Source organism: Apium graveolens, chromosome 2 (assembly GCF_009905375.1).
Source record: "Apium graveolens cultivar Ventura chromosome 2, ASM990537v1, whole genome shotgun sequence".
Lineage (NCBI taxonomy): Eukaryota > Viridiplantae > Streptophyta > Magnoliopsida > Apiales > Apiaceae > Apium > Apium graveolens.
In genome coordinates, this window is record NC_133648.1 from 8,005,930 (window position 1) to 8,071,668 (window position 65,739).

The 65,739-nt window shown below is 36.4% G+C and overlaps 4 protein-coding genes across 9 annotated transcripts; 2 read left to right on the forward strand and 2 right to left on the reverse strand.

The window, feature by feature from the left end:
* Positions 1-10,201: 10,201 nt before the first annotated feature.
* LOC141685076 (uncharacterized) lies at positions 10,202-22,109 on the reverse strand. The gene is made up of 6 exons (XM_074490199.1): positions 19,459-22,109; positions 15,268-15,402; positions 14,691-15,104; positions 14,229-14,559; positions 13,962-14,154; positions 10,202-12,562 (listed from the first exon to the last, which is right to left on the reverse strand). Exons 1-6 carry the CDS (start codon positions 21,725-21,727, stop codon positions 10,277-10,279), a joined length of 5,628 nt encoding a protein of 1,875 aa, XP_074346300.1. The 5' UTR covers positions 21,728-22,109; the 3' UTR covers positions 10,202-10,276.
* A 1,540-nt stretch (positions 22,110-23,649) lies between these two features.
* LOC141706849 (iron-sulfur protein required for NADH dehydrogenase, mitochondrial) lies at positions 23,650-28,159 on the reverse strand. Of its 2 annotated transcripts, XM_074509713.1 has the most exons (8): positions 28,003-28,159; positions 27,795-27,921; positions 27,007-27,129; positions 26,493-26,590; positions 26,169-26,295; positions 25,350-25,435; positions 24,465-24,590; positions 23,654-24,031 (listed from the first exon to the last, which is right to left on the reverse strand). In XM_074509713.1, exons 1-8 carry the CDS (start codon positions 28,069-28,071, stop codon positions 23,861-23,863), a joined length of 927 nt encoding a protein of 308 aa, XP_074365814.1. In that variant the 5' UTR covers positions 28,072-28,159; the 3' UTR covers positions 23,654-23,860. The 2 variants fall into 2 exon arrangements, with proteins under 2 accessions (XP_074365815.1, XP_074365814.1); XM_074509714.1 differs by lacking the exon at positions 26,493-26,590 and having other exon boundaries at positions 23,650-24,031; positions 27,017-27,129.
* Positions 28,160-29,073: 914 nt separating this feature from the next.
* LOC141706850 (uncharacterized) lies at positions 29,074-43,428 on the forward strand. 3 transcript variants are annotated; one of them, XM_074509716.1, is made up of 8 exons: positions 29,074-29,393; positions 29,546-29,652; positions 38,368-38,479; positions 39,836-39,984; positions 40,243-40,350; positions 40,434-40,553; positions 41,802-41,975; positions 42,243-43,428. In XM_074509716.1, exons 4-8 carry the CDS (start codon positions 39,895-39,897, stop codon positions 42,342-42,344), a joined length of 594 nt encoding a protein of 197 aa, XP_074365817.1. In that variant the 5' UTR covers positions 29,074-29,393; positions 29,546-29,652; positions 38,368-38,479; positions 39,836-39,894; the 3' UTR covers positions 42,345-43,428. The 3 variants fall into 3 exon arrangements, with proteins under 3 accessions (XP_074365817.1, XP_074365816.1, XP_074365818.1); XM_074509717.1 differs by lacking the exons at positions 29,074-29,393; positions 29,546-29,652 and adding an exon at positions 36,020-37,916; XM_074509715.1 differs by lacking the exons at positions 29,074-29,393; positions 29,546-29,652 and having other exon boundaries at positions 36,012-38,479.
* Positions 43,429-49,986: 6,558 nt separating this feature from the next.
* On the forward strand, positions 49,987-55,613 carry LOC141706851 (putative E3 ubiquitin-protein ligase RHG1A). Of its 3 annotated transcripts, XM_074509719.1 has the most exons (7): positions 49,987-50,231; positions 50,278-50,535; positions 51,490-53,118; positions 54,459-54,512; positions 54,706-54,801; positions 54,897-55,037; positions 55,135-55,613. In XM_074509719.1, the coding sequence occupies exons 3-7, from the start codon at positions 51,502-51,504 to the stop codon at positions 55,273-55,275; spliced, it is 2,049 nt and encodes a 682-aa protein (XP_074365820.1). In that variant the 5' UTR covers positions 49,987-50,231; positions 50,278-50,535; positions 51,490-51,501; the 3' UTR covers positions 55,276-55,613. The 3 variants fall into 3 exon arrangements, with proteins under 3 accessions (XP_074365820.1, XP_074365819.1, XP_074365821.1); XM_074509718.1 differs by having other exon boundaries at positions 49,987-50,535; XM_074509720.1 differs by having other exon boundaries at positions 49,989-50,535; positions 54,462-54,512.
* Positions 55,614-65,739: the final 10,126 nt, after the last annotated feature.

Sequence of the window (65,739 nt, forward strand, 5' to 3'; positions counted from 1 at the left end):
AAGTTAAATAAAACTTTTATTAAACTTGAAAGGTGTTACAACTACGGTATCGGTTACAAGGGATTAATCTCAAATCAATTATTACAAATCTAGAATAAATTCGACATGAACTTTTTCTATTTTTGTAATTAAAAGATCAAATGCTAAATGCGATTTGAGATTAAGTTCTAGGGATTTTGATCCGCTAGATTGTTACACAAGAACAAGAGAGTGATTTCTAGTTGATTGGATTTAACTTTACAAGCTAGAAATTGTGATCTTGAATTAGCAGATAAGATGAAATATTTGGCTGCTTTTTCTCTGTTTGTTCTTGGCTTCTGTTTGATTGCTTAGTTTTGAAAGAATTGGTCTTCTGCTTCTTTTAATCAACACAGCCGAGATTAATGAACTGGTGTGACAATCCTTTGTCCAATAAGACTTTCGGTGTGACAATCTTTTAGAGCTAGCAAGACAATTAAAATGAACTAGCAAGACTTTCGGTATGACTATTGATTGTCATACCGATTGTCATATTAGTTCAAATGAAATTGTTTTACTGAATTAATAAGTGATTTTAATCTAAATAATAATTCTATCAAGACAATCAACTGAATTAGCATGACATTCGGTATGACTATCAATTGTCATACCGATTGTCATACTAGTACAATCAGTTGTCTTTTTAGAATTAAAACAGATTTTAACCAATTAAAATTCTGAAAAACCTTAATATTAATTCAGAATTAATTAATCAATTAATTTAATTAATCAAATAAATTAATCTTTGCAGATATAATTTATTTTCATAATTAAATTATATGACTTAATTAATTAATAGAGAATTAATACTAACCCTGAGCAGCATCCATTCTTCTGACAATCTTCTGAAAGTCACTGAGACTTATGAATCAATTCCGCCACTTCAATGCTGACACTCGATGTACTGTCTGGTTCATGAGTGACTAACTTTCGTGACGTTTCTTCATGTCTTGACTTTGTTGTTCTGATTGAATCCTTGTAATAAATGATACCCTGACGAGATCTCTGTCACTTGATTAAATCCACGATCTTGATTTATATCACTGAGGCATGATCAAATTCTTGAACTTCTTCCAGTGAATCTTCAAGTCTGCAGATGAACAATGTTTCTTTATTCTTTGACAGATGTTACTTTGTGAGATCTCTCTGATGATAGATCCACTATTTACTTATTATATTCTTATTTGAGTTGAGTTAAATACTCGAATAAACGAGTAGGCTATGACATATGCCTTTCAATGATAAACCGCTGCAAACTCCTTCTTGATTTTCAATTCCTCACATAATTGTCGCAACTCCTTGCTATCAAACTGCTTTCCATTGTCGGAAACAAGCTTGTAAGGGATTCCAAACCTGCATACAATTGAGTTGAAAACGAAATCCCTGATTTTCTTCGCGGTGATAGTAGCCAGTGGCATAGCTTCCGCCCATTTAGTAAAGTAATCGATCGCAACCACTGCATACTTGACGTCTCCTTTAGCTTTTGGCAATTCTCCGATAAGATCAATTCCCCACATGGCGAACGGCCATGGGCTTGCCATAGGCGTCGGGAGTGTAGCCGGCATAGACGAGTAGTTTGCAAAGCGCTGGCAGCGATCACATGCCTTGACGAAATTTGTAGCATCTTCTCTCATTGTGGGCCAATAATACCCTTGTCGCAACACTTTCATTGCCAACGAGTTACCCCCCGAGTGATTGCCACAGATTCCTTCATGCACCTCTCTTAGGATGTAATTTCCTTCTTCTTCTTCAACACACCTGAGCAGAGGTTGGTTGAACCCTCTCTTGTATAGGACTTCATCGTATATCACATATCTTGCGGCTTGATAACGGAGTCGACGAGCCATAAACTTATCTTCGGGGAGTGTTCTCTTGCGAATGTAAGTTAGAATGGGCTTCATCCATGTTTCCTTGGGAGCCTCATCCACTTGCATAGTTTCTATTTCTGGGATACTAGGAACCTCCTAGATTTCAAGAGGGATGGATCCTAACAATACAGCCTCTTGTTGCGACCCCATTTTTGCCAGAGCATCCGCATTATTGTTTTTCTCCCGCGTAACGCATTCCAATCTAACTTCTTTGAACATTCCAATCAGGCGCTGTGTACATCTCAAGTATAATTCTGTTCGCGGGCCTCTCGCTTGAAATCCCCCATTCACCTGATTCACTACCAACTCTGAGTCACTTCTTGCAATTAAGTTTCGCACCCCCATTTCGAAAGCAATTTTCAGGCCATTAATCAGCGCCTCGTACTCCGCATCATTATTAGTTGCATAAAACTTGAAATGAATTGCGCTCATCAGGTGGTGACCTTCCGGAGACACAAGTACTATACCCGCACCTGCTCCTCCATTATTAACCGCCCCATCCACATGCAAGATCCACCAAGGATGCGGAAACTCTTCCAAAGACTCCTCAGCATGAGGTGGATGTAGCATTACCAAAGCTTTATCATCAATTTCAGAATTAAATTCCAACAAGAAATCGGCTAAGGCTTGCCCTTTTATCGCTGTTCGAGGCACATATTCCAAATCAAACTGTCCCAACTCCACAGCCCATTTCAGCATTCTGCCTGATGACTCTGGTTTGTGCAGGACCTGTCGCAGCGGGTACGCTGTACGAACTTCAACTCTATGGGCTTGAAAATACGGCCGCAATTTTCTTGACGCAAGAATTAGGGCGTAAACCAGTTTCTCCATATTTGTGTAGCGAGTTTCAGCGTCGTGTAACCGCTTGCTCACGTAGTACACTGGTGATTGCTGCCCATCTTCCTCTCTTACCAGAACTGCACTGATCGAATATTCGGACACTGCGAGGTACAGTATTAGATTTTCCCCATCCAACGGCTTTGACAACATGGGAGGATGTCCCAGTTGCTCCTTGATTCTTTTGAAAGCCTCTTCACATTCTGACGTCCATACAAAGTCTTTCCCAACTAATTTAATCACCTTGAAAAACTCCTTGCATCTACTAGACGACTTGGAAACAAATCGATTTAACGCGGCAATTCTCCCAGTCAAACTCTGCACCTGTTTCACATTGGTGGGCGACTTCATATCTAATAGTGCCTTGATCTTTGCGGGGTTGGCCTCAATTCCCCTGTGGTTGACAATGAACCCGAGAAACTTGCCCGACTCCACGCCGAACACACATTTTTGCGGATTTAATTTCATACGAAACCTCCTCAGAATATTAAACATCTCCATCAGGTGCTTGATGTGGTCACTCGTCACCTCAGATTTCACCAGCATATCATCCACATATACTTCCATAGTTCTCCCGATTTGATCTTTGAACATCATGTTTACCAACCGCTGGTAGGTTGCGCCAGCATTAATCAAACCAAACGGCATTCCTATGTAACAGTATAACCCCCTGTCCGTAATAAAGGATGTATGTTCTTGATCGGGGCCATACATCGGAATTTGATTGTAACCGGAGTATGCATCCATAAAACTCAACAACGCATGCCCCGCCGTTGCGTCAACCAACTGATCGATTCTTGGCAGCGGGAAGCTATCCTTTGGACAGGCCTTATTGAGATCCGTGAAATCCACACATGTCCTCCACTTCCCATTCGGTTTCTTCACCAGTACCGGATTTGCAAGCCATTCGGGGTAGAAGGATTCTTTGATTAGCCCCACCTCCAACAACCGGTCCACTTCTTCTTTTAATGCTATTGCCCTTTCTCCACTTACCGGGCGACATTTCTGACGCATGCCCTTACAATTCGGAAGGATATTCAAACGGTGACACATTACTTCTGGGTCGATTCCTATCATATCTGAATGACTCCATGCAAAAACATCAAGATTTGCAATTAGGAAGCGGGCAAGACTTCTTCTCATTTCATCAGCTAACTGGGACCCCACTTTCAAAACCTTGCTTGGGTCACTTCTATCAACCGGTATGGATATTGTGTCTTCGGCTGGTCCCATTTTTTCGGCGGGCATAGGGATCCTGGGATCCAAATCGAAATTAAAGTCTCGGGGGTCTTCAACTTCCATTTTTGTATCTGAGAGCGCGTCCTCTTGAGTGGGAGCATCCACCTCCAGACGGGACGTATCTTTGTGCAACGCAGCTGAAGAGGGCGCGTCCTCGTTTGGAGGAGCATCAACCTCAACTTCATTCAAGGGCGCATCCTTCTTTTGAGGAGCATCAACCTTGAAATTATTGCCGAGACCTTGCAAAATCTTACTTCTTCCTTCCAACTTTTCCCCGTTAACCTCTTTCTGTATGATTTTCTCTGTATGACTCACCACCACTTCTTCTACGCTACGGATTTCCGAAACACGTCCCTGCGTCAAAAAAGAGTTTCCAGAGGTATTGGTTTCTTCCTTTCCGGGGCTTTCAACAAAATAGTGGGCATGGACCTCTCCATTTGGTTTTGTATGAATATCTTCTATATCTTCAAATGGGAGACCTTTCCCTTCATACCTTCTTCTGCGAAATTCCTTGACAGCCTTGTGATAGCAGTCGCGTGACTCATACTGTGACCCTCTCAGACTGCCAACTCCGTTTGGCGTTGGGAATTTTATCATCAAGTGGTGTATCGATGTTATCACCCTGAACGCTCGCAACCAAGGTCTGCCGACCAGCACATTGTGCGCGGAATCCTGATCTAGCACCTTGAAATCTATCATTTGAGTAACCGACAAAGCTCCTTCCCCGAGCGTGACGGGAAGCCTGACCGAACCCATAACTCTCACAGCTTCCCCAGTAAAGCCATAGACGTGTGCATCTTTGAAATACATGTCGCTATCTGGGAAACCCAGCTTTTTGTAGGTGTTGTAGTACAAGATGTTTGTAGAACTCCCATTATCCAAGAAGACTCGATGTACGTTCATTGCCCCCAATAAGCATGGTAATCACCAGCGCATCGTTGTGAGGATGATGCACCCACCTAGATTCTTTTTCCTTGAACGTAATATCAGCGGACTCCCCCTTAAAGACCTTCGGGGGTCTGTCTTCCAAGTTGTGGATGTTGGTGAGCGGTGGATGTCTCGCTTCTCTCGCGTTTCTTTCCAGTGCTCGATTACTATCACCAACGAAAGGGTGTCCTCCAAAAATTGCCCTAATACTGCCGGCCCTCTGAAACTTGACCTCTGCTATTTTCTCAACATCCTCCGCCCGCGGGGGCTGTCTTTCATCTTTACCCTTGTCATCAAGCCCCCTACGTCGCTTCACCTTGTCAATCCATTCTCCCAGGTGTCCAGCCTTGATCAATTCCTCAATCTCATCCCGCAGGTGACGACACTCGTGGGTGTCATGGCCAGTAGACTCATGGTAGTCACAATACTTCTTTTTATCTCTGCTTTACCATGATGTTAGACGGTCGGGCTTCTTGAAGATTCCCCTATCCTTATTTACCTCGAAGATATGATCAATGGACGCTGCCAGCGGTGTATAATTGCTGACTCTTCTCTCGTAGTTCGATGGTGGGCTCCATTCTCTTCGCGAGCTCACAGCATTTACCCTGTTAGGGCTTCTGGCGTTTCGCCGATAATCCGGGCTCACGGATCTGTCCCTTCTCTTGGATCGCCCCTTGGAGTTATAGGTATTGTCATTCTTTTTTGTTTCTGCAAGCGACTGCTCGATTGCTTTGAACGACTCCGCCTGCGCAAGCACATCATCCAACGATACCGGGTCCTTCCCTTGTAGGTGCTTCCAGAAATCCGTCCCCACACGCAACCCAGCTATAAGCAATATTTTCAACGTTTCATCAGTTGCACCCCTCACCAAAGTAGATTCTGCGTTAAACCTCTTGAAATACGAAGTCAAACTCTCTCCTTCCTTTTGTTTCACATTAGCCAGCGTGGTAACAGGTGGTGTGTACTTCACCGCGGCTTGGAATTGTGTCAAAAACAAAGTTTTCATCTGTTCCCAGGATGTAATTACACCTGGACCAAGTTTTTGGAACCACTGCTGAGCGCCTTCTCTGAAAGTGGCTGCCAAGAGACGGCATCGAGCCAAATCAGGTACTTGATATACATCCATTTCAATGTTAAAACACCCCAAGAATTCCACAGGATCAGAGTTCCCGTGGAAACGCAAGTCATTGGTTGTGTTCCGGTATCCCGCGGGCAATTGCGCCTCCCTCACAACAGCAGCAAAAGGAGAAGGAGCTTGCGCAGTCGCCGTCACTCTTCCTACCTCAAGATGGTTGAGCAACCTCTTAAGGTCGTTCACATTAAACGTCCCTACCCCGGGAATGGTTTGAACATTAGGCTGCTGGGGTTGTTCTGCGACTTGCTGAAATTCCCCTTGATTACCCCCCGGGTGTGGCGGAGGATCTCGCCGCCCTTCGCCTTGAGGCTGCGGCGGTGGCGCGTTACCATTTTTGTCCTGGATATTTTCCCGTGCGCGAGGTTCATCTTGACCGCGTCTCGGAGTTTCATCATTGTTCTGCATTCTTATTTGAATTCGCCCGTCGTCATGGTCATGAGGACGCGCCCCAGACCCATTACCAGTAACGCTGTGGGAAGCTACGGGAATAACGGCGGGGGCTTCTCCAGCGGAGTGCGCTCCACCTCTCCTACCATTGTAAGGGGCTCTTCCGTATTGATATCCCATTCTTCCTCGTCCATTCCTCTGATATCCCCGGTAGAAATTCGCGGGCCTTCCTCGCGGAGGGGCACGCTCGTGCTCGCGGTGCCGCATCCCATCATCCCTTTGGAATTCGGGGGGCACACGCGTCGTATCACGGGGCCTCGCTTCTCCGGTGTTTCCTTCCTTTTGCCATTCTACCAGCAACATCCTCAAATCGTCATCCTCCAACCTTATGCCAAGCCTCCTTTTCAAGGCTGAAAGATCCATTCCTCCCTCGTCTTGGTTTTGAGTGTCCTCCGCACGACAACGCTCGTCCATCGTACGCCCGGACCTATGCGGGTGTGGTACTACCTGGTTGCCTAGGCGTGGCCTTTCTCTGCCTTCAGTGTCCTCATCTGCAAGCTCCACAATAGGTTCTACATCATCCGAATACTCCAAACGTCGTGGAGTGATTCGCGGGTTTTCCCGGCTCCCTTGGGTATCTCCTTCAACTACAGGGGCTTTCCCCAAGGCATGACCATGACGGGGGAAACGACGACCTCTCCTCGTCTTTCGACGCTCCACCGTGTTTAGTCTTGAGTTAAAGCTGTTAAGAGTATCCCCCATGCGATATAATTGCTCCAATATATCAGCGTTGCTAATGAGAACTGGAGGTGTCCCCCCTACATCCGGAGCCCTTGGTGGATCCGCCATGTTTCTGGGAACGTAAGGTTCATGGCGAGTATAATGCCCCCCGCCTTCTCCTTCAGACCTGCTGTCACTTCCATCATAAGAACTTCCATCACGATTGTAAGACATCTTTTCCTCCTAAGATTGTGACCTTAGTTAGCAGCCCCTCCTTCTAGCGCCAATTTGTTGACAGAGGAATCTGGTAACAACAAAGATTGAGGTTTCTCGCCGGAACTAAGATCTGTGACGATGGTTCTTTGCCGGAAACTTAAGCGGTGTGTAATTGATTGTGGTTGTTTTAGGCTGAGATTGATCAGAGTAAGTGGTGGCTCTCTTATCAGCTCTCAGCTTCTTACCCTCTCAATGTGCCTACGTACCCTTTATATAGGGATCAAGCCTGACGTAGTTCTCGTAGAACAGGAAGTCTAATGAATTTAGACTTCTTACTCCTAAGCCCAGTAGAAGCCCATCCGATATCCATCTTCCGCTAGCTTTAGGAATGTCCAACTATGAGGCCCAACCGCGAAGGCCCAAGGCTCGTCCGTAATCGCAGGACTTCACGGGTAGTGCATCTCCCTGCGCAAGGATAACACTCCGCTACAGCTATCTCCCTTGATTTACGAACGCAGGTATAGCCACGGTTCACCCCAAGTGTCAGACGCGTCCCTGTCCCCCGAATGAGGATAACCCACCAGATAACAGGACAGGTGATCCCAAGCTCTTGGGTGCAAAGTGCAGGATGACTCCAAAGTTCTCCAACGAGGACACCCGTTGAATACAAGAACAGAGCTCCCAAAACACACACCAAAGTAAACCCCACATCCCCAACGAGGACACCCGTTGAATACAGGAGGAGGCCTTCAATCATCAGGCATACCCCTGGAGGCCTTCAAGCTTTTCACGGACATCCCCCTCCTTGACCGTCTCAAGGAGGGGATTCTTCAAAGAGTACCTGCAACAAATACATTAGTAAAAATAACCTCCATTGCTCCTCTCCATACAAGCTTTGCCCTGAATTCAACATCAAAAGTATATAGATCAAACACAGGACGCGTCCTAACCAAGTGGGCGCGTCCTCACCTCCATAAATCCAACTCTGCTTTAATCGTTTCTTATAACATGTAAAGTCACAGGACACGTCCTAGAACTTAAGGCGCGTCCAAGAGCGTCCATCACCATAGATTTCATCTGCCAAGCACTTTCATAAACGTTGACGCGTCCATAACGCCTGGACGCGTCCTTGCTTGACTATGCACTCTCCCCACCTCGTAACATATCCCTTCTCAAGTAGGCGCGTCCTGTAGGCTTGGACGCGTTCTAACTCCCACAACGCAATGCCGAGTGTGACTGTAACTAGCCCGTGTTTGACCCTAGTCAATTTAATGCCAAATTTTGGATATAACACTAGCTGATCCTGAGAAGATATAGGAAAGTTCAGAATATTCATAAACCTCAAATTCCGACTTTTGGGATGTTAAGCACAAGGCATTCGATACCCTGTAATTCAAGCAGCTGCAGCTGTAATTAAGCGAACGTTGATTTATGTATAGCTTCTACTAGATATTATCAATCTGAACTCTCACTACTTCTCAAGTATTCTGATTTCTGAATAGCCACCTTGCTTTTTGTGAATTTTATAATTACTTAAAAGGGAGATGATCACCGGCAACCGATTGTCAGCATCATACTGTACCGCAGAAACTTTCCGCGTTAAGTATAAAGATGGGGTGTACGGTATGCTGCAACAAGCGTTTGTCCAGTTGTCCATGACCAGCTCCCTTACTTTAAGAGTCACAATTTAGGATTTTGGGTTGGTGACTTAATTAGCATAGTTCATAGGAGGCGACTTCAACCAAATTAATATGTAATCATCAGAAGTGACATAAAGAGTCAATTATAATGTTCTACATCTTCGACAATCCTGCATGATTCTAGGACAGATATTCACAACTCATATGCCCCATAGACATGGAGTATCTTTTTTTAAAGTTTATGAAATGTATTTCAGTGCGATATAACAAACTCAAATGAATCAGCACAAAGAAATGTTTCTTAATATCAATTGCATAAACAATTGCCTGTATTCTTCAGAAAACATCAGCATTTGACAGTTTGAATCTCATGGAATCAAATTTCAAATTCTTCTGCTGAATATATATAATTAATCAAAATGAGGCAGTTAAGATATGCAAGAAGACTGCACGTCTCAAATTCATCCCCATGTCCTAGAAATTCAACTCTTGAATAATGCCAAGGCATTGCGATATGAATCAAGTAATATATAAAGGGTACGGTCATCCCTTGCAGATGATTGTTTCAGCATACCTTACCGGTTATGTAGTAAGATGCTGCAACAATCATGAGCCCGTGTATAAAATTCTAACAATTGCATGACCAGAAGATAAATAAGAAAAAACCTATCCAGTTTAAAGTTATCTTCAATCAACAAGATCCCATGGTTAAAAGTTATGCAGGATAATTTCCCTTCAATCATGTAGAAACAAGTCATATACACAGATAAGATTATACTGTGACTTCTGCAAGATTGGCAACATCTTCTGGGACAAGCTGTACCTGCATGTCCTACAAAGTTTGTCTTTCTGATGATGCCATAATCAATGTATATAATAATATGATTGTACATCATCTTCATATAGATAATGTAATTTTTACTGTCAAGACACTTTAGCTCAAGATAACATGAATAAGATTCTCTGAATGATTGAGTTTAGAAAAGTTTGTTATTGCACAGTTTCTTGACTCGACAGTTAGAACCCCTTAAATAATATTACCATAAGAGTGAATTTGAAAACACTCTCATGACTCATCCTAGTATGTTTTGTGCTATTAGTAACATTTATAAAAGCAAACTCATCTCAGAGAACATCGGAAATGTGTCGTTACACTATATGCTCTATGAAAATTCTGAAAAATAACTGAAAAAGTTAGGTTCTCGAAATGGGAATCATTGTATAATGTTTATTGATGTCATTAGTAACTGGTGGCTGTTACATGATAAAAAATAAGTACAAAAGACAGGTTAGTTATCCCCTGGTAATATAGCGGAGCTGAGATTTGTAACCAATATAGGACTCCTGACAACATGTTTACCTCCAAGTTGAATCCAACTGATAGAACCGTGAATGATTTTGCTTTTCAGCGTTGGTGGAGCTTGTATACTCAACTTATAGCTTTGCTTCTCGTATTTTTCTTTAAAAATCAGCTTATCAGGGACAGCACTGACTTCCAAGCCATCCATGGGTGTTATTTTCGCTTCATAGACTGATGTTTCATCTCCAACATTAGTCACAGTCCTTTGAAATTCTTGCACCGCGTCACTTTTATCAAAGAATGCAATGAAAGAAGGGTAATTGAGGTCAAGTGAAGGATGGGAACAGTTATATGAACCTGACCTGGTAACAGTTTGTATCTGTTTGCTGTTATAATTCAGTGCACAAAGAAGATTAATGTAATCTACTGCTTTTACATCATAAATGAGCCCCGGATCCAAGGCCTTGTTAGGATTGACATGGCCAGCTCCAATGGCAAGAGGAGTGGCTGGTTTGTTTGATCCAATATCTTGGATTGGGTTGTTCGTATTGTCCAAAAAGTCAGCTGTTGTCATCATTGCAGACCGGATTGCTGCAGGGCTCCAATCGCGGTGAACTCCTCTGAGCAGTGCCCCAAGCCCTGCCACATGTGGACATGACATAGATGTACCAGATAAGAGATTGAAGTCACTGAAATAATCAGCTGAACCAATTTGAGTGGCTGCTACATTTTTAGGCCATGAAGCCAAGACAATGTCACCAGGTCCCATTATGTCAGGTTTTAATACAAATGGACAACTAGGCGATGGTCCTCTTGAGCTATAGGCAGCTACTTTAGGTGCTACTTTTTTACCAAGACTTGTTTTTTGAAATTCAAAGCTTGCTTTTGCCTTCTCATTTGAGTTGATGTAATTCAAAATTATTACACCATCTTCGGGAATCAAAAAGAGAGCTGGAAAAGAGCTCTGAAGAAAGAACCCCAAATATGAACTATTTGTTATGAAAATACCAGCAGAAACATTTGCATTAAGACAATTATAAACTTGGTCACTGAGTGTATCATTCTTGTCTTGACACACTACAATTTTTTGCCCAACGTTCTCAAGCTCGGTCTTGTTATCACATGCACCCATGAAAACAAGGTTAAATTCTTGGCTGGATGTTGAATTCCCTGGGTAGAGTGTTTGGCCCGTAACTACAACTCCATTTCCAAGATTTATATTTGCAAAGAATTCACGGTCAATTGTACCAGCTGCAACTGTTAGAACCCAGGGTGTGCCGTTATGTAGTGTCTCAATAAAAGGCCCTTCATTGCCTGCTGATGTTGAAACAAATATGCCCTTCTCAAGGGCTGCAAATGTCGCTATGGCTATTGGATCTTCAAAGAACGGCACACCATCTAATCCCAAAGACATTGATAAGACATCCACACCATCTTCCATTGCCTGATCTATTGCAGCCAAAATGTCTGAAGTGACAGAGCCTTCTTCAAATAAGGCCTTGTACATGGCAACTCGAGCATTCGGGGCCATGCCTCTAGCAGTTCCGAAGGCATATCCGAAAAATGATGCATCGTCTACATAGTTTCCAGCAGCTGTGGAGGAGGTGTGAGTGCCATGTCCATCAGTGTCACGAGCAGAATTCATTGATATGGTGGTATTAGGAAACTTAGCTAGTAAGCCTTTATTGAAGTAACGAGCTCCAATAAGCTTCTTGTTACACAAAGAGGAATTAAACTGTGTACCAATTTCACACGTCCCCTTCCATTTGGATGGAATAGGTGACATTCCATAATCATCATAGCTCTTACTCTCTGGCCAAACCCCGGTGTCAACTACGCCTATAATGACATCTTTTCCGTACTCTGATTCTGGCCATGCACCATAATTGGAGTTGAGGCCAAGGAACTTGAAGGAATGAGTTGTGTCAAGTTTCACAGAAACATCTCTAAATGAAGAAACATAGCCTGGTGAACTTTTGATAGATTCAAGCTCGGAATCAGAAAGAATTGCACTAAAACCATGCATGGCATTAGTGTAGGTATAGATAATTTTTGAGGATGAGGGGATTGTGGTTGTGGTAATTTTCGAGTTGTCGGCTTTGGAGGCAAGGGTGGCCAAGTACCAGCTGTGGTGGTTAGAATAGGCTTTTGGCATGGCTGATAAGTCCATATGAACAATGTAAGAATCTGTTCCATGAGCTATTGAAACAAATAAGAATTGTGAAACTGCAATCAAGAGAAAGAATACATTGAAATGAAATTGTGCAGCCATGGTTCAATTTGAGTGTTTAATAAGTGAAGTAGGATACTGTCTAAACTTGAGTTGATAGATTCTTATATAATGGAGTGGAAGCATGGAAATGCAATATTAATAAGTAATCTTTTACTTCCATATTCCAACTTGTTTTTGTGCATGATGTATTCTTCAAAGAATTTTGTAAAGACTTGGGGACCCTTCTTTGTGATAAGGGCTACAAGGAAGATTTTTGTGATCAACTATTGTCAGAGCCAAAGAAATAATGGAGGGTTTGTGCACTCTAAAATGATAGTATGGGTGTATAGAAATTACTTAAAAAACAACATGCATTTATGCCAATATTTTTCTTTTCTATATCAATAATACCAACAAATTTGAAAGAAAGCTTTATGTATATTCTAACCTCTGAGCACTGGTACTACCAGCATTAATAGAAGAACTATGTAGGAAATTTCGGAACTTTTAAGTATCAACAAAATGACAGCAGAATTCTTACAGTTACTGATATAACATTCTAAACTTTTTGGTTGTCGATCAAGATATAAGGCTATCAAAGTAGAGTAATTTGGTCCATGCATCGTGGAGCAAGATGGCAGTATGATCAAAAGGCAAAATCACTTCTTATCCTAGTATTTCAGAAACACCATAAGATATAAAGTGCTTTATTTTTTTCAATTTTCACATACACCATGAGATATATTTTATAAAATTTTAATGTATAAAACATGTGCAAACATTTTGATGGTACCACGCGTTACAATAATTCAGAAACCACGGCACAAGTGGCAGTCATTTCGATTGCAGTCATTAGCATGCACCAGAGTGATTGGAAATTCTAAATGTTGCACTTATAAGTTATAGTGACATTGTGTTCAGAGAAACCTTGTTCAAGAATAAACAAATAAAGCTTGTTTGGTTTTTAGAACGCGTAACTTGTAAGGGTGTTTATTAGATTCTTTTTATTCTGGCCGGTCACAAATCATCCTCAGTTCTATCCATAAAATGTAAGAATGCAGAAGCTAACAAGATATAATTAATCATTCTCTTTTATTTTAGTAGTGGTAGGTTGGATTTTAGTGATTATATAACTTCTTTCGTTAAATTATGAGATCAGTCTAGTCTGTGTATGATTATTATCTGAGTGTATATGATTAAATGTGACTAACGAATAATGCATTACCTGCACACCACAGAGGGAAGATTTGCATATTTCTAGTTTGCATTATAGGGGATGATACACAGGCAAGCAACAGTCACTGTAGAAAAATAAATTTGCATATAAGTTTTAAGTTTTAAGCATTGTTCCAGTTTTTATTTTAATATGTACCTTTCAAATATTGTAGTCACATAAAATTCAAGTTTCAGCAGTGGATTACCACATATCTACTGCAGGAGATATAACAATAGGACTCCTAACCGTATTGTAAGAATTTTTCTCAATCCAAACAAATGAACCAGATGTAACAGTAGGACTCGCAGCTTTGAAACTTATAGTCATGGTGCAGCTCTTCTTCTCGTGCTTCTTCTCAAAAACAAATGTATCTGGTAAAACCGTAACAACTGAACCCTTGAACCCTCTGCTGCCGTCACCTTGACGTTGTATATAGCTGCTGCATCTCCAACATTGGTGACGGTCCTGTAAAATTTCTGATATGACGTTCAATCACTAGTCTGATTAGTGTACAAGGTAATAAATGATGGGTAATTTAAATCAGAAGACTTGTTCATGCATCTGTAGCTGGCTCTTGTGATTGTATTAATTTGATTTAGTGTGAAGTTCATGGAGCAGAGAAGATTAGCATAGTCTTGTGATGTAGCATCGTATAGAAGGCCTGGATTAAGTGCACGATTAGGGTCTATGTGGCCTGCTCCCATGGCTAGTGGAGTAGCAAATTTAAAACCTGTACCAATGTCTCGGATACTGCTATTTGTGTTGTCTAAGGGGTTGGCAGTAGTAATCATTGCAGACCGAATAGCAGCAGGGCTCCAGTCGGGATGTGCACCTTTTAGGAGAACTGCGAGACCAGAAGCATGAGGACAAGACATGGATGTCCTTGAAATGAGAATAAAGTCGCAAGATAACACAATGTTGTTACCTATGTAGGCTACACCACCATCTGGGATCCAGGAAGCCAAGACTATGTACCTGGCGCCTTTATATCTGGTTTTAAGATTCCTGGATAACTTGGCGAGGGGCCTCTTGAACTGTATTCAGCAACAGCAGGTGCTGGTTGTGTGCCCACATATGTTTGTTGAAACTTGATGCTAGCCAGTGGTTCAGAAGCACTTGTTGCGTATCTAATAACAGCAGCTCCATCTTTGCGATTAACTACAACTCCAGGGTAAGGAAACAGTCGAGACCCATATATCCGAGGATCATCAGAGATAAAGATAGCGGCAGCAAAGTTTGATCTGGCAATGTAGTATAACTGTGTACTAAATGAGACTATGTTGCTGCATACAATGACATAAGGGGGAGCTCCAAATAACAACTCAACGGGATCACAAGACATGGCTTTGTTATTTCCGCCAGCAGTTGACGACGTATGTGTACCATGACCTATAGTGTCACGGGCAGAGTTCATTCTAATAGTAATACCAGGATTATTATCCCATCATCCTTCACTTTCAGGCCAGACTCCGGTATCGATGACACCAATGATGACATGTGTCAGGGTTGAGCGAGAGGAATTCAAAAGTGTGTGTGGTGTCAAGTGTGACACCCCTGTCACGATAAGCAGAGACGAATCCTGACAACTTTTTAAGAGTTTCAAGTTCATTCTTAGACAACAATGTGCTGAAACCAGGGAATTCACTGTCATAAGTGTACATGAGGGCAGGAGTATTTTTAATACAATCTGTGATTAATACATGAAATTAAAATAGTCTGTGCGAATAACAGTGCGCGAGTATAACTGTGAAAAATGCACCTTCGGCGAGCTAGAACAGAGCGAATAACAGTGCGTGAGTATAATTGTGAAAAACGCACCTTCGACGAACTAGAAGGGAGCAAGAAACTATCACCGAGTAGAGAGAGAAGAATAGGGTTTGTGTTTAGAGACGGCTGTGTGTGGTATCGTATGAGATCGATGACTTGTGCGCTACTCTTTACAATTAATTAAACGTGTTAATTAATTGTCGATTAATAAAATCAAATAGTTCGTGATTATGGTCCATTTTCTATTACATTCGTGTCAGCACGTCGCACGCGCGGGCAAGCCCGAAAGTTTCGCAAGCCCGAAGGCTTCGCAAGCCCGAAGGCTTCGCAAGCCCGAAGGCTTCACGTGAGTATTTTTAATACAATCTGTGATTAATACATGCAATTAAAATAGTGTGTGTGAATAACAGTGCGCGAGTATAATAACAGTGTGCGAGTATAACTGTGAAAAATGCACCTTCGGCGAGTTAGAACAGAGCGAATAACAGTGCGTGAGTATAACTGTGAAAAATGCACCTTCAGCGAGCTAGAACAGAACAAGAAACTATCACCGAGCAGAGAGAGAATGATAGGGTTTGTGTTTAGAGACGGCTGTGTGTGGTATCGTATGAGATGGATGACTTGTGCGCTACTCTTTACAGTTAATTAAACGTGTTAATTAATTGTCGATTAATAAAATCAAATAGTCCGTCAGTATGGCCAATTTTTTGTTACATTCGTGTAACCCACAATTTGCACCCCCTACGCACACGTAGGAGGTGGAGCAATACCTTAGTAACACTTTTAGACACTACTAAAGTGTTATGCTATATAAAGCAATGGAAACCAGTGCGTGAGTATAACTGTGAAAAACACACCTTCGGCGAGCTAGAACAGAGCAAGAAATTATCACCGAGCAGAGAGAGAAGGATAGGGTTTGTGTTTAGAGACGGCTATGTGTGGCATCGTATGAGATGGATAACTTGTGCGCTACTCTTTATAATTAATTAAACGTGTTAATTAATTGTCGATTAATAAAATCAAATAGTCAGTGATTGTGGCCCATTTTCTGTTATATTTGTGTCAGCACGTCGCACGCGCAGGCAAACCCGAAGGCTTCACGTGAGTATTTTTAATACAATCTGCGATTAATACATGCAATTAAAACAGTGTGTGCGAATAACAGTGCGCGCGTATAACTGTGAAAAATGCACCTTCGGCGAGCTAGAACAGAGCGAATAACAGTGCGTGAGTATAACTGTGAAAAAGACGGCTGTGTGTGGTATCGTATGAGATGGATGACTTGTGTGCTACTCTTTACAATTAATTAAACGTGTTAATTAATTGTCGATTAATAAAATCAAATAGTCCATGATTATGGCCAATTTTCTGTTACATTCATGTAATTAAACGTGTTAATTAATTATCGATTAATAAAATCAAATAGTCCATGATTATGGCCAATTTTCTGTTACATTCATGTAACCCATAATTTGCACCCCTTATACGCGCACATAGGAGGTGGAGTAATACCTTAGTAACACTTTTATACACTACTAAAGTGTTATGCTATATAAAACAATGGAAACCCCTTTTCCATTTCAATGTAGGATACAAGTTTATTTACAACATTTCCACCTTCAAGGGACCAACTTTAGATTATCACATCTCATTCATCACTTGAGCATTTTGAGTGTTTCAAAGTGCCTCGGAAAGCTCTCACGGAGGAGAACATACTCCAAGCGTCACCCACTCAAGAACGGCTCAAAATGACTTGACAATGTGGGGCTCAATACCCACATTTTCCAACAAGTATATGCATGGCTTGTAGACTTGACAGAATCAATGGTAGATTTGTACCAATGCTGATGGGTAGCAAAAGCCTTTGGCATGAGCGCTTTGTCCATATGAACAATATAAGTGAATCTTTGATCATCGTCTAGAGTTTACCACAAAAGCCAACTGTGCCAATGTGTCATGTGTTAGTAGGGTAATTTTCCCTGAAAGTCTTGTTACAATACATTTAAATGACATTTTACTCTAAACGTTAGAAATGTTAGAAGTAGAAGTGCATAACATCAGATGATCAGCCTGATCAAATGCGGAAAAGAGATAATAAATATACAATGTAGAATGTTATCATGGTTTTACCTTGTGCTGACGGATGAACTTGTTATGGTATCACAGGCCTTGACAGTGAGAGAATTTCCAGGGTACTCTTTCTAGACTTGTGTATGGTCTCCCAAAATTATTCCTGAATTACACATCACGTGTTTAATTGGTGGAGCTCATATTAATACACGTAAAATCCAATTTCTTTAGAAAGGAATGACCAATAGCTAGCTGATACATCATCATTTGGGAAACGGTTGGGGAACGGATTTGAAAGCTCTAGCATTACTCCTATGTCAAAAATTAAGGATAGTAACATACAATATCAGAATGCATATCTAATGGCGGTTAAGTCCGGAATTGAAGTCATAAACTTGAAGTAATTCACATCATGACAGGTGATACAAACACCGGGGGTGTCATATGAGTGTTGCGATGGACCAGAGCCACTGGCGCTAACATATCAACCATGAATTTATAATGGACCAGCGCCACTAGATTAACGCCTTAACAACCTCAAATGTTATGTTAAAACTTCTTGCCTTTCACTTCGTTCAGGCTAATGTTTCACCACGACAATTGTATGGCTACATTTTGTGGTAAAGGTATCCAACACCTCAGATATGAAACCAATGACTTCGACAGAGAGTGCATAGTTAAACACTACTCTTATATCACATTTTGACATAACTTAATATCTCCAAATTTCTAATATTTAATAATTATTAATTCTAATTAATAATTAATTACTTATTGTCCAAGTTATATACTATGTCTGAAACGAGGAAGAATCAATCATACGGAACTTATCTATGAAGTCTCTGACCCAAATTTCACATAACTTTGGCAAAAAGGATCCGATATCCCAGACAAATCGAGACACCTTCCCTATTTTTCATAAACCAGCTACCCTTGATTACATGTTTTTACGAAATTTCTCCAACAACTACAAAACATGAAAAATCTGCTTTGTTCCCGAGTTCTACCCGTTAATCCCTTTGCAAGTTCACTGAAGGTTGAAATTATAAAGAATTTTGTTGCCATGATTGTTCATCAGTTAGGTGTTTCTGATTTCATTATCTTTTTTATGTTGCTGGTGAGTTTGTCTGATTGGATTATAGAACACTTCTTGGTACCTCTCAGACACCAACTCTGTTCTTTTTTATTTTTATACCAACAAACAGGTAACGATTTTAGAACGTAAACAAATAAAATTGTTTGGTTTTTAGAACGTGTAACTTTTCTTATTAGATTTTTTTTTTCTGTTTGGTCACAAATCATCTTCAGTCCTATCCATACGAATATAGATGCAGAAGCTAATATGATACTTGACTTCTTCTTCAACCATTTTAATCATTCTCTTTTAGTTTATTAATGGTAGGTTGGAGGTTTTTTATAATACAGATTCCCTTGCAGAATTAGGAGCTGATCAATAAAAGTATGATTAACATCTGAGTATATATGTGATTACTATTCGCATATCGAATGTTTGCATTACAGAGGATACACCGTGTGATTACTATTGGCATATCAAATATTTGCATTACAGAGGATATTACTATTCGCATATCGAATGTTTGCATTAGAGAGGATACACTATGTGATTATTATTCGCATATCGAACGTTTACATTACAGAGGATACACATTTGACTATTCGAATACCAGCAATTGCAGAAAAGAAAAATTGGTTCAACCCCTTCTCCAGATTATAGTTTTTAGTCTGTATTTCTCAATTTCATCGTTTTTAGGCAATATTACAGCATTATGTTCCTTATTACACGATACTCCATCTGTAAAATCAAAGTAATGATATAGTGACAGAGAAGAAGAAAATGTACCTTTCAAATATTATTCAAATAAAATTTAAGTTTCAGCTGTTGATTACCACATATCTACTGCAGGTGATATAACAATAGGACTCCTAACCGTGTTCTTAGAATTCTTGTCAATCCAAACAAGTGAACCAAATGAAACAGTAGGAGCCACAGCTTTGAAATTTATAGTCATGGTGTAGCTCTTCTTCTCGTGCTTCTTCTGAAACGCCAATGTATCCGGTGAAACCGTAATAACTGAACCCTTTGGTGCCATCACCTTGACCTTGTAAATAGCTGCTGCATCTCCAACATTGGTGACTGTTCTGTAAAATGTCTGATGCAACGTTCGACCACTAGTCTGATTCGTGTACAAGGTAATAAACGATGGATAATTTAAGTCAGAAGACTTTTTTATGCAGCTGTAGCTGGCCCTTGTGATTGTCCTGATTTGATTCTGAGTGAAATTCATGGAGCAGAGAAGATTAACGTAGTCTTGTGCAGTGGCATCATATATAAGGCCTGGATTAAGGGCACGATTAGGGTCTACATGGCCTGCTCCCATGGCTAATGGAGTAGCAACTTTAAAACTTGTACCAATGTCTCGGATACTGCTATGTGTATTGTCCAAGGGGTTGGCTGTGGTAACCATTGCAGACCGAATAGCAGCAGGGCTCCAATCGGGATGTGCACCTTTTAGGAGAGCCGCGAGACCAGAAGCATGAGGACAAGACATGGATGTCCCTGAAATTGGATTAAAGTCACTAGACAACTCAATGTTGTTACCTATGTTGGCTACCCCATCATATGGGATCCAAGAAGCCAAGACTAATGTCCCTGGTGCCATTATATCTGGCTTTAAGATCCCCGGATAACTTGGCGAAGGGCCTCTTGAACTGTAGTCCGCAACTGCAGGTGCTGGTTTTGTGCCTACTAATGTTTCTTGAAACTTGATGCTAGCCAGTGGTTCCGAAGTACTTTTCGCATATCTGATTACGGTAGCTCCATCCTTGGGACTAACCACGACTCCAGGGTATGAAAAAAATTGAGACATAAATATATGAGGATCGTCTGCGATAAAGATAGCAGCAGCAACGTTTGATCTGGAAATATAGTCCAACTGTGAACTAAAGGAGCCTGTGTTTTTGCATACAATGACGGCAGAAGAAGCTCCAGATAACAACTCATCAGAATCGCAAGCAGACATGGTTTTGTTATATAGTAACGGCAAGTTTCGGATCTTAGCTTTTGCAGGAAACACAGTCCATCCGGTGATGACCAACCCATTGCCCAGACTCAAGCTCCCAGCAAACGATCGGTCTATTGAACCCGCTGCAACAGTCAAGACCCATGGGATGCCATTGTGCAATGTTCCGGAGTGTGGTCCTTCATTCCCAGCAGACGAAGAAACAAACACCCCTTTTTCCATTGCACCAAAAGAAGCAATGGCAATAGGATCCTCATGTAGAGGCACATCATTAAAGCCCATAGATATCGATATCACATCAACTCCGTCAGCTACCGCCTGATCCATCCCAGCAAGAACATCAGACGCATAACGTCCTTCATCCCAAAGGACCTTATACATTGCCACCCTAGCACGTGGAGCCATCCCTCTTGCAGTTCCCAAGGCATAGCCAAAAAAGGAAGCCTCTTCAACGTAATTTCCACCAGCAGTCGACGACGTGTGTGTACCATGACCCATAGTGTCACGGGCAGAGTTCATACTTATAGTGATATTAGGATTATTAGCTCTAACACCCTTGTTAAAGTATCTAGCTCCAATGAGCTTCAAGTTACAAAGTGAAGCATTAAATTCTTGACCCTCCTCGCAAGTCCCCTTCCACCTTGAAGGAATCGCGGTCATCCCATCATCCTTATAGCTTGCGCTCTCAGGCCAGACTCCGGTGTCAATGACACCAATAATGACATCTTTGCCATAATTGGAAGCAGGCCACAGCCCAGTGTCAGGATTGAGCGAGAGGAATTCAAAAGTATGTGTGGTGTCAAGTGTGACAGTCCTGTCACTATAAGCAGAGACGAATCCTGACGACTTTCTAAGAGTTTCCAATTCACTCTTAGACAACGATGCACTGAAACCATGCAATGCATTGTCATAAGTGTAGATGACGCTGGGAGCATATGCATGGCTTGTAGACTTGACAGACTCGATTGTAGATGTGTACCAATGCCCGTGGCTAGCAAAAGCCTTTGGCATGAACGATTTGTCCATATGAACAATATAAGAGGATCTTTGATCATCCGCTAGAGTTGAGCTATCATGAAAAGCCATCAAAAAAAGCCATGCATATAACAGAAAACTCACAGTAGCCAACCCCATCTTCTTTCACTACAGATTGTTCCGTAATTCGATATATTCTGCTCTCCTGTCCACAAACTTGTACAAGATATATAGGGTATTTCACTATTTCTCTTTGCAGCCACTTGGTAGATGTGTTTGTTCAAATATCTATATTTGATTGTAAACTAGACAAGTATAAACAATTGTGTAGACTAATCCTTAGACAACAGAAACAACACCGGGCGGTTAAGGCTTTGTCCCTTGCTAATACTTTTGTCTAGCGCTCTATGGCAAGGTCCTTATGTTACAAGTCTAGTTGCCCTGTCAACTTCATTGAGCAATTTTCTCAAGTCCATTGTTTGGGCGTGATTATTACAATATTTTCCACAAAAGCCAAGTGTGCCATGTGTAGTAGGGTCAATTCCCACTGGAAGTGATTACAAAGCTTTTTCCTAATTTGACTCTCTACACATTGGTAATATTAGTCTAAACAATCGCATAAACTTAATCAGAGACTTAATCGTAGACTAGTCGAAGGCCCGTGTCACCTGGACACTAGAGAAATTTCCTGCGAGCTATAGTAAATTGTTCTTGGCAAGACTCGATCTTGACAGGTCCTTCATAGACTTAATTCATACTTAAGTAATAACAAAATATCTCAGAATGTGTGTCTAATGTCAGTTAACTCGGGTAGTGAAGTCAGAGACTACTTGTAATTCATCTTATAAGAGTGATTCAAAAAACCACAGTGATTCATCTTATTCTATCAGTGTTGCAATGGACCAGAGCCACTAGCGGTAACATATCAATCACGAAGGACCAGTGCCACTAGCTTCACGCCCATAATAACCTTGAACGTAACTTCTTACCTTTCACTTTGTTCAGGCTAGTGTCAACAATACTACAACACGATTGTATGGCTACATTAAACCAGTGGCTTCAACAAAGAGGACATTTAGAATTAGAAACATTAACACAACACGAAAATTAGGTTCTACTATTATTTCCTTGGCAAGTTAACTGGAGGTAGAAATTATAAAGATTCTTCTTTCCAAAATTGTTCAACAGTTAGGTGCTTTTGGTTTCATTAGCCTTTTTTATAGAACTTCTTGGCACCCCCATGCACCAAACAAACAATTTATGGTTATGATGCCAGAGAGACAGAGTTTAATAATATGAATAACTTTGTACTGTGATAATTTATAAATTTATAGGAGTAATTCTTATCCATAATACTCAGAGACAGGTTTAGTTTAAGTTTCTAGGGAAAAGCAAAGTTAACATCAGACTCAGGGATGTCAACTGTAAATTTATAATATCCTGGTTTCTGTTCCTCCATTGCTCAGTATGGTTCAACAAAAAAATATCAGAGAGCATATGATTTGAACATAGTGCTGAAATACAAGGGTCAGAAAAATCCAATTCTCATTTTGTATTTTACTTATACTGGGGAAATTTCAAGATAATTGGTTCATAATATTGTTAACAAAATAACCCGCGTCTGTTTATGCAGAAAGAAACACAAAATCATGCACCACAATGACTAAGACCTACATGTTTGGCTTAATTGTCTCTAATACAACTTCATCTGCATATGTAAGCCATAGTAGATGATAGAAGCACAAGACACCAACTATGGGGAACGGGCCTGTTCTACCAATAATACATTTTATGCTATATAATTATAATTAGAAATTATGACCTAAATTATAAAAGAGTATTATGCAATCAATATGTAATAATAGATTCAATTTATTATTGCTACGAGTATGCATAGTAATCTTTCTCTCTTCTGTTTATTTCTTTATCGATTAATATTAGGTTTTAGTTTTTTTTTCTTATGTTCACTTTTCGTTTACGTGCATAGTTAACTTATTATATCTTACACATCACGTAAATTAGACTATCACTATGAATGCAGCTGAGCTTTCCATGAAATCCATGATTTAGGAATTTGAATCTCTGACGGTTTAGATTTGAACAAATAAATAGCTGAACTGAGCAATTTTCAAGGCTATGGTAGACTTTCTTGGGCCTTTTTAGTAAAGGTAAATTCATTTTATTTGGAGGAGAAGAAAAGGTGCATAACTTTCATGTAAGTGTAACAAAACTGCCTACCCGGTTCACATCCTAAAAGATTATACAGATAAATGCATCTGCAGTTTAGTATAATTACAGGCTTATCTCTGGCTGGAGATCTTGCTGCTTCGCCAAGTCTTCAAGTATGCTTACAATGTTCTGAGCCAAATCATCATATGATTTGGCCACCACAGAATCCGGATTGGACACTACTATGGGAACTCCATCATCAGACCCACTTCTGACTTCCTCCACCAATGGTATCTGTAACATGGACCAAAGAATAATTATAATCTAGAGCAGAAACACCAGCGAAATATTTAGTTACAGAAAGGCAAGTAAGAACCCTTTTTTTCCTTGCATTCAAAATAACATACATACTTTTATCCTTCTATTCAAATTCAAATTTAGAGTTTCCTGAGCACGTGTTTCCTGCTAAAGTCAAATAGGACTGGAAAGATAACCTAATGTAAAAGAATAGCCTTTTTCTGAATACTAAAGGTGAGATTAGACATAAAAAACATGTAAACTATCGATGCGAGGAAGGCATAGAACAAGTGAGGTAGCTCCTTAAAGTTTTTTAAAGGACAATACACAAAGTTTAATGAATAAATATATATAAAAGAACATCTAGTTTACAGTAAGCCTACTCCAGCTACTTTGACTTGAAACTTTAGAAACTGGATAGAACAAACACCTCGCCGACAAATCGCAATCCCATTTCTTCGGCAGTTTTACGAGCTCCTCCTTTCCCAAATATGAATGACGGTTCACCACAGTGTAGGCATTTGAAGTAGGACATATTCTCTATAATACCTAAAATCTGTGAAACATATATAATTTTCTCAAATATAAATAGGCAGCATTGTCAAGTCAGACGGGGAAAAAAATCTTTCAGGAACTTCCAATATATGTTTCCTTAATGTTAAAAAGCAAAATTCAGTGCATTACTTTAGACAGACAGACATGAACACCATGACAGAGAGAGCATTATCCAGTTGAAGATAAATCTAGTGTAATTGTAAATCTTTGTTGTGGATCCAAGAATTCAAAAGTTTACACATTTTTAAAGAACTATCGCCCAAAAGCCCATATATGAAAGAGGGGTCATGTAGAGTGCAAGCGGTGACAAAAAAAACATTGTCAAGAGCCAATATGTGACTCGAAATTGAGATACTCTATCAAACAAAATAACAAATTAATTTAGGCTAAAAATGAGATTACAAAACTTATTGTTTGTTTTTGCATTTATAGCACCCCAATGTCTGCTCATTTGTACCTCTGGCATCTTATTTGTCTAATATATATATATATAATAGAAATTCTCTCATCATCACATACATGTACATTGCATTGCATAGTTATCTACAGCACCTTCCTCTGATGTGTGAAATTAAAGTATTAAACAGTAAATACCCTTCCCCCGACAATAATGAGAGTATCCGATGAATTTAGATAACTACTTGAGGTAAAAATGAGCAAATCTTAAGGTATTTGAAATACAAAAGTAATATTAGAGATTAAAAAGAAAAAAAATACGGTGCTGGAGGTTTTCTAGCCTTTTATATTGTATAGATCTTACAGGTACAGCGACTTTAGTGAACATATTAACTCCTCGTCGAGCATCCATCAATGCGACATCCTGAGGAGTTGATACTATCAAGGCACCTGCACCAAAATGAAGGCTGATATTATCAAAAGAGAACATGAATAACTTAACATGAATATATAATAATTATGTCACAACTAATATCAAGTCCACGGAACAATGAATAAAAGAACATGACACAATTTTAGTCGTATAAATAAAGAATGAGACATTCAAACAAAATGTTGCACCCATAGATATATATGTTTTTGTACAGATTGCAGATGCAAAGAAGTATAGGATATAGTCCCTTGGTTGTCCCTCTCCTCCTCCCCGATGAGATTTAAAAATCTAGCCTTCAACTTAATAATAAAAAAAGGAGCGCCCCCTCAACTTGAGATATCACAATCTTCAGCCCAATTTTTCACAAGCAAATGAAATCTTGTCTTTATCTCCCCTTATCTTAATTAGGCGGAGAGCATAGGACAGTGTATCCGAACTTCAGATGCTGGATATCTCACGCGCAGACTTCTAGCCCTAATGGTGTCAACCCAATTATGAGATCAAGTCATTATAATTTTTGCTGTTAAATAATCTAAAGCATCCGAAATCATCATGAAGTTGGTAGATACACCCTGCATTCTTTATAGGATATACATAAATAAAATGTCAAACATAAGAATTATGACCAATAATGCGGCTTCATTGCAACATTAAATCACACAACGGTACAAACCACAACAGCGACCTCAGAATTTTTCACGTAGTATGTACAATAGAGATATGTTTAAAAAATTATATGTAACTTGTTACCTGATAATTGCAACCTTTGAGAAATAGATATCTGGGCATCGCCAGTACCAGGAGGCATATCCACCACAAGCACATCTAAATTTCCCCAATCGACTCCCCTGGTCAACTGTTCAAGAGCTTTCATCACCTGCAAGAATAGAATATTACATAGTTTAACTAATGTTTAAAATATGAAATAAAGATAGTTGAACAAGGTTGTGTTATTAATACCAAGAAATCTAGTATGAGACTTAAAGTTAATTTTAATCCATTTGTTAAAATTTTAGCTGGAAAGGTAGGACAAATGGAAAAAGAAATTAAAAACAAAACATCATTTTGACATACCATAGGACCTCTCCACACGATTGGAGCTTCTTTTTCCACCAGAGAACCCATTGACATACACTTGACACCATAGTTTTGAATTGGGATCATCTTATTGACTAATACAGAAGTTAATTAACATTATCAAAGGTAGCATATGCATACACAACTAATCAACTGGATGGAAAATTTGAAAAAGGATTTAAAAGATAAAAATCAGATAAGTAGCCTAATAAGTTATAACACGCTCTTTTGAGGTATAAGTGGAAAAGAAACTGATTGTAACTTGTAAAAGTGTACTAGTTTTTCACATACATGCTTGAGAGAATTTCCCAGAAGGGTGTTCTGTTGTTAGGCAATTGAGTTTGATATGAAATGATAAATGCATTTGTGGAAGACTTCTGAACAAAAATTGTAAACAGAAACAACTTACTACATAACTTAAATTTAGGCAACGGTAGCAATAGCAGCTCAGCTCCCATGTCTCAAAAAGTAAGTATTAAAGAAAGAAACCTAGGAGAAACACAAGTGTCACCTGCACTCACTTCAGGCTTTCCATGAAGTTTCATCATTGTAGGTATAGACGGTCCATAAACGTCCGCATCAAGCAACCCGACACTAAGTCGGCATTTATTAGCAAGTGAAACAGCCAAATTAACTGTGAAACAACAATTATGCAAGAGAATATCAGGTCATGCACAACGCATCTAGAACCACTCCTGACTAATTTTGCTCATGAAAGAAATACTAATGCACGATGGCCTTTTGTGTTGATAACAAACTATGAACACAAAATCGAGATTTATCAAGCTTCCGCATGTTGTCTAAGGTGGAATGTACAAAAGGGTTGACAAATGCTGACTCAACCCATACTTTTGAAACAAGTTCTCTGACATGCTTATTGACATAATTAAAGACACAAATTCCAAAAACGACATGCATCACTATCTTGGCCAGAATATAACCTGAAAAAATAAAAATGCCTCAAACTTTTGTGCAGTGCCTGACTATCACTAAACTCTTGAACATGGCCGAACTCCGCTAAAAATTGGCTAACAATGAATTCGTCAACCAAAGCGCTAAATTTGATTACTCATGAACTCCACTCTATCTATCATTCAAGCTTAGTAGTTCATTGTTATCAAATTTCATTTAGTTTACGAACAATGTGTGGTTGAACCAAAATTGCCACCCACAAAACTCGAAACCAACTATGATACAATTCAAAATTGTACATCAAATAACTTCAGCCATACCATATAATCAAGATCACCATCACATACAAAAGAACACAATAAAAATAAGAGCTTTAAGAGTGATTACCAGCAGTAGTAGACTTGCCAACACCACCTTTACCAGAAGCAACAGCTATTATATCTTGAACTCCTTTAATCTTTAAACTTTGCATATTCATTCCCTTCCCACTTTGCACACTATAATCTCTATAAAGCTACAATTTTTACAAACCAAATTAAAAAAATATCAAGAACATTTCAAGAAAATTAATTTTAAAAATACCCAATTAACTTACAGTGAAAGATCTACACAGCCTCTTCATATACTTCAATTGATGAAATGGGTCAGTGAGATAAGTCTTCATATTGTGTATACAATATCAACTGAGTCAGAAAGATGGTAAATTACAGTGACCCGGATCGAAAGATACAATCTTTTTGAAGGGGTTTTAGTGGGTTTTGATTTAATTCGAAAAAATGTTATAAAATAATTTTTTTGTGCAAATACCTCCTTTCATTTGAATATTTTATTTTGTAATAAAAAAAATTTTGATACATATCTGATAAATCCGTATCTCAATAGTAATATCCAAATTAAAAATACAAATTTTTTGTAATTTTTTTAAAACCCAATTCTTAAATTCGTATTATATTTAACCAAATAAAAAATACGTAAACAAAACAGTATTTTCGGCCATATATTTTGAAAATGAGTATTTTTCACTATCTAAAAAATGTTAGAAATAACTTTTTTTGGGTATTCTATTTTGTACTAAATATGCATTTGACATTTGATTATTCAATATTTTTTTATGGTATGCGTATATCAATGATAATATCCAAACTCAAAATATGTATTTTTGGTAAATTTCTTACATATCTAATTCTCAAATGCTTGTTACACTTAATCAATTAAAAATTCATAACAAAAACAATATTTTCAGTTATGTAATTTAAAATTGGGTATTTTGAGGCATTTCACCCAAAAAACGGGTATTTTTCACATAACCCATTTAATTCATTCTTTTTAATAATATTTATTATATAGTCAAAAAAATTACAAATATAAGTATTTTTTGGCTGACTAGACTTTTTTTTAAAAAAAAATATATATATTTTTAATTAGCAATATTTTGGGGCTAAACCCAAATCAAATTGTTCTCTTCATTTTTAGAGCTCACTGTACTTTGGCAGGCTCAGGTTAGTATACATGTACATCACTGTAAGTATTGTGTATATATGTGTGTGTTTTTTATTTGTGTACTTTATAAACCCTATATCAGCAAAGCAACAACACAATACTTTAAATCATTACTGCATTTTGTTAGTGTTATGTTCTTTAAATTAGTGGCCTATTGTTATGAATAAAACTCATAGCTTTTTGTATGAATGTGTTGTAATTATTAGTTTGGTTTACTCATATTTTGCTTGTATTGGTGGTATAATCAAGAATCGCCATGTCTATTTCCAAGAAACTTTTGGGTTCTTCTGGTGTTTATTTTCGGGCAATTAGTTGTCGAAATCATGTGGGTTCAGCTACTTGTGCTCCTGCTACTCACTTTGTGTTTTTCTTGCTTTAAAATGTTGTCTTTTTTTGGTATGGTGTTGGCATTGTTTGAATTGTTAGATATTTGTTCGATAAACAGCTTCACACAGCTACTCGTTGGAATCGTCTTCAACGAGGAAGGTATGGTGCTTTCCTAGCTTAGGTGCATTTTTCAAGTGATTTTCATATTTTATATTTTAGGTGTAATGCCCCCTTATTTATTAGTGCCAAGTTTCTTGTAAGTTGATTCCAAACTTTGTCGAAGTATAGTTTCAGTTTAACCTTTTTTGTAGGAGTATAAAGGTGCCATATACGTGAAGATTGAGTGATGGTATAACTCGATAGCAAGTAAACTTTTGCTGCCCAATAAGGAGCAGAACCCCCTCCTCCCCTCGGGCAGGTTCTCCAAAATCCATGATCTATGAAATAATAGCGTTTAGCATATGTGTTTTCACAATTTCACATAATTATAATAATCTAATTCCAAAACTTTGTACAGTTATGCTGCAAGTAGATAAAAGATAACATTTTATGTATGTTTTACCTGTTGTGGAACAATTTGTAGGTATATCCCGTATCTGTAAGAGTTTTCTTGTTCTTTTATATACACTACTAGACTTTGGATAAAGGAGGGATGTTAATACACTTTGATAACGCTCAGCCCTCCTTAGTTCCTCCTTCCTGTCATATCTTGTTCTTAGTGTGGTGTAGCTGCTGGTAGGTTGGTTTCAGACTTTCTGCAAAACAATGTCGTTGGTGGCACCTCCGACGTGAGGATAAAAATGATTAATATAAGGCAAGAAGAATGTATCTATAGGTATATAGGTATATGGGTGTGTGTAAAACAGAACATACCCGAACACCATATTTGTTGGAGTATTTAGAGGCCAATGATTAGAGTTTTGGGGTGTTACCTCGAAATATGGATCATTCCACGAGATGGTGGTCGGACGCATGGAATGCGTAGATTCCATACATGTGTATAGGGTGCTGAATGGGAAACACGTGTAAGGATCATCTTGGCGTGTGAAGAGTCGCGGACGAATGTGCTAATAGTGATAGGTTATCATTTGTGTCTTTATTTCGTGCACGTGGAGGAATACCGTGCCGCCGTGTCAAGCTTTGAGAGTTGACACCTTTCATTGTCTTGCATGATTTAGAGGAACGTGTACGCACCATTAAGGCCGTTCGACCGTTCATGCTTAAAGACCCCATGTGTTTTGTCCTTGAGACCCTGAAGTCCTGCATGGGTTCATCCTCAAGACCCTTAAGGACCCTTAAGCAATTATGAAGGTTTGGATATTTGTGATTCTTAAGTCCTTGATTGGATCTCAGGACTCAGGTTACTTAAAAAAAATTGATTTTGTGCCCTGGAGTAAGTGAACACAAATTATAAAGATTTGGGTTTATTGGCTTCTTTAAGTCCAAGTGGTACCCCAGTTTACATTAACAATTTGATTTTTTTGCCCCCCGTAAGTCGATTATCAGTTGTGAAGGTTTGGATTTATTGCTTCTTAAGTCTGGAGGATGTCTCGAGATACTAGAATGGGTTTTTGATTTTTGCCCCCGGAAATTGGTTTTGGGCGTAGCCGAACACCTATTATGAAGGTTTGGATTTTTAGGCTTCTTAAATCTGGAGGGCATCCGGGTTATTTAGAAGAAATTTTTGTAAAACCTGAAGAAATATTTTTTTGAAATTTGATTTAATATTTCCAATGTTTTCTTGAAATTGTTTTACAATATAAAAAATTTCAATTCAGTTTTGTTGTATTATCAGTATACTAACAATTGAGAGTTGCATCTTGTGCTTAACTTTTTTTCAAGAAAGTACATATTTCAGTTTTTTATCAGTTGAAAGGGGTACCAGTAGCTTTTTCACGTGTAACCAACTAGATTGCACCGCGCCTTGCTTTGTTGCAGAGAACAACTAATAGTCCTTTCTCTTTATTTTTATTTTTAGTGTTATCTTTCTTCCTTTTAAAAGACTGAACTACACCCCATTCTTTACACACTATTATATAAAAGCTCTTAGAGATATCTTGACTGCATCGAGGGACCTTTTCTTCTTTGATTTCTTCTTCCTTTTTTTTGGTCTTTTATGTACGTTTTTCTCTTGTGTATTACTGTTTTCATTTGTTGCTCTTGTTCGGTCCTATGATTAAAATCAACCTCCATGGTCTGTATTATTTAGGAAGTCACACAAATATGTAGCATACTACAACAGGTAAGTTACAAAGATTGGATAAACAACAAAGGATCAAGTAAACATAATGGGTTAGGGAACATATCACATTGAAGGCTTATCAAGCACAACGAGCCTTCTCAGGGCGCTTAAGGCCCCTAAGCATTTCCATATCATTATTAAAATGAAATGAATCCAAAGGTTCTTTACTAGAGTTGCCGAACAACCAACCCACTATGCAACCGTCAGGGTTAGGATATACACCTAAAAGTCCATGCGTCAAGCTCTTTGAGAGGAATTTGTTAAAGGTCGCGGAGACCCAAGAGGTGGGAATATAGCTCCCTGGCCATTCGGGAGGGTTTTGACTTTCTTGGTCCGACTTGTTTCGTTATGTCACCAAAAGTTTTAGGACCTTAGAGGGTAGATGAGGATTTTAAGTCAACTGGATCTCTAAGAGAGATGTTTTACTTGTGTATATTCTCAAATAATGTCGTGCTTAAATTACTGACGCTTTATTATTATTGAATAATAGCATCTATTGAGTCTCATATGACACAAATGAGGAGGCCATACATGTACTATAGCCTATAGGGACTTGGAGGACCCAGAGCCCGAACCCATTACTCTGAGTTCCCCTGACGGTACTTGGATGGATACCCCAAATTTGTTTTATCCGAGAAACTCTAGAGTGTCCTCAGAGTTTAACTTTAAAGATTTGAGTCGAGCCTTTGAAACACGGTCTTCCAAATCTAGATATGTTTACAACAAGAGACAATTAGATATTTTCTTCACCCAGAATCATAATAAAAATTTGACTTCTAGTGATGCAAGATGACTTGTACTACGATGTTAAAGCATTTTTTACTTCGATGATAGGGCATAAATGGAGAGTTCCTAAATCTGATAAGAGGTTGTATCATCGTCTAGAGGCTGGTTGGGTTGGCCTAACCTTAGAACAATGAAGGTTGGTCTTAGGTCGAACTGTCATCATTTTATCAAATATCTTTGTTGATACAAACTTCATATCCCTACTTACCCCGAAAAACATCAGGTGCCTAAACTAGTTTATCACATGTTGCACTATAGGGATACTGAGCCAATTTTCTATCTCTTTATCACCATGTTTAGTATCTAAAAATCATCTACTGTGCTCTTTATTGAGCTCCACTTTCGAGGGAAATTAATAGGATATGACGGATCAGATTGAACTCCTTTAAGGGTTAGCACGACGTATCGGCGGTGGTGATTGGTTATTCAATCTCACGAGTTTCTCTTTGTTTACTCCGCAGTATTGTACCGGTAAAATTCAAGTTACGAGCATGGCCATTCAGAGTGATCTTTTGAATCAGCCGATTATGTGTGTAAGCGGTATGAGTGAAAATAATATTAAGACTACCAATGACGTGGGGGATGTCGAGGCCGAAAGTGTTAGTCAATCGGTTGAGAAGCTGAGAAGGATCGTACTGAAAACTGGTGGCAATCCTTGCATTCCACAGTTCCTTGCATTCCATGATTGCCACCATAGAGTTCATATTCTGGGTTAGGTCATCTTTGGTGTAATACAGTTCCTTGCATTCCACGATTGTCAAATTTCTTTTACCCAAAATTTAAACTATAGGGTTGCAATCATAAAATGCAATAAAATGTGGAATGCAAGGGTTGCCACAAGTTCTCAAATCGATCCTTCTCAGCTCCTCAAACCGATTAGCCACCACCTTCAGCTTCGACATCCCCAGTCATTGGTAGTCGTTTTCCTCTTCTCACTCATATCGCCTACGAACATAATCCGCTGATTCGAAAGATCACTTTGAATGGTCGTGCTCTCGTATTTTGGGTTTAATTGATATGACACTGCCGAATAAAAAGAGAGAAACTAGTGAGATACATGAATATGGCATAGACAAGTGCATATACTCTAACTAACTTGTGTAGGCAAAATTACTTATTACCCAAAAAATTGGATTTTCATTCTCGCAGAAGCGATGCCTTTATAAAGATAATCCAAAGGTATGGCAAATATTTACAACGAAAAGTTCCGGAGTCTCTTTAACCGGGTGAAAGGAGTCAATGATGAACTTCAAGCAGAAATTGAGGCATAAATTCTTAATCATCACTGCGGATAAATATGAACTTGCCATGCCAACTCTTTAAAAGAAGTTCATTTGTTTCATAGGTTTTTCAGATCTGTCACATCTTAAAGACCCTCACAGAAGTGGAGTTGAAAAAAGGACGACATGATTTTTGGATACTAAACATGGTGAAAAAGAGATAGAAAGTCGGCTTAGTACTCCCTTTAGTGCAACATGCGATAAACTAGATTAGCCGCTATATGCCATTCGAGGTAAGTAATAGGGATATGAAGTTTGTCTCGGCAAAGAGATTTGATAAAATGATGACATTTCGGCCTAAGACCAGCCCTCAATTGCTTTAAGGTTATGTCAACCCAACCACCCTCCGAACTATACCTCTCACGAGATTTAGGAACTCTCTAGTCATACCCTATCATCGAAGTAAAAAAGGCTTTAACCTCTCATACAAGTCATCTTGCATCACACCGGAAGCCAAATTTATATTAGAATTTTGCGCGAAGACAAGATATAATTGTCTCTTGCGGTAAACATATCTACACCGGGAAAATCTTGTTTCCATGGCTCGACTCAAATTTTTAAAGTAAAACTATGAGGACCTCCTATAGTTTCTCGGATGAAACAAATTTTGGTGATGTAAAGAAACAAGTCAAGCCAAGAAAACCTAGACCCTTTCGAATAGCCAGGGAGCTATGTTCCCACGGATCTCCGAGACCTCTAAGAGTGATGTGTCACTTGTGTATATCCTCAAATAATGTCGTGCTTAGAATACCGACGCTTTATTATTATTGAATAATAGCATCTAACGAGTCTCATATGGCACAAATAAATGGGTCATACGTGTACAATAGGGACTTGGAGGATCCAGAACCAGAACCCATTACCCTGAGTTCCCCTGATGGTACTTGGTTCGATACTCCAAATTTGTTTTATCCAAGAAACTCTATGGCGTCCTCAGAGTTTAACTTTAAAGATTTGAGTCGAGCCTTTGAAATACGTTCTTCGAAATATAGATTTGTTTACAAAAGAGACAATTAGATATTTTCTTCACCTAAAATTATAATATAAATTTGACTTCCAGTGATGCAAGATGACTTGTACTACGATGTTAAAGCATTTTTTACGTCGATGATAGGGCATAAATGGAGAGTTCCTAAATCTGATAAGAGGTTGTATCATCGTCTGGAGGCTTGTTGGGTTGGCCTAACCTTAGAACAATGGAGGGTTGGTCTTAGGTCGAAATGTCATCATTTTATCAAATCTCTTTACTGAATACAAACTTCATATCCCTGCTTACCCCAAAAACATAAGGTGCCTAAACTGGTTTATCACATGTTGCCTTATAGGGGTACTGAGCCGATTTTCTATCTTTTTTTCACCATGTTTAGTATCTAAAAATCATCAATTGTGCTCTTTATTGAGCTCCACTTTCGAGGGAAATTAATAGGATATGACGGATCAGAAATGAACTCCTTTAAGGGGTTGGCACGACGAGTTCATATTTATCAGTGGTGGTGATTGGTTATTCTTGTATCTCACGAGTTTCTCTTTGTTTATTCCGCAGTATTGTACCAGTAAAACCCAAGTTACGAGCATGGCCATTTAGAGTGATCTTTTGAATCAGCCGATTACGTGTTTAAGCGATATGAGTGAAAAGAAAATTAAGACTACCAACAACGTGGGGGATGTCGAGGCCGAAAGTGGTGGTCAATCAGTTGAAAAGCTGAGAAGGATCGTACTGAGAACTGGTGGCAATCCTTGCATTCCACAGTTCCTTGCATTCCATGATTGCCACCCTAGAGTTCATATACTGGGTTAGGTTATCTTTGGTGTAACACAGTTCCTTGCATTCCACGATTGTCACGTTTCTTTTACCCAGAATTTAAACTATAGGGTTGCAATCATAAAATGCAATAAACCTTGGAATGCAAGGATTGCCACAAGTTCTCAAATCGATCCTTCTCAGCTTCTCAAACCGATTAGCCACCACCTTCAGCTTCCACATCCTCAGTCATTGGTAGTCGTTTTCCTCTTCTTACTCATATCGCCTACGAACATAATCCGCTGATTCGAAAGATCACTTTGAATGGTCGTGCTCTCGTATTTTGGGTTTAATTGATACGACACTGCCGAATAAAAAGAGAGAAACTAGTGAGATACATGAATATGGCATAGACAAGTGCATATACTCTAACCAACTTCTGTAGGCAAAATTACTTATTACCTAAAAAATTGGATTTTCATTCTTGCAGAAGCGATGCCTTTCTAAAGATAATCCAAAGGTATGGCAAAGATTTACAACGAAAAGTTTCGGAGTCTCTTTAACCGTGGGAAAGGAGTCAATGATGAACTTCAAGCAGAAATTGAGGCATAAATTCTCAATCATCATCGCGGATAAATATGAACTTGCCATGCCAACTCTTTAAAAGAAGTTCATTTGTTTCATAGGGTTTTCAGATCTGTCACATCTTAAAGATTCTCACGAAAGTGGAATTGAAAAAAGGACGACATGATTTTTGGATACTAAACATGGTGAAAAGGAGATAGAAAGTCGGCCTAATACTCCCTTTAGTGCAACATGCGATAAACTAGATTAGCCGCTATATGCTATTCGGGGTAAGTAATAGGGATATGAAGCTTGTCTCGACAAAGAGATTTGATAAAATGATGACATTTCGGCCTATGACCAGCCCTCAATTGCTTTAAGGCTATGTCAACCCAACCACCCTCCGAACTATACAACCTCTCTTTTGATTTAGGAACTCTCTAGTCATACCCTATCATCGAAGTAAAAAAAGGCTTTAACATCCTCATACAAGTCATCTTGCATCACACCGGAAGCCAAATTTATACTAGGATTCTGCGCGAAGACGAGATATAATTGTCTCTTGTTGTAAACATATCTACATTGGGAAAATCGTGTTTCAAAGGCTCGACTCAAATTTTTAAAGTAAAACTATGAGGACCCCTAGAGTTTCTCGGATGAAACAAATTTTGGTGATGTAAAGAAACAAGTCAAGCCAAGAAAGCCTAGACACTTTCGAATAGCCAGGGAGCTATGTTCCCACTTCCCGGGTCTCCGAGACCTCTAAGTGTGATGTGGGAGTGGGATCCTTATGGTCTTAAGGACGACCACGTGAGGGGTCTTTACGCATGAACGGTAAGAGGGCCTTAGAGGTCCGTGTACATTCTTGTAAATCATGCAATACAATGACATGTGTCAACTCTTTTAAAGTGTGACATGGCGACTCGAATATTCCCCACGTGTCTGAAATAATGACACAAATGATTACTTGTCGTTATCAGCACATTTCGTTTTCTGCTCTCCACGTGCCAAAATGATCCTTACACGTGTTCGCCAACACGTCCAGTCACCCTTCCGAGGAACAGTCCAAATTTTGAGGTAACACCCCAAAAGCCAAAACCCTAATCATTGGCCTATAAGTAGTTCAAGGGATAGGGTGTTGGGGTAGGTTCTATTTTACACACACCCCCATATACCTATAGGTACACTTTTTCTGCCTTTTATTCTCAGAAAACCCGTTCTTATTCTCACGCAGGAGGTGCTGCGGAGCCGCCACCCTTCTGTGGCATTGTTTTGCTGAAATCCTACCAGCAGCTACATCACACTCCGGACAAGAGAAGACGGGAAGGAGGAATCATGGCGGACTGAGCGTTATCACACTTTGTAGCAGTTCTTTAGTTTTTCTAGAAATGTGAACTTTAAGTATCTCGTTCTAATATTGGTCTCTCTTTGATCAAATAGTATATCTTTTGTTACTTCATCATGAGCATCAGCTTGGGGTTTCTTTAAGGCTATTTCTTATTTTGGTTGAAATGGAGAGTTGCCCCTTGTCATCTGTAGTCTTCTTTTATCTAAATGAAGTGGGTGCTTCCTTGTTCACTTTTGATTGTATTTTTTGTTTTATTTAAAACTTCTTCAACTGTGCCCTATATCCCTGCTTGTATGCACATGTTTTCTCCTATAATGCAAATCATCCCCGACCAGTTACTTTTCAACTTGGCATAATTTCTTGATATAAGAACGTGAATAAACTGATTGCTACCGTTTGGTCCCTCTAATGTATTACCTTGGCCAAGGTATTTATGCTAGAACCACCCCAGAGCATATGTTCTGGTTCCTGGTCCGCTTTGGCTGGTCCGCTTTGGCACTGAAAATGGGGCATTATATGCTGTGCTTATTACTTTTTTTCCCTCTGAACCTTGTTCTTTTGGTTTTAATATAGCCTATTATAGGTGATCTTGCTTTTCTACCTTTCTGGCATATGTTGTTTTCCTAGTTTTGCAGATATTGATGTAATGTATCAGGAAAAAGTTTGAAAACAATAACAAGATTAGTCTGGGTGGAAACCGCAGAAAAGTTACTAGAGCAAGGTGATAAAACCACAAAACAACAACTAGCTCTAGGATATCTGTTTTGCTGAAGAGAGGAATTTGTTTGGATCCTAGCCCATTATACAATAAAACTATTAATTTCAAGAATCAAAGTCTTCCAATAATAAATGATTGCATTTCTTTTATATAGGTGTAAAACCCCAAAGCTTAGAAAAGTATAAATCATTAAATCCTAATAATAAGGAAACTAGTAAAGACAGTGAAACAAATCCTTTTTTATTATTTTATCGACCTAGAATTCTCCTAACAAACTATTTACACTATATAGTAAATCTCGTAATAATTTACAATTTACTTTTATTGTTGATATTAACATAAAACAAAAGGCATTATTTTAAAAATATTGCTCGGCATTAACTATTGATGGAATAAATTATTTCAAATCGACACTTGCACTCATCAAGTCCATGTAATTTCTTATGTAATGCAGACTGGATCATCTTTCTTTGCTTTTCGGAAGCTGTCAACTTCAGTACTAACTCCTAAATCAAGTGAAGGAACATTTCCCACGGCGCAAGTTCTAACTCCAGAACGTGGCATAGGTATGTGAAAGGCTCAAAGGCATAGAGATTTTATTAAACTTTTCAAATTTTTTGGTTAAGATTGATTATTGTTTATATGTGTGTGTGTGTGTTTCACCATGATGAAGATTCTTTGCATTGTGCCTGTGTGTTGAGGGGTGGGGGTGAGTGGTGCTTTAAAACATACATAGATCATCAATTCATCATCCAGTAGAGACTCTGTAATACACTACAGTCGATTCTCAACTGCAAAAACACAAGACACGACAGATTGAACACAAGAAGGAACTAAACAAAATATTTAACTCACTGCTTACTGATAATAAAATAGTCTCCAGCTTGCTAGGAAGGAAAATTACAATTCTTGGACATTCGAGAGGCCAGATCTCCCCGAAAACATAAAACACGACTTACTTTCTCGATCAGACTACCATATTCCTCTTGAACTCTTTACTCCGACCCCACTGCTATTCCTTCCCATTTTCTTTTCTTTTTTTAATTCTTTTCTGTCTTTTATTTATTCGTTATTTCTTTTGCACCGTCTCCTGGTATATTGACTATTATGGTCTTCGGTCTGTGCCTCACCTAAGCCCTCCCTCTGCAACCTAGTACTTCAGTCTAGATCCGCCTAAGATTTTTTGGATGCTATTGAAGATATTAGTAATTTTGTTTTTGGTGGGAAAATGCTGTTTTTGAACAATGGCAACATAGGCTAACAGCCTAACACATTAAGGATGGAAGAACTGTAGTTCTCCACTGCTATTCCTTCCCATTTTCTTTTCTTTTTTTAATTCTTTTCTGTCTTTTATTTATTCGTTATTTCTTTTGCACCGTCTCCTGGTATATTGACTATTATGGTCTTCGGTCTGTGCCTCACCTAAGCCCTCCCTCTGCAACCTAGTACTTCAGTCTAGATCCGCCTAAGATTTTTTGGATGCTATTGAAGATATTAGTAATTTTGTTTTTGGTGGGAAAATGCTGTTTTTGAACAATGGCAACATAGGCTAACAGCCTAACACATTAAGGATGGAAGAACTGTAGTTCTACATTGTAGCTCCAAATCAAGAACCATCATCTGGAAGTGAAATCACATCTGTACGCGATAATGGTGCTGAAAAAAAATGAAGTTTGATAAAAATATAGTTTAAATACTCCAGACTGGACTTCTATTTAGTTTAAAACATGATTTAAGGGTCATGAGAAGAACACCAATTCAACTCTCACTGTATACTGGGATAAGAACTGACGTCGGACGGGCATGACGTAGTATTAGTGTGGAGTATTTTGGAGCTGTATATGTTCAATTACTAAATCTATCACCAAAACTTTATGAACTTGTCGACTTTTCTTTGATTTAGTTCATCCACTACATTACAGGAATCTATCAGGATCTGGTAATACCTGTTACCAATTTTAATAATGAAGATAAGGGCTTTATGGTTTTGGCTGGTAATGTCTTTGACGTTCCTATTAGAAAGGATATTATACACCGGGTTGTAAGATGGCAGCTTGCAAAACGACAACAGGTACATGTTGTGCAACTTGTATTATGAGAACTTAGCTAGACACTTAAATGTTGGCCAGGCAAACATAAATAGTGATGTCTTGTGCTAAAATTATTGGAGTTAGTTGCTTCGGTCTTCACTTAATTTTGAATTATCACATAGGACTTTAATGTCTTTGTTTGTGCAATGAAGGCATAATCTTTCCTCATAACATGATTAGGTTTCCAATTTTTAGTTGTAGCTAAGGAATACCGAATTACGCTTTCTAATATCCTACAGGGAACTCTTTCCACCAAAACTATTAGCAAGGTCAGTGGGACTGGGAGAAAGCCATGGCCACAGAAGGGCACAGGTCAAGCAAGGCATGGTTCCAAGCGTGGACCTCAGGTAATTATATGACCATTAGCTGTTCATTGATTTGGGTAAAAGTACTCGGACAGATATTGATAGATTTGTTTCACGGGTAACAGTGGAGACATGGTGCTACTATGCATGGTCCAAAGCCACGAAGTCATGCTATCAAGCTGAACAAGAAAGTTCGTCGGCTAGGACTTAAGATTGCATTAACAGCTCGTGCAGCAGAAGGAAAGGTAATTTTCATCACTATCTGTACCTAGCAACCTCTACTATTTTGCAGGGCCGGCCCTATTGCAAGGGCAAGTAAGCCTTCACTTAAGGCCTCAAATTTTTTAATATTCTATATTCATAAATATTTTTTTTATCAGAGTATGTACTATGTGGTATATAAACTCGTAAATAGATAAAATTATCAGTATAGAAGGTCAAATGTCTTTCTTTTGCAAAAAAAAATAAGATTAGATAACTTAAAGTACAAAAATTATTATTGTAGTTTCACATAGTTTAAGGAGACTGTTGCTGATTTGATTCTACACAATGGTAATTAGTATCAAAAGAATTTTTTTTTATCAAAAATTATGTACGAAAGGGCCTAATGTTTATATCCTCCCAAGGCCCCAATTTGGGTTTATACCCATTTGAGATTTGACACGATATGGGTATGACATTAAAATTGAGAATTCCTGGAGACAGAACTTGCAGTGTTGGCATTGCGCATTTAGATGTCAAAACTTGCAGGTATCAAACCATTAGAAATTAATTTGCATTCTTTACCTTTTCCCAGTGAGTAGCTGAAATCAGTGACTTATCTTTGTATCTTTGTTATATGTTGTAAATAGTCACAGCTATTAGTTTGCTGTTATCTAATACCCCTGCGTTGCTATGCAACAATGTGGTAACCATTCTCAGAAAAATAAAGATGATTAAATATCAGCTACATATTCGTGTGTGTTATAGTTGTAGAATGTAGAGTATCCCTTTTTTATTCATTTTGCAATATGTACTTGTATTTTACTTGGAATGACACAGGCAAAGATTGTTAAGGTTCGTTTCAGTTGGTGTGAACCCTATTTGTAGTTAGTTTTTTTTCTACTGTTTGCTCTTTAATTTTGTCTTCTTAGTTTTCAGTGTGTTGTGAAGTTAACCTGTTTGTCGGATAATTTTGTTACTTGTGTTCAATTTAGAATTTTTTTATACTTAGTCAATGTTTGCCTCTCTGTTAGTAATCCTGTATGCTCTTTAATTACTACTAAAAACAAGGAATCTGGAAAAAATCTGGGCATTGATCTTTTGTGGGCATTCACAAGTTCAATCTGTGGTTTAACGAGTGAGGGTTGCATTTTTCATTATTTTTCTGTTATTCTATATGTATAACGTGGTTGTTTCCCTTTCCGGCTTCCTCTTTGTTTAATCCTTATTATTTCTCAAAGTAAATGATTAATTTTTATAATCCTGCTAACTACAAATATTTGCCTAAACAGCTAGCAATATTTGATGATATGAATGTTCCTACCCATAAGACTAAGAACATCGTCAACTATCTGAAGCATATGCAGAACACTAAGAAACTTCTTTTGGTGGATGGAGGTCCCATCAATGAAAAATTAAAGCTGTCTACTCAAAATCTGCATTATGTCAACGTTCTGCCTTCAATTGTAAGTCCAGTTTTATTGTTATTATCTTGTGCAACAGAATACAATAAATCCTCGGTCTGTTAAATCTCTTGGTGCCCATTTCATCATTTACGTAGTGGTCATACCCAATTTTTCAACATTATGATAATTTGTTCTGTTTAAAAATACAGTATGTTTTGCAAGAAATATTAGCATGAGATTTGTTTTTCTCTTTATTCTCTATGTGCATATGCCTCCTGGCAGCCTACCCTGTGCTCATGCTCAATCTTTGATATTAATGTTATGCAGGGTTTGAATGTCTATAGCATCTTGTTGCACGACACTTTAGTTATGTCACGTGATGCTGTTAATAAGATAGTCGAGAGGATGCATACACCAATCAACCGTTAAACGCAACATTCTGCTACATTAGGTACATTGAATTTGATGCAAGTGAATCTGGGGTTTGGTTGTCTAAGAAGGAAGGAAAAGAAAGTAATCAAAAGTTCAGCAGCTAGTGTGTTAGTACTTGGGGCACTATCAAGCCGTTTAAGTCCTAAGCTCACCCTTTTATAATTGTAATAACTTTAAGTGAGAAAAAATGTTTGTGAAGGGTCAAAAGATAATTAGGTAGGATATATGGTTGATTGCCAATTTGGTAGTATTCTTTTTTGTTTTTACTAAAGTATTACTTTGAATTTTCCAACCAATTGTTAATGATGCACACAAAGCATGGGATGCTGTTGATTGAACATGCTTAGGTGACATGATCACAACTTTGATGTTGGTTATATGTGCTGGACTCTATTATCAATTATCTCAAACTATGCCCACTTAATAGACAAGTCCACGGCTCATTTTGAGGAAAATCTGAACATATTATCTGCTATCATATCCTATATCGAAATTACTCCCAGAGAGAAATCATATAATTGTCTTTAGTGTATTATTTAAGTTGACTCAGGAGGTTGGAATTTTTCCTCAATTACAGATTTCAACATGTCTTTTATAGATTTCATTTGCATATAATTGGGGGCAAAATTGTAGATAGCAATCCCATGTGCATCCCCCCTTAATATCATCTGGAAGCAATGCCCAGGTCCTTCATTGTGTGGTCTTGGGTGGGTCATGTAGTCCTTGTGGTTTACTCAGACCCAAACAAGGGATCATGAGTTTAGCATCCCTATCATGTACCACAAGTAACACCCTTATTCTTCTCTCTGATGGGGAAAACTATATATTTATATTCTGCGGACCTCACAAACCACCCGGAAATTCTCATGGCGTGTTCCATGGTCTTGAGCGGTTTGGCTGCCCTTGTTTTTTAAGTCGGAACTCGTTGTCAGAAGTATATTTTTATTTTAGTTAATTTTTTCGACTTACAAGTAGAATGTAGTATTTAGTAGGAAGGAATTGGGTGATAATATAAACTGTATTTCCCACATTTTACATTGTAGCCAAGTTTGTTCGACTAGCTTGGATCTTTGGTGTGTGGTGTGTTCTTGCCTTCAAGGATAATAAAATATATCTCTTTCATTAGCCTGCACACAGGTCAACTTGTGTACTATCTAATGCCTGTCCACAACACTTTCAAAAATAATGCTACACGGAGTATACATAGGGAATAGAATTTAAGCAAATTTTATAAATTTTACCATCCAGAACCAGAGCTTATAAATGCATCATTACAAAAGCATAACTTTTCCATTCATTTACGCTGTACAAGTTAAAAAATAAAAGAGGGCTGGTTAGCAAACATATTTGTAAAACTTCAATCCGACCTCGACAAGATTTGAGACTTATGTAAAGTTTATAAAGAAAAATATTATTATTCTATACACCAACAAATAATAATTTTTTGGAGGCTGTGATGTGTCTGGCGGGCTTGTTGTTTACCCAAATTGTGTGCAATAGGGACAGGAGATTCCGGCTTATTTTGGACTCAAAATTGGGGCTTGTTTACCCAAATTGTGTGCAATAGGGACAGGAGATTCCGGCTTATTTTGGACTCAAAATTGGGGCTTCTTGTTTACCCAAATTGTGTGCAATAGGGACAGTAGATTTCGCCTTATTTTGGACTCAAAATTGGGGCTTGACCCGATTTTCGGAAAAGTCTTAAAATTTGACCCATGTTGTCATAATAATTGTTGCGGCATACGGTATCTCGGAAACTTTCAATGGCACGTGTAAGGTTTATGGTTCACATACGAAAGGCCAATCTTTTTTTTTTTATCGTAGCTAACCCGCAACCGCTACCCTTCGGGTGCGAACTGGATAAACATTACGGGTTCACGTAATACCTTGCAAAACACGTGAACCAAGGTAAACAGTATTTAAGCGACAGATTCTGGCTCAGGAGGCATAATCATAAATTCTCCTACCGTGGGATTCGAACCTGTAACCAAGATGATAGTTTTCCTCTCTTTAACCAACTGAGTCAACATTACGGGCCAATCTTTATACATATTGCAGAAAATTTTCGCCGACAATTGCTTACTTGTGATCATCTTTCAAAATAAAACAACAGTCTAAAATTATCTGTTATGAAAATAACATTTAATTACCTTAAAGTCAGAAATATAAATCAAAAATGGACAAATATTACATTTAACTTGGGAGTCAAAATAAATAAATTTACAAGGCAAGATAAAAAATCAACAATAAGGCATGAGGTTAAGGCGTTAAGCAAAGTAGGTCACGTGTGAGCTGTAGTGCATATAATATAGAAAAAAAATACATAGCAATAGCATTAAGGGTCCAGAGGAAAAGGCGCAAAGACAACACGGAGTATTATATACTATACTAGGGGGGCGTAGCATGTTTTATACACACAATAAAAAAAAGTAAAAAGAAAACGATAAGAAGCAAGTATCTGCATGGCCATGTCACATTACTTTTATTTTCAAAATCAATAGATAGGTAAATAATAAATAAATAAATAAATATAATAAGTATATATAAGCTAGTACGTAACGAAATAACAATCGTATATTTATATCTTCGTATGCAAGCCGTGTATTGACTGGATTCACAATGCGAAGTTGGCCTTTTACTCATTTCTCCTAGATTATTATTGCCAACACCCAACCACATACTAAATCGTAATCAAACTTATGTTAATTTTCCAATGCTGACCTTTTTCTTTTTTTGCCATGAAATAAAGTTCATTAATTTATCAAGTTATTCATAATACCCGTCTGAATTTCAGGTGAGTGTTAGCTGCTCACCAAACTATTTAACGAGATATAGTTATTTCACTAATACTTTTAACCTATTCATTGTTCCTGTCCGAATTTCAAGTGAGTATTATCAGCTCACCAAACTATTTAACTAGGCGTAGTTATTTCATTAATGCTTTTTAATTTGCATATGTATGAAAAATCTGGTTACATGCACCATTATGTTTTTATCAAAATAAATACGATATTTTTGTTAATCGTATTTGACATATGATGATCAAAAATCTATTTGTGATTGGGAAAAAAAAAGATATCGGTTATTGACACGAGTATTTTCGATATAATTATTTAATTACGGGTGTAGTGGTTCGACTTGTTTATCCATCATTTATCCTTGTACATAATTGTACAGCTTACGAGTTAATTTTTGACACATTACTAGTACGGCCAAAGTGTGTGTGCAACATTTCATTTGGTTTGCAGTGAATCAGCTTTGAAATTATAATGCATATCCTTTTGATTATGGATGAAGACTATCTGTGATAATGCATATCCTTGAAGCTTAGATGAAGACAAGATATATGTGATGTTTTAGCACTAAAACTTATTTCAGTGGTTCTTATGAAAGTCATGTCTTACCTCACACCGTATGGATATGCAATTAATTCAAAATGGCCAGCGTTAGGCTAAGATGTATCATGTACTATGTTTTACTCTTTTCTGTTGCTTATGGAAGCCTTGTATTTGGAATATTATCAACAAGTTTGTTATTTTGGTATAATCTCAAACTTTTCACATGAAAAACATCACAACCTCCTTAAAATTGCCAACAAAGTAAAAATGTAGAATTAAAAGCCTTCTACCTTTTTGTGATTGCAAGATGTTTGAAATTGAAGTTAAGAGTCCGACGAAATTGAAGTTAAGAGTCCGACGTCTGATGTGAATTAATTAGAAACAAAAATTATGATCGCATTATTATTCTTTCGATACCAAGATATTCAGCCGATGCTCGGTTTTGAAATTTTTATAATTAAATACTAATTTATAACCCGTGCTAAATACGAACAGAGATTAAAGTATATATAAACTTTCTTAAGGTGCACTACCACAACCATAACAATGACTAAAGGCAAAGCAATGAGCAAAACCCACAAATGGTGCTATATGTTGATGAGAGGGGGAAGAGAAAGAAAGACACCAAAGATGGTAACACAAGAGTGCAAAAGTAGACCATTCAAGTCATTGGATTCACACAACTTTAAAATTTATGTTTAATGAAAAATCAGCACCAAAAGTAGATGTATGTATGTTAATATATGTACCGACAGGCTTAGGTTTATCTAGTGGGTATCCTCTACAATTTACTCTCTTCTTTCCTACCAAAAACACACACGGGACAGAATCTTTAGGGGACCTAAAATCATCTAAAGGCCAGCCTATATATGCATAACACATGATGGTAGCCAAAACTTATGCATACATGCATAGATTGTGCGGTCAAATTTACACTACCAAGAATACAGCTTGCTTGCTTGCTACTTGCTATTAGGAGTATTTTATTATGTTGTGTATCTCATATCACATATGCATTGATTGGTGCCTCCAAATGGACTCATCATGCACTATTACCACATTTTGATTGTGCTTACCACTTACTTCTCCTCCCATTAGTTAATTTATATTATCTTTTTGGAGGATTGAGTTTTTAGTATTAGTCATTACTATAATATAAGGATTTGTATAAAATTAAATCTGAATAATTTGTGTAAAACTTAAATTAAAATAAATAAATATCGTTAAATTATATAGTTCAAAAAATCGAAGTCAAGTAAAATTATAAAATTTCACCTTATAATTATTTTTTTAATATATGACTTATAAATTTAGTTATAGTTCTAGTTATGCAATTAATTATTTTACTTGTTATATCAATCTAACATGTTAATTTTTATTAATATAATTATTTAAATATAAATCGACGCTTGGATGAACACTAACAAATAGAAATTGCATTTTATATATAAATTTAGGCATAATACATAAATGGATTATTATCTTATTTATTAATCATTTTTCAGTTTGAAATTATATCTCATATATTTCTAACATATTTTGTATTATAAAAAATAATTAAAATACACAATATAATTTTTAAATAAATTGAAAATAGAATCACTTATATATAAATAATTTATATTAGTATTATATAATTAGATAAGTTCGAATTATAATAAGTCAATGCATTTTAGTTTATTTCGAATTTAAAATCAGAACTTGGTCCATTATTCAAAAAATACTCAAAATTTGATTACATGACTCAGGCACTCAGCCGAAAAATATCGTCACATTATATGTTTAGTAAATTTAAATAACAAGGTCGACGAGAATATCTTACCAATAATGTGAATATTTTTAATATCTTATGTAAATATAAATTAATGTGTTTGAGGTTTTTGTATATGATCAAGTCGATTGATTATTTGTATTATAATTACTAATTTCACTAGTAGCGCATTATTGTTTTTGGGACTTGTCCCGATTTTAAAATATTCAAAATTTGATATGAGATCTCACGATATTTGTTAAAATTACGATGATATATTAAATCTATTTATTTTTCATTTTTCACTTTTAAAAAACTAGCTTTAAAAAAATATATTTTGATAAGCAATATTACTTGATCAAGATAATATGGTACAAATAGTTTGAACTATTTTAATATTTTGAATTATTCAAACAAAAGTTATATATATGCTATATTGTAGCATTTTATTCAATGCAATTTATACTATTTGAAGAAAAAATATATATTGTTCAATAATTTGAAGGAATTAATCGGTTTAACTGATATTTATAAAATTTTATCGATTAAAAATATTTAATTTTAAAATAATAGTATACAATTATATCAAATTATTATATGAATAAATATTAAAGTCGTAATGAAAGAAACTTAAAAACGGTTTAAATAACGATATAATTACAATTTTTTCTTCAAATTCTTGAAAAAATATCATGAATATCAATAATAAGTCTTTACAATTTATAGTTTATTTTTATGTTACAACCATGATTGATACCGGGTACGTAAAAAATAGATATAGATTGTTTGTTAATGATAATGTGAATACTGTATATAAATTATTGTAATTTATTTATTACATGATTTTAATTTTTGAATAATTATAAATGCATGTTATTTAAGTAATCAATTGACTCACTATATATTAATAATGATTATACATATACACTAATCAAATATTTAGCATATAAATAATTGAAATTATCGTAATTTATTAAGAAATGTGACATGTCATAATTTACATGCTGACACACACGTATAACTTAATCTTAGTTTGTTAATAATGTAAATAAAAAATTAACATTTTTCCATACATACATATGCTGAAACTCAAAAGCTAACATTTTTCATTAAAATCAACTTTTATATAAATAGTAGTGTAAATTTTACCGTATTAGATATTATGATTGCAAGTCATTCCGACTTTACTTGTGCATTTTTATCTTTTTAAATTGAGTAATTTAATTGTAAGTTAGTAGTGAAATCAGTAATAATATGAAACTGTACATATAATTTATTTAATTAAAATTCAAAAAATTTGGTCAACTCTATATTCAACATATATGTTAATTTTTAGTTTTTTATTTGTAAATACAGGCATTCTACGGATTAAATTTATTCGTTTCATTTTAAACGCACGCTGAGTACACTATTTATATTCATTCATTAAATATAAACTATACAATACAAATAAGAATATATATATTTTGCTTAATGAATTATATTATAAATATTATGTAATTTGGTAATATATTGTATGAAAATAATGTACATCATAAATAATGAAATTGTATTTGATATATGTTACACAACATTGTACAATATTTGCAAAAAAAAACTAAAAATATTATAATTACATGATACATAAAAAATTCTAGAAAATAATATTATGCTAGTTTATAATTTATATAGTAACATATATAAGACATAATAACATGTAATTCAAATTTCTAATTTATATTATCCGACCTACATAATAACATATATATATGTAGGGATGAGATATAATAGTACCCATATATATATAAATTTGTATTTCTCAAAAGTGTGGCTGAGAAATACAATATTCTATATTGTGTTAGTATTTGCAAAAACAATTAAAAATAAATCAGTAAAAAAATAAGATTATATCATTGAAAACATGAGCTAATAAACATAATAAGAAATAAATAGAATCCAAAATAATTTTCTATTAAAACAAATGCATGAACCACATGATATATACTAAGTAATTTGCTGCATAATAATATTTTGTAAGTTACTAGTATATAATCATCTATCTTTTAACAGTTACCAAAATAACAATATATATTTATAACAGTTACCAGAAATTAGATATTAGAGATACTAACATATGAATCAAAATTAATTACCACTACAATCCCACCATCTTTTTCAAGGCATTTATTCCTTTAATTTTAAAAAATTGACATCTTTAGTAAAGAATAATAACTATTTATTGGTCATATTCTTGGGAATGTGTATGTTACCAAAAGAACAAGTGAGAGACGTTGAAAAATAAAATGTACACACAACACATACACGGTATATACTCTATATATACAGAGTAATAGATTTTGTACTGCCGAGTTTCAGAACCTTTTAGAGAGAGAACGTATAAGAAGATTTCTAGAGAGAGATTTTAAAAAAAAGGCAAAGAAGGACAGAGACAAGAGACATTTGGTAAGCGGCTCAAGATGACACCTTTGCTTTAAGTCTTTGAGTTTTGTATGTAAAGATTGTATGTATTATATGCAAATGCAAATGGGGTTTGGTTATATTGAATTGTTATGCATCAATAACTCATCTCTCTCCCATCCCCCTCTCTCTCTCTCGTTTTTAACTCATCTCTCTCCCTCTCTCTCCTTCCCTATCTCTCTCATATTTTACTTCTCTCTCTCTCGTTTTTTACTAATCTCTCTCTCTCCTCTCTCTCTCTTGTTTTCTTGAAAGAAAGAAAAGAAAACTGCTAAGCTTAAGACACCCTTTTCACACTATCTTTTTCTCTCCTCATTACATTTCATTTTCATCTACTGGGTCATTTCGCAAATCAAACATTACTGTCTTTTCTTTAATTTTATAGGTCATTTCGTAAATCAAACATTACTGTCTTTTCTTTAATTTTATATAGGCCTCATTTTCTTAATTTATATCAAACAGCCTTTATTTCATTCTTTCTCATTCATTCTCATAGCCTCCCTCTTTCTCTTCTCTCTTTACTAAGTTTTCGGTTCTTGATTTTCAAGATATACATACATGTTCTTTATATATATTTGATCATTCTGATTTGTCAAAGATTTTGACCATAGATCCATCGTATAATCTACTGACCCTTTTGTGTGTAAGTGGATTTTAATGTTTGATCATGATCAAGTTTCAATCTTTTTATGTTTTTCCTTTTAAATTTGTTGGTTTTGTTACGGGTTTTTGTTTATATGTGTTTCTTGTGTTCATGTATTCTTTGTTTGTGTTTCTTTGTGTATGTATGTGTCATGTGTGCATATATCTATCTATGCGTGTTTGTGTACTATGTATTGATGAATATAGTTGTATGACTGGCTTGTAATTTGTGTTTAGATCCATGTATGTTGTGATTGCTATTGATTGGTTTTGCAAATTATGTTTGTGGATGTTGTTCTAGTAGGTAAAGTTTGAGACTTTTACATATATTAAAGACTTGCTTTCTGGAATTCTGATATCTGTGTTCTAATTTGACTTTAATACCTTTTTTGTTGAGGTTTTTAAACTAAAACAACCATCTATGTTTATCCTTCATGCTGTTGTGGTACCCATTTTGAGATGAGCTGCTGCTAATTTGGCTGTTTCGAGATTGTAACTGTTTGGTTTAGGCTTTTCTTGACTTTTGTTTCAAGAACGGTTGCTTTGTGGGTTCTAGATTGTTTTTCTGTTACAAATTTCAGAAAATTGAATTAGAATGCTTAGTATTTGAGATGGCCTGCAGACCATATCTTGTTTCGAAAAAGTATTTGTTATTTGTTGTATTTGCAATTCACATTGATGGTTATGCCTGAAGCCTCGAGCATTTGATATTGTTCTCTTTCACATATGAACACACATCATGCAGCTTCCTGTACTTTATGACCATTTAGTTCCCTGTATTGATGTAATTTGTTTTACTTGAGATTAGCATTGATGTTTATTGCTGAAGCCACATGACCTTGTTTCTATTTTACATATGAACCTATGTCATTGAGGTTCTTTAAAGTTTATGCATTATGTAGTAACCTGTGGTAATGAATATACTGACTTCTTACCTGTTGCTTACTGATTTCAGAACTGGAATAAGATGCAGAGTTCTCAACAAAACCAGCTTCCAGATTATATGTCACTCAATAGTACTGCATTTACCTATCTAAATTCTACCAATTCAGAAGGACAAAATGTGAGTGTAGGTTTTATGCCTCAATCTAGTTCTGTTGCTGCGCAAAACCTTCTTCATCACAGTGGACAGAATTCTGAGCTTGTATGGGCGTCTTCAATGATTGGTTCTTCTGGAGTTGGTCCAGTCCGACAAAGTGAACCCGCAAATGTTTTTCCTGTGAATGCTGTTAGTTACAGTAATAATCAGATTGCTAATGGTCCAATGTTTGTGCAGAGTTCTGCTGTTTCTCAGGATTTTAACATGAATGCAGGATTTGGGGAACAGGGTAGTGATGATTGTCAAATTGTGGAACGCCCCAATATATTCAAGTCTAGTTCATCGTTACCATCTAGTGGTAGTTCTTCAAACCCTTATGGGCTGCATCTTGGTGGATATGTGGAAGACGGAGATGGAAGACCTGGTAACTCATCAGCAGGTCGTCGTTTATCCCGCAAAAGAAAAGCAATGGAAGGAGACATTGGACAATCATCTGGGAGTGGGACCTCAAACTACTTTCACCATGCTGAAGGCAGCGCATGGCATGCTGCTCGGCCAAATGCTAACAACAGCTTAAGCATCTCATTGCCATCAGAAAATGCTAGTGGTACTAGTCAACTAGGGCAGTTGAATCAAGGATTTGGAATGGGTGTAGGAGGCATACCTTCAGAGATGCCTCCAGCTGTAACTGCAACAAGAAATTCGGAAAGCTCTCAGAGGAACTTGCGCTTGAGGTTCAGCTCTTCACATCAGTTAGATTCCTCACCAGCTAATGTGTTTGCAGCAGGGACTGCTGTTGCACCAGTAAATTATCCATCTCCCCATCAACCACCAAGGAACACTCCTGTTAACAGTCCGTTGGATTTGTTTTCACCTGCAGTCACAGAAGGTATAATTATGCAAAGTCAGTCCCCTCTTGCATATGTCCCTGCTATGCACCGCAACCAGCAATCTTCTAGGTGGAACAGAAATTCCAGCTCAAGACCCGGCACTTCATCAAGTATTGCAATTGCTGGAGATAATCGAGGTGTTGCATCTCATGACGAAGCAAGGTCAAGAAGCATGCAGAGAAATATATCGGAGCATCCCATGTTTATACCATCTGGAATGAGAGATTCAACTCTTTCACAAGGTCCCTGGGGTTTGACCAGTGCGAATAACATTGCTGGCAATGTTGCTCCTCCTCCTCCTCCTCCTCCTCACAGTGGCTCTACTGCTGGTGCCAATCCCACCTCTGCTTCTAACGCAGTCCGTATTCGCAATTCTCCACAATATTCTCGCAGACTGTCTGAATTGGTTCGAAGATCACTGTTAGCCTCGTCTGGTATTCAATCTGGAGGTCAGATCAGCAATGCTCTTCCAGGTGCTCCTGCTTCTACACAAGGGATGACAATTTCATCCGGAAACCAAGGGAATCATTTGCCTCAGTCTGGGTCTGCAAATTTGCCGAATAGACGCAATGATGGTGCTTTTGGAATCCCCCATTCACTCCGAACTTTAGCTGCTGCCACTGCTCCTGAAGGAAGAAGCAGGCTTGTGTCTGAGGTATGTTCTTAAATTAATAGTCTTTCCATGAACTTTTCAGGCATTATAACTTATAAGCATTCATAAGTGCCTATAAAGTAGGGACTTATTTTAATTTTTCCTTTACGTGTTACTTTTTATTAGACTTGAACTTGAGATCTTTCAGCATTTTTTAACATGGTTAATTTAGTTGTATTTGTTTTTAGCCCGGCCCTATCATGTGATTGGTAATAAAACTATCCTTTCCTCCATTGATAATAGACAAATTTTACTTCTCAGTTGAGTTGCAGTTCCTAAATTAGTTTTGTCATTTTTTTCAATTTAACTATTTTTTAAATATTTAAATTTTAATGATTAAAATCTAAACATATCAATACATATTATTCTTTTTGTTTTTTTCTTTATTGTTTCTCAAACTTTGACCTTAACTGCTCTGACTAATTATATACACATTACTGCTATTGGGTAAGTTGCATGGTTTTTAAAAGTATTTTATGATATATTTTGTTTTTTCGGACTTCTCTGATCCATGTGTTTAATAAGTAAATTTTTTGTTTAATTTAATATTATGGGTAAAAATATTATCATTTAACCACATTAATTAGTTGTTTTTTTATTTTATATTATCATGGGTAAACATAATAGACAGACTATTACATCATACTCTAGAGATAAGGATAAATATGAACGTGTTATAGACTTTTAGGTAATTTTAAATATGGCAAATAATTATAATAAAATATGTAAATATAAAGAGTTGCAAGTTAGAGTAAATTCTTCTTACTTAAAAGAGTCCCAAACCCTTAAGAATTGTACCGAGCCAGCGTGTGTGTATGTTCTAGTATTCACAGCACCCTATTTACCTCTATCTCTTCACGTCCGTACTAATTCTTATAACACATATTTGGTTCACATTAACCTGGACATATAAAATGTAAACTTTCTCTCTTCGTTTCTGTATTATGTTTCGAATATCCGTCTCTTCTCTTCCATGTTTTCGGCTTGCTGATGATGATTATGATGTTTGGTGTTCTGGTCCCTGATAATCACTTTGCTCCTCGAAAGTGTTATTCTAAATGAAATATAGTTTTTATCTGTCCTATGTTACTTTTAGTTTTAACTTATTGTTTTTTGGTAGCGTTTTTTTGTTGCTTCTGATTCTCTTTGAATTGAAGGTATGATCAGAAATCAGATTGTGGTTGTTTTTGCCATGAATTTATGTTGTTATTAGATTACATATGATTTGTTAAAGCATTTATATCGGTGTATGTTCCTTCAAAATGTTCTTATGTAAGGTGCATTGGTATTTCTTTTCCAGTAGAAAGCATTCTGCAGGCTGCTTACCTTTTTTTTCTATGTAGCAGATTCGCAATGTATTGGCTCAAATGCGCAGGGGTGAGGGCTTGAGGTTTGAGGTTAGTTACTGACCATGTGTTTAGTTTTTGAAGGCGTCATTTTTTTCAGCATCAACAAATGAAGTTACGGGGTTTATAAATGATGACATTTATATATTTAATGAGTTGTATAGCATATGGGTGTTTTCTTAAGTTCCATTTGCACAAATTTATTTACTTGTGTAACCTCAATGAGCGCTTACTCTTGTTTTAGGACATTATGATGCTTGACCAGTCTGTCTTATTTGGGATGGCTGATCACGATGGACACAGGGATATGAGGCTTGATATTGATAACATGTCGTATGAGGTAAATGATGACTTATCTTAAGTTTTGGTTTAAAATACACTTAAGTTCTTTAACCTTGTACTTGGTAATTTACATCAAATATATTGGCTTTCCAGGAATTGTTAGCACTGGAAGATCGAATTGGATATGTAAATACTGGATTAAGTGAAAACGCGATGAAAAAATGTATGAAGAAGAGGAAGTACAAGGCAGCTTCAGCAAAACAAAAGGAGTCCGAACCTTGCTGCATATGTCAGGTACTGGTCCTTCATTTTCTTCTACTGTTTCTCTATTAAAACATTTTTCATTCACAGTTTTCACAATCTAACAAGCACATTGGGTAATGATTTTCAGGAGGAGTATGTTGATGGAGATGATCTTGGAAAGCTGAAATGTGGGCATGATTTCCATACAGATTGTATCAAACAATGGCTCAAGCAGAAGAATTTGTGCCCAATATGTAAAGCAACAATTGGAGATACTAAAGAAAAGTAGCAGTCTTGCTAATTCAACTGAGACGGACTAAATTGAGTGGTATGCGGATGTATGTTTTGCTCAAGCGCGGTTCAATCAACCGGCTAGGCATAAAATGTCCTCATTTGGACCACTGTGTCAGCAGCGTGGATAATTTTCCATGTTTCTCTTCTCAACTTTGTTATGATCTGATCTCCATTTTGGAGAATTTTTTATTTTTAAGATATCAAAAATCCAAATAGACAAGTAGTTGTTTTTCGCCTTCGGTAAGAAGGGCTTACAATCTTGTAGAAAGATTCAAAAAGTTTCAAGGATTTTTACAGCTGGGTTTTTGATTTATGCTCATTCTGATTCTGATATCTTATGCTTCTGAGAATTTGGCTGAATCTAGCCTCTAAAGATGCGGTTGATTGCAGTCTTTGTTTGTGCATGTTATCTTTCTGCAAATGAGCAGGAGAAAAAGCATGACAGAACTCAAAATGAAAAAAAGAAGTAAGAATATAGCCATGTAGTATTGTTTGAACCTACATTTAGTTGTAAGCTTGGCTTCTCAAAGTGCATTTGTTAGGTCACAGTTTACATTAAAAATGTCCTGGGGGATGTATTTAGCCATGTGGTATTGTTTGAACCTCCTCTTAGTTGTTGGTGTGTGGGTAGATCAGCATACTTAAACACTGGGCAATATTATCAAGATTTGTGGATAAAGACCAAATCTGTTTGCAGGGGGGATGAATGAATCTGAAAACTACATGTCTTTGCATATTAGTTCAAACTTTAGGCTTGCCTGGCTCCCATTTTCGCCCCGAAAATGTCCGAGTTCAGTTCGGCTCGGTTCGTACTAATAAAGTCTTGGTAGCAGTCTCTACAGTTTAAGAATCAACTTTGTCCGAGTGTTACATTCTAGTGTTCTTTTGGAAAGAGATCTGCGGAGTGATGTTTGATTTGCAAGTATAATAATCTGTCAAGGTAGCATAGTTTGGTCTTTGGTGAAAACGTGAAGCCTCCTGTGATGGTATGTGAAATTAGGCCCTTGTCATTTTCAAAAAAAAAAAAGAGATTTAGAAATGAAAAGAAATGGAGCCAAGGGGGCATGAAGATAAAATTCAAAGATGGCAGAAGGGGGTGGCATGTGGGAGCAAGTTGAAAGTCCAAGTTAGTAGTAGTAATTAATATTAGGTGGCCTTGGGAATGGCACCTCCTTGTCCCTAAATGATTGCCTTTCGGTGGCCAAGCAAGCAAGCCTTAGAGTGACGACTCAATTCCATCCGTGATAAGATTTTTTACGAGATTTTGCAGTATTCGGATAACCCCAACAATGTCTGCTACTAAAACATTTGTCACGCCCATTTGCCTCCCTTTAATCTCTTCTAATGATTTTATAATATCGTCCGTTTGCCGGATATTTCTTTTTCGATCAATAAAAGATTCACATGAAAAAGGTCGTAGACACTATACCTATGTCCCTCTCCTACAAAGAAATCATGAGATAATATTTTCTGACATTCACCCGTAGGAAGGGCCTATATTAACTGAAGACATGTAGAAATCATGAGATAACATTAGAAATCATGAGATAACATTTTCTGACAGTCCCTCGTAGGAAGGGTCTATATCAACTGAAGACATAATCATGTCTTCGGTTACTGTAAGCTCCCACTCTGATCTTCGGTTACCGTAAGCTCACACTATGATCTTATCCATTATCCATTACCTTTTTTGAACCAAACCGCGAATAGCGGTTTTTGAAAATTGTCATCCACAACCGTAAGTTAACCGCGTCAATTACAATTACAAATTTGTGATTATTGCGGATCGGTTTACAGTTCAATCACTTATTATAAAATAATGACTTTTTTTGCACTTTGGTGGCTTGTACTATAATTTTTTTGCACTATTTTTGCCGAATTTTAAAATTCGGCAACTGTGTGGCTAGAAAAATATTTTTAAAACAATTGCATGGTTCTGCCTAATGACCGTTAATGTCGTTTAGTTTTCTTTGTTTAATTATTAAAAGAAAAAAGTAAAAAAGCTCGATATAGACACATCATTTTGCCTCCAAAATCATATTGCTGCTTTGCTCCCTTTTCAGAAGAGGCGATCAAAACCCTAATCCAAGACCCTATCGTGTGAAGATGAGTTGGTATAAGCGATTGAAAGAAAATGAACACATATACGCTCCTCGTTAGTGCCCTGATTACAGTGGTATGTCTGAAATCTTTGATCTCTGCATGCACATAATATAGTTTGGTAAATGTTTGATTTGCTTTGAACGAAGTACTAGTTAATACTATACTAAGATTAGTTTGTGCTAGCTTATAGTTTATTTTTCCCTAATCAAACTGTTTTACTTTTTTAATGCCCCACTTTTTTAATACCCCACTACATGTATTTGCATACTTGTTTAAAGTGTAAAGTATTTTTTGTTGTTTGTCAATATGCAGAAATTGGGTATTTTACTATTAAATTTTATCATGGGGGTGAAATGATTGAAAACTCTAGGTCTTATGTTGTGGTGAAGTTGAATATATTGATTATGTGAGTTTAGATGAAATAAGTTTAATCGAAATCACCAAGAACATGTTAAAAGAAATCGGGTGCATTGGTGAATTTGCCCCAGTTATGATATAAATTACCAAGTATAAATATAGAAAGATGATGCTTTGTATTAGATTCAGATGAGGAGGTAATATTAATGTGTGAATTGATGCCTAAGGAAAGATATGTTGACATCTTTGTAAAATTTGAAGCTCGATTATCTTCTTCACTAAATGCAGCAGTCAGAAACTTAGAATTTAAGGAACCCACACCCCTGAGCAGCCCCCCTATAGAAAAGCTTTTGAAGAACATGATGAAATTAATTTGGATGGTACTCAATTCCCATGCACTACATAGCATGAAATAGATACTGAACAAGAGCTTAGGGAATTAGAGGGCTTAGTTTGACTTTTCAGATCCTGACAGTGACGAGGATTATGAAATGAGGGAAAAGGAAAGTAGTGATGAAACATTCCATCAAAACGGTTCCAATGTAGATGGGTCAGATGATGATTTAATCTTCGAGCAAAATATGGATGATATATATTATGATAAGGTAGATAACGCTTCTGATGATAATTCAAGTGTGTACGCTGACAGTGAAGATGAGAGAATGGTAGGGAATTCAACTGATGAGGATGACTTAAGTTATCATGTTTGTAATGAAAAGATTGACATGATAAAACCTGTCTTTCAATTAGGAATGTGCTTTAGGGATTTTAAACTTCTTAGACAGGCAGTAAAGAAACATGCAATTATAGAAAGAAGGCCAATCAATAATTGTAGGAATTTTGGAAAAAAAGGTGCAGTATGTCAAAAACCCTGTGAATGGAAGCTTTATGCTTCAGCAATCCATGAAGAAAGCTCCACATTTCAGATCAAAACCTTAAATAAGAAACACACTTGCTCACCCACATTTAAGCAGAAACAAATCAATTCAACTTGAATAGCAGATTACTATGAGAGTGAGCTCAGATCAAACCTAACATGGCCTGTGAATGCTTTTTATAGGAAAATTGTGAATGATTTAAAATATGATTTGAGAAAGCATGTTGTTTATAGAGCTAAAAGGAGGGTTTTTATGGAAATTTGTGGATCCCATGAGGAGCAGTACACACAGGTTTGGAAGTATGCTAATGAGGTGAAAAGAGTGCTACCATTTTCCACCATCAAGAGTATGACTGAGAACCCTGAACCAGAAATAGACAGAGGTAGGTTATGAGATTTTATGTTTGTATGGGACCACTCAAAGAAGCATTTAGTAAATATTGTAGGAGAATTATTGGGTTGGATGGTTGCCACCTCAAATGGTCTTATGGTGGTCAGCTTCTAACAGATGTTGGAGTTGATGCAAATGTTAAAATGTATCCAATTGCATGGGCAATTGTGGAGGATGTGAATACAGATGCTTGGAACTGGTCCTTGCAGTACTTTTGCCAAGATATATAAATTGTGAATGACAAGGATTGGATTTTTATTTCAAAAAGGCAGAAGGTGGTTGCATTTCCCTTCCAATTTTAAAAAGTTAATTTCTGTCACTATTTGTATTACCACTAATGTGTAATGGTCTTATGCAGAGATTAATTAATGCTTCGGAATCTGTTGTACCAAATGCTGAACATGGATTTTGTGTCATGCATCTTTTCCAGAATATGGTCAAAGAGCACAAAAGTGCTGCACAGAAAGATTTGTTATGGAAGGCAGCAAGGGCAAGCACTGCATGAGAATTTAATCTGCACATGGATAAGATGAAGGAGGTATGCTCAATTACTATCTATTTATACATATGCAATGTCACTGAGCTATGCATTTATGTCAATAATTTGAAAAGATATCTAGCAAGTGTTATGAGTAGCTCAATTAAAAAATATCTAGCAAGTGTTATGAGTATCTCAATTAAAAATCTAGACAACAATGGACTAGGCCTGCTTTTAGAACAACACCTTGCAGTGATATGTTTGTTAACAATCATTGTGAGGTGTTCAATAGCAGTATTAGAAAGTACGGGGACCTACCAGTGTTAACAATGTTGAGAGAGATTCATAAAGAATTGATGAGAATGATACAAGTGAGAAGGGATAAAATGATGGAAAAAGAATTGGTTATATGTCCGAGTGCCCAAAAATATTGAACAAGTACACTTTTGTATAACTCTATTTGTCTTATATATGACTCTATATGTTTATGACTTAAAGAATGGTTTTATATTAGGGCCCTACACTATTCTCCTGGTTGTGGGGTAACTTGGTCTGGAGGACCCAAATATAGTGTAATATGCTCTGAGGGGGGACATGAATAGTGGTGGACCTGCATAATAAAACTTGTTCATGTAGGAAATGGGATCTGATAGGGAATCCTTGTTATCATATATAACACTTAGAAATGACCCTTGGAAAATTCATTTTAGTGATCGTTATAAAAAACCTCAGTACATGAAGGTAATATATTTTCTTCAAATTCAGCTTAATATCTTGAAACTACTCTATATTACATTACTAATTTCTTGAATTTAACAGCTTTACAGTTATACACTAGAACCAATATTCGGTCCAGAATTTTGGGAAGGCCCCCCTGAACCAATGCCTCTACCACCAACTATAAGGCTCAGATTGGTAGGCCCAAGAAGAAAAGAAATATCAAGGATGATATACCTGCAAATGCAACCAAATTGCCAAGAACTGGAATGAAGATGAATTATAAATATTGCAAGGCAGAAAGAGATAACAAAAGAACATGTCCTGCCAAGGTATGCTCTTCATATTTGTGTCTTTACGTATTTTTAGTATTTTTACTAATCATATGTATAAAATTGCTTAATTAGAAAAGTGATAAAATTAAGAAGGTTGCAGAGGAAGGCAGAGAGCCAAATATTGTCAAGATAACAGTTGCAAAACTTGTAAAAAGACATGACATAATTTAAGGACTTCTTCTACCAAGGTACTAACAAAATATTATCAACTATTATCATGTCCTATGTGTATCATTTAATTATTAAGAACTAATCAAAAGTTTTTATTTATAAAAAACAACCAAGGATGGTAATGACTCAACCAATGTTGTCAACACTGGTACAACTACAGATGACAGGGTTGAACCTCCTGTGCAGAAATTTAAAACAAGAAGAATGTCGAGACAACAAGGTAAAAATGATGGAGCTGAAGGCAGTAAAAGATATCAAGTGGTTAATGATGACTTTCAAGACAACTCAATCAATTCGAAGGGGAAACAAGTAACTACTTTAAGACAACTTAAAGCAGCTAAAAGAAAGAAGTTGGGTGAACTGAAGGCAGACAAGAAAGCTAAGATGGCTGCAAAACCAGGATGGATGATTTAAGTTTGTGTGTCAATGACTACTTATACCTGTGAAAGGCCGCTTTCCTCACTATTTTGTTGGCACTGTCTATGACTAGTTATGCCTGTGAAAGGCCAGTTTTGGTTGTGCATTTTGTTAGTGATCAAAACTTTAGGTTATGGATGATGATCAAAACTGTCTATGATCATTTTATTAATGATCACTTAATGCATTTTCTTGGATTTGGTATGACTGATTTTAAGACAAATGCAATGTTGCTCTTTTGGTATAATGTTCTATTTTGTCACTCTTAACCAAATTCATTTTCAAACAACCAAACATATCACAGAGAACAACTTTCATAGCATCAAACCAGATTCTACATTACTACTACAATAACATAACAACTCAAAATTAATATTAGTCATTTAACATCCTTGTACCAAGTACATTATACATCACTAAATATTACTTTTTTCCTCACCAACTGAGCTAAACCATTTACGAAAAACATACAACAGGAGCAACATAGCAAATGTTCACCATTTCGTGACTTGATTCTTCAACTGCTTGATCTCCTCACTGTATTCATTTCGAGCAGCTACCAACTCCATGATATGATCATTATCCTTTCTTCCTATGTTCCTTAACAGAGCGTTAATCACACCTTTCCTTCGACCATCTACCTCCAGCTCAACTCATTTCAAAAAGTTGCAGGTTTGGGTACCACATGTTAGGAATCGACGCCCCGAATTGTACCCAGTCCATGAGGTTTTCTCCACTGCCCAAATCCTGCAAAAGCACTGATGGTTCATTTTTGGTTTTGACCTGCTTGAATTTGTAACTTTTCTGATTTGGGTATATTAAGATGAGGAGTACACGTATATATACACACAATATAGATGTTGAAATATGAACTGTCAATTTGCCCTTCTTCATCGTTAACGACGTTAACGGTCATTAAGCGGAGCCATGCAACTGTTTCAAAAAGATTTTTTTTGCCAAACAGTTGCCAAGTTTTTAAATTCGGCCACAAAAGTGCAAAAAATTATAGTACAAGCCACCAAAGTGCAAAAAAGTCTAAAATAATTAATAATTTGCAAAAAGAAATAAATTCAAACATTAATAAATTCAAGTTTAAGTTACTTGAAAAGTTTACATTTAAAAATAAAATATAAAATAATATTTCGTGTGAAGTAAAAATACTAAAAACATGATAAAATACACAGTGTATGCACAAATTATAAACATGAAAATTAAAATGCAAATTTTGCATCTTAGCGAATAAGGTCGAGCTACTTTTAGTATGAATAAATAATTAACTCAAGTATTAACGAAACTCATTTAATCTTAGAATAATAAAAAATACCTTTTACAAAAGTAAATATGTTTATTTAGTAATTAATATAATATCAAGTATGTTTTTGAAATTATATTTTATTATAAATATATGTCGTGGTTTGCGGTTATGGTTGCAATTTTATGTTTTTAAAAAATTTATAACCGCATCCAAATCTCGAATAAGCGATTGTTAAAATCTAAATCCATAACCAATCCGCGTTTCGCGATTATCCGTAAAAAGCGGTTCGGTTGTGAGCGATAAATGCGACTGAGCGGTTGTCTTTACACCCTTATTACTGGTTGATGGAACTGATAATCAGTGTGAAAACATGGTTTCGCATCAAAATTACGGAGTCCAGACGTATTTGCTGAACGAAGATCAAACAAAATCAAACGTTCTCCTACTCCTTACATGTCTACTTATATTATTTCAAAACACTATGCAAGAACAGAGCAAGTTGGAGTTACTAAACATGCACGCATCTGGGTCTATACACGTCATCTGTATTCTGAAATGATATTCTGACGCAGATGATACTCTATTTTGCAGAAAGGTATGAAAATCATACTATAAATTTAGGTCAACAAATGGCTAAATTATGGAGTAGTATTATACAAGCATTGAACATTTTTTTAATTTATCAGTTAGCTTTTTCGTACACTAAAGTCTAAAGTAGTTCTGATATGCTGATCTTTTGTATTAAATATTATGGTTATTGTTCCACACAACTTGATATGGAAATTTGGACACACAATGTAAGCAATAGGTTCTTTGCATTGAAATGGATTACATTATTAAAAATACCATGTAGGAAGGTGAAAAAATGTTAAAAATAACAATTTTTTGGTGCAAATGGCTGAAAATACCCATTCTGGTAGTGAATGACTGAAAATACAGTTTTGGATACACATTTGTCATTTGGGTATTCTGTTTTATTCTATATACACATTTGTCAAATGGGTATCCAATTTTCTTTTTTTTAAGATACGCATTAAATGCGTAATAATACCCAAACTATAAATGCGTATCTTTAGTAATTTTTTTGGATACCTAGTTCTCAAATGCGTATTACACTTATCCAATTACAAAATGCGTAATCAAAACGGTATTTTCAGCCATTTGTTTTAAAAATGGGTATTTTCAGTCATTACATCCAAAAAATGGGTATTTTTAAACATCATCCTAGGGAGGAGAAGATGAAGATCAAATTTTTTTTCAATCGTCTATCAAAGTGCTTTATTATTAACGGCCATATTCAGAAATTAAATTTCGGGGATAATGACTATATATTTTATGAATACATTTTCATATTTTTTATTTATTTTTGAGAGCATCTTCATATATTTTTAAATGTTTTAATAATTAAAAAACGTAAAATTCCGCTTGAATATCAAAATCGAGCAAATATATTTTTAAATATTTTAAGGATAAAAAACGTAAAATCCTGCTTTGATATTGAAGTTGAGCAATTTACTAGTTTTTTATTAATACTGTAACTCACTCATCAATACATTACTGACATCGATAGGAATAGAAAACCTATCAAAAATTCGATCCGAAAAAGAATATGATAAGGGATTAGTTTTGATTATGTTTTTCTTGTGCTACTAATTTTGATTATGCTTCCGTACATAATCTATTATTACCTAATCAAGTCGAACGTCATGAAGCTTAAACATGTATCAGACAATTTAATTATTTTACAATCTCATTTTTAAGTGGACGGAACAAGTGTTGTAATCAAACTCGAACAAATAATATTTACGGAACACTAAATTTTTTGTAATATATCGAACCTGTTTCCAAGAAAATAAGTATTACATCCGTCTCGGTAGGTAGTACTCCCTCTGTACATCCCATTTGTTTATACTTTCTTTTTTGGGATGTCCCTTCCAATTGTTTACATTTCAAAATTTTCCAAAAATAGTAAAGTTTTTATAATTTTTAAATTAACTACATGCACTATTTTCCTCCACTATACCCACTTTATACATATAATATTAATCGGTCTCACTACTTTACTCATTTTTTCCACTTTTCTCCACTACTTTATCATTTTTCTTAAACTCCGCGCCCCACCCAAATGTAAAGATTTGGGAGGGACGGAGGGAGTATATGTTTATTATTTACACACGTTTACTATTTACACGTACTTCGAGACTTCTATAAAATATAGTTTCATATTTTTTTTATTTTTTTTTGAATAAAAGTTTAAAGATAAAACTTTTATTCTGAAAATATATATTATACAATTATGTTTTAAAAAAACATTGAAAAACGTGCCGAAAAGTAGTGTATAGAATTCAATGTGATAGGAAGTAATTAATTTGAATACAACTTAATATATATTAAATTATATTAATTAAAACTTAACAATTGTCAGAGACTCCAAACTTAACAGTTGTCAGTAGAGTCCAATTTCCAAGTTTTGGTTGTTTGGAAATTGGAATTCAAAAGAAAACAATTCTATATATTTAATCCATGATGTGACATTTTTGTAAAGAATTCGTTTGTGCAGTGCATTTATGTGATATTATTAACCGTTTTTGGTTGAGCCCAGGAAAAAGTTTAAAAAATAGAGTTAATAATTATTATTATGGTGTTATATTAAAATAATTACTTTTAAATTAAAAACATCCAAAATATTTAAAAACGCACTATTTTGATCAAATTATTCACCGATTACGTATTTAAAAGATGCGTATTTCATTTTTTAAAATTTTGAATATATTTCATTTTTAATTAAAAATGAAAATGAATCTTAAAGATACTTAATTTACTTTTTAAAAAAATGTAACACGCATGCTTAACACGTGTGCCATATACAAAATTTAAAAAATGCAATGCGCATCTCCCACATCCATAATCGGTGCGTATTTAGGACGAAAATTATCGTCAAATAGTATTTTGAGCACTTGAATTTGAAAATTGTTGTATTTTAGTCATTTTTTCTTATTATTAGTTCTCGACAAAAAAATAGTTAATATTAATTTATATTTATGTGGATTAGTCTAAATCGTATTGATACATTCAGTCTCTGAATTTTTTTTGTTTATTTTTGCGTAAAAAAATTAAAAAAGTACTAAGAAATATTAATGTTGCTAGACTTCATAACCTAAAAATTAAAAAAAATGTTAAATTATACTCCTCCGTTCTTTTCATTTCTTTACATTTTCCTTTTTGGGATGTCTCATCCATTTTTTTACATTTCAAAACTTAACAAAAATAGTTCATGGGTCCCATCATTTTCCTACTTTTTCTCTTTTTTCACACTACTTTTACCTAACTATCTCCCTTTTATACATTAAAAATCAAT

What these genes read in the sequence shown, in the direction of transcription:
- LOC141685076 (XM_074490199.1), bottom strand. Translation starts at nt 21,727, where the DNA reads ATGGGGTTGGCTACTGTGAGTTTTCTGTTATATGCATGGCTTTTTTTG. An exon ending in ACCTGCAGTAGATATGTGGT is followed by an intron (nt 15,403 to 19,458) that starts AATCAACAGCTG and finishes TATTAATCACAG; the next exon opens with ATTGTATTAAAAATACTCCT. An exon ending in ACCAGATATAAAGGCGCCAG is followed by an intron (nt 14,560 to 14,690) that starts GTACATAGTCTT and finishes CTGGTCTCGCAG; the next exon opens with TTCTCCTAAAAGGTGCACAT.
- LOC141706849 (XM_074509713.1), bottom strand. Translation starts at nt 28,071, where the DNA reads ATGAAGACTTATCTCACTGACCCATTTCATCAATTGAAGTATATGAAG. An exon ending in GGCTGTGTAGATCTTTCACT is followed by an intron (nt 27,922 to 28,002) that starts GTAAGTTAATTG and finishes TAAAAATTGTAG; the next exon opens with CTTTATAGAGATTATAGTGT. An exon ending in GATTGCGATTTGTCGGCGAG is followed by an intron (nt 24,032 to 24,464) that starts GTGTTTGTTCTA and finishes TCCATGTTACAG; the next exon opens with ATACCATTGGTGGAGGAAGT.
- LOC141706850 (XM_074509715.1), top strand. Translation starts at nt 38,362, where the DNA reads ATGCAGACTGGATCATCTTTCTTTGCTTTTCGGAAGCTGTCAACTTCA. An exon ending in GTTCCAAGCGTGGACCTCAG is followed by an intron (nt 40,351 to 40,433) that starts GTAATTATATGA and finishes CACGGGTAACAG; the next exon opens with TGGAGACATGGTGCTACTAT. An exon ending in CTCGTGCAGCAGAAGGAAAG is followed by an intron (nt 40,554 to 41,801) that starts GTAATTTTCATC and finishes TTGCCTAAACAG; the next exon opens with CTAGCAATATTTGATGATAT.
- LOC141706851 (XM_074509718.1), top strand. Translation starts at nt 51,502, where the DNA reads ATGCAGAGTTCTCAACAAAACCAGCTTCCAGATTATATGTCACTCAAT. An exon ending in GTGAGGGCTTGAGGTTTGAG is followed by an intron (nt 54,513 to 54,705) that starts GTTAGTTACTGA and finishes CTCTTGTTTTAG; the next exon opens with GACATTATGATGCTTGACCA. An exon ending in TTGATAACATGTCGTATGAG is followed by an intron (nt 54,802 to 54,896) that starts GTAAATGATGAC and finishes TTGGCTTTCCAG; the next exon opens with GAATTGTTAGCACTGGAAGA.